Raw genomic sequence first — 72,089 nt, forward strand, 5'->3', positions numbered from 1 at the left:
CAGATTGTGGGCACTGAGTCTATACTGGCTCAGGTTCTGGCGGTCTCTGGTGTCCGAGAGTTTCTCCAGATATGGAGCCAGTCTGTATTCTCTCTGTAGGCTCTGGTACACGGTCAGTTTCTGTGAGCTGCTGATCTCGTTCGTCCACTGACGTACCTCTCCTGCCCCTCCTCTACAATCTTCCTGATTGTGGCTTTTGTCAGGTTGTTTCGGTTGAAGGTTTGGTCAAGTTGGGTGAGCTGTTCTAGGGGTCCTGGTTTGTGGGGACCACCTATATGTAGCATGGCTTTATGGTGATGGGTTGCTACTCTGTAGGCGAGCCTGGAAGGACAGCGCCCTCTTCAGGACTGCTAACTGCACTGAGAATCTGCCCATCTCAGCTCGACAGGCACTGTTGGTGGTGGTCCGATGGACCTGGAGGTGTTTATAGAAATCCAGGTGGAATATTTCTGTTGGACTGGAATCCCACGTTGACCAGTGTGGGTATGTGTGAAGACCCCAGACTTCACTGACCGTACAGGATTAGGGCGATTATGGCATCAAAAGATTTTAGCCAGACCCTCACTGGTGGCTTCAGATGGTAGCGTTTCCTTTGGATGGCATAAAAGGTTTTGCAGGCCTTGTCCTTCAGGGTCTCTATGGCTTGTTTGAAGCTCCCTGACTGGTGAATTTCCAGGCCCAGGTAGGTGTATTTGTCCATTAAAGTAAGAGCGCTGTTTTAGCACACACATATATACACACTGCTCAAAAAAATAAAGGGAACACTTAAACAGAATATAACTCACAAGTAAATCAAACATCTGTGAAATCAAATTGTCCACTTAGGAAGCAATACTGTTTGACAATCAATTTCACATGCTGTTGTGCAAATGAAAGACAACAGATGTAAAATATTGGCAATAATCAAGACACACTCAATAAAGGAGTGGTTCTGCAGGTGGGGACCACAGACCACATCTCAGTACCAATGCTTTCTGGCTTATGTTTTGGTCACTTGAATGTTGGTTGTGCTTTCACACTCATGGTAGCACGAGACGGACTCCACAACCCACACAATTGGCTCAGGTAGTGCAGCTCATCCAGGATGGCACATCAATGCAAGCAAGAAGGTTTGCTGTGTGTCAGCGTAGTGTCCAGATTCTGGAGGCACTACCAGGAGACGTGGAGGGGGCTGTTGGAGGGCAACAACCCAGCAGCGGGACCCAATCTCAGCCTTCGTGCAAGGAGGAACAGGAGAACTGCCTGAGCCCTGAAAAATGACCTCCCGCAGGCCACAAATGTGCATGTGTCTGCACAAACGGTTAGAAACCGACTCCATGAGGATGGTCCGAGTGCCCGATGTCTACAGATGGGGGTTGTGCTCACAGCCCAACACCGTGCAGGATGCTTGGCATTTGCCACAGAACACTAGGATTGGCAAATTCACCACTGGCACCCTGTGCTCTTCACAGATGAAAGCAGGTTGACACGGAGTATGTGAGAGTCTTGAGACACCGTGGAGAGCGATCTGCTGCCTGCAGCATCCTTCAGCATTACCGATTTGGCAGTGGGTCAGTAATGATGTGGGTGGCATTTCTTTGGAGGGCCACACAGCCCTCCATGTGCTCACCAGAGGTAGCCTGACTGCCATTGGGTACTGAGATGAGATCCTCAGACCCTTGTGAGACCACATGCTGGCGTAGTTGGCCTTGTGTTCCTCCTAATGCAGGACAATGCCAGACCTCATGTGGCTGGAGTGTGTCAGCAGTTCCTGCAAAATGAAGGCATTGAAGCTATGGACTGACCCACCCGTTCCCCAGACCTGAATCCGATTGAACACATCTGGGACATCATGTCTCGCACCATCCACCACAGACTGTCCAGGAGTTGGTGGATGCTTTAGTCCAGGTCTGGGAGGAGATCCCTCAGGCCATCCACCGCCTCATCAGGAGCCTGTAGGGAGGTCATACAGGCACGTAGAGGCCACAAACTACTGAGTATCATTTCCTTGTTTTGAGGCATTTTCACTAAAGTTGGATCAGACTGTAACTTCATTTTCCACTTTAATTTTGAGCATCATTCCAACTCCAGACCTCTGTGGGATATTAATTGCGATTTACGTTGATCAGCTGCCCCAGAATAGATGCGCCAATTCTGGCACTTAGCCTTGCTCTTCCCACTTGTCCTGTAGTGGTGATAAGTGGGGTAATATTTGTGGGGTTGATGTCACCTCACCTGTGTATTGTCCGGTGACCTCAATCCCATGGATTAGTAATGGAGAGGTGTCTATAAGACATCTCCATTACTAATCCTATAGTTATATGGTAAATACACAGCCAGAATGAAGTCCTTTAATTGAAATAATCAGACTCATTTGAATCTTAATTAAACCATACTTACTGAATCACCTAATCCCCGAATCCCTCGATCTCCTGCAACAAAAATACAATTATAAACCAACACAAATACTCCCTGTCCGACGTAGTCCATTTACCGAATCTCACAACGATCTCAAGCGTAGAACAGTCACATCGGCCTCCGGTGATACACTGAAGAGTTCACCGGCATTCGTGCTCTCACTTACGGCACTACCGCTGTGTGAGAATTTTCTCACGCAATGGTGCCGCAAGTGACAGAACTTACTCCGGTGACCTCTGATTCCCACTGAATAACATTGCCTTAACTACCCTTTGCGGATTTGGTGCAAATCCGCGCGGAAAAAAATGGAGCGGATCCGCAACGTGTGCACATAGCCTTAATCATCAGATATGTCTACAGAAAATTATTGTTTTGTTTAATTTCACATCTGCATAAATTGTAAAGAATTTTTGCTACAATTTCTATTGTAAATTCTATTTTGAGCTAATGAATATTCTAATCTCCAATTCCAGAGTGGCGCAGTGAATTTACAATCACACAAGCAGATGCCGTTACTGACTAGTTTACAAAAGGTCTGGTGGCTTTAACAAAGTCTTCATACAAAAGATGTAGCGAGTTTCAGGCCAGAGCTATATGGGGACCTTGGTCTCGCAACAAAGTATCACTTGGTGCCACTGCTACAGCACAGCACAATATAAGTGAATGGGGTTGCCCCAACAATCATGTGACAAGAAGTCCATTCGCCTCCCCTCCTCCTCGACCCCGTCCCAATCCCCCCCCCCACAAGTAGCACAAACAGCTTGCGGATCAATGGCCTCACGCACGTGTTGAAAAACAAACTCCTGCAACAAGAGGTCCTGCGAATAAAATGGCAGCGATTCATTCAAATTGTTACAAAATGCACCGACAAATGTTACTCAGCTCATCTGCACATCATTATACAAGACCTTGGGAGAGAGCCGTGATCTGGAGGAGGGTCCGGTGCTTATGGGATTTTCCAAATGAACACAATGAAGCCTCTGAATAGGGCTAGTTTTTGGAAATTCTTCCTTAATCATGACTGGCAACAATTACAGGAACATTTCTGTACTTCTATACAAGCAACTCTTTATGGGGAAAAGTATGGAAGTGCTTGCTCACATGTAAATATGTATATAGTAAAAAACAAAAAGTGATTATTGCTCAGACATGGGGGTTAAAGGTAGTTCATCCAGCACTCATACTTATTTGGGCTTTAAAACAGATTTTATTTTACATACCTGCATCAGCGATGGCTAAGTTGCCTTCACTATCATAGAAAAACTGTTGCAATCATGCGATTATTCCGGACTGAGAAGATTTGAACGTAAACAATAAGTCCAGTTTTTATCCAAAAAAAAAAAAACATTCCATCTGTTTTGTCACCCATATGGAATTCGTTTTTACACATCAGCAATTAAAAGATTTACAAAAAAAAAAATCCTATGCCAGTTTTAACAATGCATCTGTAAAAAAAATCAGCTGCTATAGGATTGATCTGTACGGGATTATTTTTATTTGCGTACCCATAGACTTGAATGGGCGCGTCTCATCCACCATACAGAAGACACAAGTACATGCTGTGGGTTTTTTAGGTTTGTTTTTTTTTTTTAACGAGGACATTCCGTACATGTAAAACATTGTCAGAGAAATAAGGGGTGCACTATTATCACAAATATATCAAGAAATGGGTGCAACACGTAGTCTGCGATAAATATTTGAGATTCTACTTCTAATTCTATCTACTTCTAGTGCATTTTTTCACTTATTTTGTGACATACCTATTCATCACATGAGCTTTACTAGGCCTCTTGTTGGGTGCTCATTTGAGAATTTAATTCAATATAACGCAATATGCAATGAAATATTTATTTACGCAATATACATGTTCTTTGGCTTTATTGGTTTTGCATAGCTACTTACCAGGGGCCATGCTAACAATATTTATTGTCCACTCCCTTTAGTGCCATTTGGGTGCCTAATGGTGCTCTTATCCCTGAATTCTTGACATGATTTTTTTGCCATGTTATTTTATGCAGGCTGTCCGGCCATTGCAGCCTTGACGCACGCGCACTTCTCTCTATACCTCCGTTGCCTTCCACCGCTGGTACCAGCGCACGCGCTCTTGCTATTTTTGCATTCCCGGCATGTCCACTCTGCGCAGGCGCCCGCATGTACCATAATAACAGTACACACTTCCGGACACGATTAGACAATCATTCGCGTCCTGATCGTCTTCACGCAGCTGGCCTCGGAACTTCTCTCCCGGCACCATGGCTTCACACCGATATGGTCTCCAGGTCTCATTAATGTACATATATAAACCAGATATGCTCACCTCATACGCTTCATTTTACAGCCGTTTGTGAGCTGGTAATGTGGCTTTACCCACCCACACCCCATAGGCTATTGTAGCCCTTTTGTTGACCTCTATTCCATCACGAGTGACCATCCATCAGGTTGTAGATTTACTTTTTCCCAGTGTTGCTACGTACTCCATTGCTTTTCCCTCTCTTTGTCTATGGTGTTTTATTTTGGGGGAATTTATCCCCCTACTACTTGGGACAACACACCAGGGACCTGGGAGCTGAGATATATTATCATATGTTTTTCCAATGACGGTAGGTTTTTTTGTGGCACACTGGTGATAGCAGCCATGCTCTTGTACACTAATTAAGGTGTAGTGTGTTCATTATACATACTCTTGTGGTCACATCATTTTTGGGATGTTTTGTGGGTCGCCATTAATATCTGCTTGTGTTGATTGTATAGATTTATTATAATGGTATAAATGGGCTACTATCGAGCTCTTCACAAGTACACTCATTGATCATTTGACCTATTTGGCCTGCTATTTGGGGGTGTTAGTTCTTTGGTCATGTTATATGTATTTTATGTGTTTTTAATTCTTGTTTTGTGGTGCAATAAAGGTTTTTTTCTTATATTTTATTATGTTGATGTGCAGACCATCATTAGTCTAGTCTTTTTCATGTAAAACATTGGTCATCTGAATTTTTGCTTTCATGGACAGCACTCAAACAGAAACAACGGTAATGTGAACGTAGCCTAAGAAGAAGTAAATCGTATGCAGAGGGACCACGGGAAAGAGCGGTGATCTGGAGGAGGACGACGCCGGGCTGATTAATTTTCCCAATCGCTGCATTATGTATACAGCATGTTCTGAGGCTCACATTTCACAATAGCTTTTGTTTTAGAAAATTGCCAAAACTACAACACCCAGCAAGTAGAGCTGTATGTTGGGAATTACTGGCCAGCAAGTATTAAATTAATACGCAGGTGCAAATGCGTCATGACTGCAATACAAACACAATCACAATGCAACAGCCCTTTGCAATTACTAAGCACATGAACTCCACTAGAGCTAAACACTAGTGATGAGCGAACGTGCTGGGATAAGATGTTATCTGAGCATGCTCAAGTCCTAACAGTGTCTTCAGCATGCTCAAAAAGTCCCTGTGGCTGTTTGACAGACAACACATGCAGGGATTGTGTGTTTGTTATGCAATCCCGAACAAACACTTTCGGCGTGCCGGAAAAGTATGTTCGAATCCACGCAGCTGCATGTCTCGCAGCTGTTCGACTGCTGGAACACATGTAGGGATTACATGTTTGTTAGCCAATCCCTGCATGCGTTGCAGCTGTCTTACAGCCGCGAGACATGCAGCCGCAAGGACTCGAACATATTTTTCGAGCACGCCGAAGTCACTCATTTAGCACATGAGCATGCTCAGATAACATCTTATCCCAGCACGTTCGCTCATCACTACTAAACACACACAGATCCATGAGGAACATTGGATGGGGTTATGCAATTTTGATCAGAACTGGAAACCACTAGTGACAAACTGGATCCTGTTCTCCAGTTTATTTGAAGTTTAGGCGCTTGGAAAGGCGAATCTAGAATCTATAGAATCGATCCCATCCGAGCTGACGTCACCGTGTTGCTAGTAGGTGGGCTTATACAGTTTTGATTAAAACTGTAAATTAGGTAATTTTCACATATGTAACTATAGTGGAGTTAGGGTACTGTCACACAGTGCCATTTTCATCGCTACGACGGTACGATTCGTGACGTTCTAGCGATATCGTTACGATATCGCAGTGTCTGACACGCAGCAGCGATCAGGGACCCTGCTGAGAATCGTACGTCGTAGCAGATCGTTTGGAACTTTCTTTCGTCTCTTGATCACCCGCTGACATCGCTGGATCTTTGTGTGTGACACCGATCCAGCGATGTGTTCGCTTGTAACCAGGGTAAACATCGGGTAACTAAGCGCAGGGCCGCGCTTAGTAACCCGATGTTTACCCTGGTTACCAGCGTAAACGTAAAAAAACCAAACAGTACATACTTACATTCCGGTGTCTGTCCTCCGGCGTCTCAGCTTCTCTGCACTGTGAGCGCCTGCCGGCCGGAAAGCGAGCACAGCGGTGACGCGGTGACGTCACCGCTGTGCTTTCCGGCTATGGTGCTTACACAGTGGAGAGAAGCAGAACGCCGGGGGACAGGCACCGGAATGTAAGTATGTACTGTTTGGTTTTTTTACGTTTACGCTGGTAACCAGGGTAAACATCGGGTTACTAAGCGCGGCCCTGCGCTTAGTAACCCGATGTTTACCCTGGTTACCCGGGGACTTCGGCATCGCTCCAGCGCCGTGATTGCAAAGTGTGACCGCAGTCTACGACGCTGGAGCGATAATCATACGACGCTGCGACGTCACGGATCGTGCCGTCGTAGCGATGAAAATGGCACTGTGTGACAGTACCCTTAGTGTTCATTAAATTGCAAAGTGCTTTTACATAGAGATAATATATATACTTTATGTACATACAGGACAGTGTATAATTGCATTCCCCATGCAGGTGAGGTTAATCTTGTTATTGATCACTGCTGCTGTTCAGTGTGGCTTTTCACACATATCTACATTGACACACGGACATAATTTGCGTGCCACACCGAAAAGCAGCGTTTATCAATAAGATTAAGCTCACCTGCGTAGGGAATGTAGTTGCACGCCTTCCTATACGACTTAAAGTAATACAGATTCACTATTTATTTTATGTTTATACTGAAAAAAGAACATTTTTCTCGTAAACTGCTAGCAGAGATGGTGAAAAGCAAAAGGAATCAAAACAGTCATTTAACAAAAACCTTCATGTACTTCTATGGGGTCATCCTGGTCATGTGATAATGCCACAGATGTACGATTCCAATAACTGACGCGCGTGTTTGCCGCATGATCTCAGGAAGCAATAAAGGTTCCTTTACACTGACTGCAAGCAGAGATCTTGAAAATATCATTTTATAATGAAATCCTATTATGGCTACTTATTCAGTAAAATATCTCAAAGCAATTTTTTTTTTTTCTTTTTTTATGGCTGGGAGGATACAGACTGACTCATACGATATAAACACTTGCAATACAACAGCAATTTTATTAAAAAACATACAGATTGTATAAAAATGTATAATATATATATATATATATATATATATATATATATATATATATTTATTTATTATATATCCCGCTACACCATACATCCATTGATCACAGGCATTAAGGTTTGTGTTAAAGCTTTGGCAATTAAATCAAATTTGTAAGACAATAACGTGAACGCATTAATACACGCAGATTACTGATCAAAAAGAGTGCAAATAAGAACAATGGAGAAGCCCAAGGAACCAATCAGATTCAAACCATTTAAAAAAAAAAGACAGTACTAAACTTAAAAGCAGGCATCTGATTGGCTGCGGTAAGTAGCAGTATTTCTGTATTAGTGTGTGCACACGTCCCCGTATCTGTGACCCAAATCCATCATCAGGCCCCTTATCTGCTATATGAAAGGGACGGAGGTCGCAATGTTCATAGGACAGACAGCCATCTGTGTCAGACACACATACTGTAAAATAAAGGGACTGGTCTGTGTGACCAGAGCTCCATTCAAACCAGGGAACAACAGCCTGGAGATTGATGAGGGTCTCTGCAGTCAGACCCCCAATGCTGGAGGTCTGTGGATAGGTGGTAAAGGACTATTTCCAGGAATGGCAAGTTACCAACCCTACACAAAAATCAGATTTATATTCACTGGGCATTTTGTAGAAATTCGGTCACCATTCCGGACTTATCCGTTTTAGCAAATGCTTGCATTCCCCATAAAATAACGATTCTGGAGCATCTTTTCTTAGGTCTGCATTGTGCTGTTCCTCCTTGAGGTGTATAAATAAACTGACAACTTTGGGGGTTACCATTTTGTGGGTCAATAAGGATCTGTTCCTAATTAGTACTGGCATTATTGGACTAACTAGACCGTATCAGAGTACCCCATGGATAAGGGGAATGGTAATGTCCAGTTGTCAATAAAAAAAAAAAAACAAACACACCAGGAGGAATAACGGAGGACACATTGTTCTTTAAAAAAGAAAAAAAAAAAAAAAAAAAGAAGATTCTCAAGAATTAGCAATTGATTGGAAATACAAATATAATATTTACCAAAATACAGAGTCCAGAATAATATAAAACCATAAACATTATAATAAGACAAAACGCAGTAAAGAAAGCCATACTGTCTGCTTACTCCCATATAAAAACAAGCGGGCTACACGACTAACCACAAAACACCAGGTCCGGTGATATAATGGTTGTGTCCCCATTAATTGAGATCTAAAAAAAAAAATCACCACCTCTTCTGTGTGACGTGTCCAGAATGTAGTTTGTATTATGTGCTCCAGTCTATCCTGATAAATATTAAGAATTTGCAAAACTTCAAAACCACAGATTAGTGATGTACTATGCACTGTATGTGAAAATACAAGGGTTATGAGGGATATTTTGTATCAGAGGCTGCACTGCGGAGCAGTCTCCTCCGAAACGCATCTATTACTCATTCTATATAAAACATGGCGTGTATCCAGAGCAGCTACAGATATAATGTCCGCCATCCTCGAGCTCTTCATTCACTTGCATTACACCTGCAAAACACGAATGGCACCAAACAGCTACAAGTAACGGCACAAGTTGTGAAAATTACTTAAAGGGGTTTTCCGGTTTCTAAACAACCCTGTCCTGCAACTGCAATAAAAAAAAAAGAAGAAAAAAAAAGAAAGAGGCTGTTCTTTACCTGCCTGGTCCAGGTATCCACTGCTGCTCCCTATGTCTGTTATTGACATCAGTACTGTAGACAACAGACAATAGGAGCAGCAGCAGAGACCTGGGGAGCGGGAGTAAAGCATGATTTGTTTTTGTTGTAAAAACTGCAGCTGGGTAACATTTTCCAAAACAGGAGAAAAAAAAAACAACCTTAAAATAGCAGCCACTTGACGTAAACTAAAATCTAAAATTTTTTATTTTTTTATTTTTTTTTTAGAAATATTGCATAAAAAACAAAAAAAAAAAAACAACATCAAAAGACATGGGGTGAATGTTGGTTATTTCTACTAATCTAGCTTTGACCTCCACATTGATATCAGTTTATTTGCTCTGAATGATCTGCCCAATTACCCCCCTTCCGAAAGGTTGTGGTTGTTTGGCAGTCCATCTGCGATTAGGGACCTTTTATCAGTCGATCCAGGCTGTTAAAAAAAAAAAAACGCCGAGAGACTATCTTCAAGCTGATCGGCGGCCATTTACTGACTCATTTACACAGGCGGACGAACATACTATGCGGCACAAAAATCATTGCACCCTACGAATGTGTATTTTGTTCATTCGTCAGGTAAAGGCCCAATAAGACTGGAATGAAAGCTGCTCACCTAAAAGAGGCCATTACTCTGATCACTGAGCTTTGGACAAGGAGGCTTGGCATGACTGAATATATACAGGTGCTTCTCACAAAATTAGAATATCAAAACGTTAATTTATTTCAGTTCTTCAATACAAAAAGAGAAACTCACATATTATATACAGACATTACAAACAGAGTGATCTATTTCACGTGTTTATTTCTGTTAATGTTGCTGATTATGGCTTACAGCCAATGAAAACCCAAAAATCATTATCTCAGTAAATTAGAATAATTAACAAAAAACACCTGCAAAGACTTCCAAATTCTCTTTCAGTAGGCTCTACAATCATGGGGAAGACTTCTGACTTGACAGATGTCCAGAAGGCAGTCATTGACACACTCCACAAGGAGGGTAAGCCACAAAAAGTCATTACTAAAGAAGCTGGCTGTTCACAGAGTTCCAAGCACATTAATGGAAAGTTGAGTGGAAGGAAAAAGTGTGGTAGAAAAAGGTGCACAAGCAACCAGGATAACCACAGCATTGAAAGGATTGTGAAGAAAAAGGCCATTCAAAAATTTGGGGGAGATTCACAAGGAGTGGACTGCTGCTGGAGTCATTGCTTGAAGAGCCACCACACAGACATATCCAGGACATGGGCTACAAGTGTCAAGCCACTCATGACCAACAGACAACGCCAGAAGCGTCTTACCTGGGCCAAGGAGAAAAAGAACTGGATTGTTGCTCAGTGGTCCAAGCTGTTGTTTTCAGATGAAAGTAAATTTTGCATTTCATTTGGAAATCAAGGTCCCAGATTCTGGAGGAAGAGTGGAGAGGCCACAATCCAAGCTGCTGAGGTCTAGTGTGAAGTTTCCACAATCAGTGATGGTTTGGGGAGCCATGTCATCTGCTGGTGTAGGTCCACTGTGTTTTATCAAGACCAAAGTCAGCACAGCCGTCTACCAGGACATTTTAGAGCACTTCATGCTTCCCTCAGCCGACAAGCTTTTTGCAGATAGAAATTTAATGCTCCAGCAGATCTTGGAACCTGTCCACACTGCCAAAAGTACCAATACCTGGTGTAAAAACAACAGTATCACTGTGCTTGATTGGCAGCAAACTCGCCTGACCTTAACTCCATAGAGAATCTATGGAGTATTGTCAAGAGGAAGATGAGAAACACCAGACCCAACAATGCAGACGAGCTGAAGGCTGCTATCAAAGCAACCTGGGCTTCCATAACCCCTCAGCAGTGCCACAGGCTGATCGCCTCCATGTCACGCCGTATTGATGCAGTAATTGATTCAAAAGGAGCCCAGACCAAGTATTGAGTGCATTTACTGAACATACATTTCAGTAGGCCAACATTTCAGATTTTAAAATCATTTTTTCAAGCTAGTGTTATAAAGTATTCTAATTTACTGAGATAATGACTTTTGGGTTTTCATTGGCTGTAAGCCATAATCATCAACATTAACAGAAATAAACACGAGAAATAGATCACTCTGTCTGTAATGACTCTATATAATATGAGTTTCACTTTTTGTATTGAAGAACTGAAATAAATTAACTTTTTGATGATATTCTAATTTACTGAAAAGCACCTATATGTTATGTAGAGACACCTGAATTGGCTGTTACTTACAGATACATGTAGAAAAACTGCAGAATAAATAGTGGAAGAGCGACAATTAAAAGATCTAAAATTACAAATCTAGTGCAGTACAAGGGAAGCGGCCGCGATGTAATGCAGGAGTGGAGAGACGGAAACTCGAGGGATTGACGATTAAAAGATGAACTTTTCCTTTTCCTGGGCGGCTCGGACGAGCTCAGCGACGCTACATGTTACCTCCCATCTCCATAATGATAGGATTACAACAGTCTGTCCTGGCAATATTGGGAAGGTCCTTCAATATAATCCTTCAGTAATTCTAGGAATCAATCCTTCCATAGGAAGAAAACACTGTAGAGAGGAAGATAATAAAAGACATATATATATCTAATATATAAAGGTGTGTGTGTGTGTGTGTGTGTGTGTGTGTGTGTGTGTGTGTGTGTGTGTGTGTGTGTGTGTGTGTGTGTGTGTGTGTGTGTGTGTGTGTGTGTGTGTGTGTCTCTCTCCGGGATTGGCATCTGCACCGTCGCAGCTACAGCCACAAAATTTTGCACAGTCACACGTCTGGACCCCGAGAGCGTCATAGGCTATGTTGTGAGGTGAAATTTTAACCCCGCGCGTTACAATTCACCAAACAATTTTGCCCCTATCTACATAATGGGGAAAAAGTGAAAGAAAAAGTGTTGGAGGCAAATTGACAGCTGCCAGATGTGAACAAGGGGGACTTAAAGAGTGAGAGCGATGGCGCCAAAGAGTATATACCGTACAGTTGCTAAGGTGGGGCCCCGACATGGGATACTCACCACACACGGGGATATGAACTCACACACAAAATGCGCCACACACTACCACGTGCTTGAACACATATCACCCTCAGCGCACATTTCACCACACATACACCAACCTCGCCACATAAAAGTCGAAACACAAAAGTCGCCGCTCAAAACTCGCCACGTGCAAAACTCGCCAAATGCAAAACTCGCCACACGTGCAAAACTCACCTCGTGGAAAAGTCGCCGCACGCAAAACTTGCACATACTCAAAACGCACCACACATAAAACTCGCCACGCGCAAAACTTGCTGCACACAACTTGCTACACTAACCTGTCACATGCAACTCGACACACAAAAAGTTGCTATACGCATGTCGCCACACAAAACTCATCTCACAAAAGTCGCTACATGCATGTAGCCACATGCAACTCAACACACACAACTTGACACATGAAACTCGCCCTAAAACACACACAAGTCTGGTATTATCCTTCAAAAATAAAAATCTGATTAATAAGCAGACAAACTACAAGAGCAACAAATGTACCATATAGGAAATACGGCAGCTGTCAGTCACATGACCTGTCTATTATGTGTATGTGTGAGCTAATATATACTGCCAGGGGGGAGGGCTTCCTGTTGGCTGGGGATTTATCAGGCTGCCAATTTAGCTTACGAATACTGAGGTAAAAATACTGACCAAATAACGTGTGAACGAGGGCTAATACAGGAGGAGATGACATACAGATATATACTATATACAGGAGGAGATGACACACAGGTATATACTATTTACAGGGGAGATGACACACAGGTATATACTATATACAGGAGGAGATGAGACAGGTATATACTATATACAGGAGGAGATGACATACAGGTATATACTATATACAAGAGGAGATGACACACAGGTATATACTATATTCAGGAGGAGATGACACACAAATATACTATATACAGGGGAGATGAGACAGGTATATACTATATACAGGAGGAGATGACATACAGGTATATACTATATGGAGATGACACACATACTATATACAGGGGAGATGACAGGTATATACTATACACAAGAGGAGATGACACACGTATATACTATATACAGGGGAGATGACACAGGTATATACTATATACAGGGGAGATGTCACAGGTATATACTATATACAGGAGGAGATGACATACAAGTACATACTATATACAGGAGGAGATGACACAGGTATATACTATATACAGGAGGAGATGACACAGGTATACACTATATACAGGGGAGATGACACATATATACTATATACAGGAGGAGATGACATACAGGTACATACTATATACAGGAGGAGATGACATACAGGTACATACTATATACAGGGGAGATGACACAGATATATACTATATAAAAGAGATGACACATAGGTATATAGAGGAGGAGATGACATACAGCAGGTATATACTATATATAGGAGATGACATACAGGTATATAGTATATACAGAAGAGATGACATACAGGTATATACTATATACAGGAGGAGATGACACAGGTATATACAATATACAGGAGGAGATGACATACAGCAGGTATATACTATTTACAAGGGAGATGCTATATACAGGAGATGACATACAGGTGTATACTATATATAAGGGAGATGACAAACATGTATATACTGAGGGGAAAATGAGGGGTGTGAGGTGAAAATGAAAAGGTGTGAGTGCAAAATGAGAGGAGTGAGGGAAAATAGTGGAGTGATCGGAAAATAAAAGATGTGAGGTCGAAATGACAAGTGTTAGGGGGGAATGAGAGGAGTGAGGGGGAAAATAAGAGATGTGAGGGGGAAAATGAGAGGCGTGATGGGAAAATAAGAGAAGTGAGGTGCTATAACTAACCACAGATATTTACTATGCCCAGGCAACGCCGGGCTCTTCAGCTTATATTTATATATATATATATATATATATATATATATATATATATATATATATATATATATATATATATATATATATATACATATACATATACATACACACACACATACACACACACACTCACCGGCCACTTTATTAGGTACACCATGCTAGTAACGGGTTGGACCCCCTTTTGCCTTCAGAACTGCCTCAATTCTTCGTGGCATAGATTCAACAAGGTGCTGGAAGCATTCCTCAGAGATTTTGGTCCATATTGACATGATGGCATCACACAGTTGCCGCAGATTTGTCGGCTGCACATCCCAAAGATGCTCCATACAAGGCAGGATGGATCCATGCTTTCATGTTGTTTACGCCAAATTCTGACCCTACCATCCGAATGTCGCAGCAGAAATCGAGACTCATCAGACCAAGCAACGTTTTTCCAATCTTCTACTGTCCAATTTCGATGAGCTTGTACAAATTGTAGCCTCAGTTTCCTGTTCTTAGCTGAAAGGAGTGGTACCCGGTGTGGTCTTCTGCTGCTGTAGCCCATCTGCCTCAAAGTTCGACGCACTGTGCGTTCAGAGATGCTCTTAGGCCTACCTTGGTTGTAACGGGTGGCGATTTGAGTCACTGTTGCCTTTCTATCAGCTCGAACCAGTCTGCCCATTCTCCTCTGACCTCTGGCATCAACAAGGCATTTCCGCCCACAGAACTGCCGCTCACTGGATTTTTTTTCTTTTTCGGACCATTCTCTGTAAACCCTAGAGATGGTTGTGCGTGAAAATCCCAGTAGATCAGCAGTTTCTGAAATACTCAGACCAGCCCTTCTGGCACCAACAACCATGCCACGTTCAAAGGCACTCAAATCACCTCTCTTCCCCATACTGATGCTCGGTTTGAACTGCAGGAGATTGTCTTGACCATGTCTACATGCCTAAATGCACGGAGTTGCCGCCATGTGATTGGCGGATTAGAAATTAAGTGTTAACAAGAAGTTGGACAGGTGTACCTAATAAAGTGGCCAGTGAGTGTGTATGTATGTATGTATGTATGTATGTATGTATGTATGTATGTATGTATGTATGTATGTATGTATGTATGTATGTATGTATGTATGTATGTATGTATGTATATATATATATATATATATATATATATATATATATATATATATATATATATACATATACACACACACACACACACACACAGTTAGGTCCATATATATTTGGACAGAGACAACATTTTCTTATTTTGGTTATAGACATTACCACAATGAATTTTAAACAAAACAATTCAGATGCAGTTGAAGTTCAGACTTTCAGCTTTCATTTGAGGGTATCTACATTAAAATTGGATGAAGGGTTTAGGAGTTTCAGCTCCTTAACATGTGCCACCCTGTTTTTAAAGGGACCAAAAGTAATTGGACAGATTCAATAATTTTAAATAAAATGTTTATTTGTAGTGCTTGGTTGAAAACCCTTTGTTGGCAATGACTGCCTGAAGTCTTGAACTCATGGACATCACCAGACGCTGTGTTTCCTCCTTTTTGATGCTCTGCCAGGCCTTCACTGCGGTGGTTTTCAGTTGCTGTTTGTTTGTGGGCCTTTCTGTCTGAAGTTTAGTCTTTAACAAGTGAAATGCATGCTCAATTGGGTTGAGATCAGGTGACTGACTTGGCCATTCAGGAATATTCCACTTCTTTGCTTTAATAAACTCCTGGGTTTCTTTGGCTTTATGTTTTGGGTCATTGTCCATCTGTAGTATGAAACGACGACCAATCAGTTTGGCTGCATTTGGCTGGATCTGAGCACACAGTATGGCTCTGAATACCTCAGAATTCATTCGGCTGCTTTTGTCCTGTGTCACATCATCAATAAACACTAGTGACCCAGTGCCACTGGCAGCCATGCATGCCCAAGCCATCACACTGCCTCCGCCGTGTTTTACAGATGATGTGCTATGCTTTGGATCATGAGCTGTACCACGCCTTTGCCATACTTTTCTCTTTCCATCATTCTGGTAGAGGTTGATCTTGGTTTCATCTGTCCAAAGAATGTTCTTCCAGAACGGTGCTGGCTTTTTTAGATGTTTTTTAGCAAAGTCCAGTCTAGCCTTTTTATTCTTGATGCTTATGAGTTGCTTGCACCGTGCAGTGAACCCTCTGTATTTACTTTCATGCAGTCTTCTCTTTATGGTAGATTTGGATATTGATATGCCGACCTCCTGGAGAGTGTTGTTCACTTGGTTGGCTGTTGTGAATGGATTTCTCCTCACCATGGAGATTATTCTGCGATCATCCACCACTGTTGTCTTCCGTGGACGCCCAGGTCTTTTTGCATTGATGAGTTCACCAGTGCTTTCTTTCTTTCTCAGGATGTACCAAACTGTAGATTTTGCCACTCATAATATTGTAGCAATTTCTCGGATGGGTTTTTTCTGTTTTCGCAGCTTAAGGATGGCTTGTTTCACCTGCATGGAGAGCTCCTTTGACCGCATGTTTACTTCACAGCAAAACCTTCCAAATGCAAGCACCACACCTCAAATCAACTCCAGGCCTTTTATCTGCTTAATTGAGAATGACATAACAAAGGGATTACCCACACCTGTCCATGAAATAGCCTTGGAGTCAATTGTCCAATTACTTTTGGTCCCTTTAAAAAACAGGGTGGCACATGTTAAGGAGCTGAAACTCCTAAACCCTTCATCCAATTTTAATGTGGATACCCTCAAATGAAAGCTGAAAGTCTGAACTTCAACTGCATCTGAATTGTTTTGTTTAAAATTCATTGTGGTAATGTCTATAACCAAAATAAGAAAAATGTTGTCTCTGTCCAAATATATATGGACCTAACTGTGTGTGTATATATATATATATATATATATATATATATATATATATATATACACATACATACACACACACACACACACACACACACAGGACTGTTCCACACGGTTTGCATAATTTTTATTTTTTTTTACCATTTTCCATACTCTAAAAAGAACCGCTTTCAGGGTCACAGTCCTGCCCAACACCTAGAACACTGCACGTTACTTACTTCTCTCTCTGAGTCCTTGGCCGAAACTCTGATACACTCGGTACAGAGACCAAAACAGCACGGACTTAATAACCACCGAGATGACGGAGCCCAGCACAGCCGCAGCTTCCAGCGTGTAGGAGTTGTCGATGCCCCATTCCATCGCCACCTGATAGCAAAGCACAAGTGATGTGAACAGCCTGTACTCTGACATGACGGACACGGACAGGTACAGCTCCTAGCTCTAATAAACACTTCCATGCTGGAATTCATGGAAGACAAAACAAGAGATAACAAGTTCACTTATTAAAAGGGCCAGTGCTGCCGGTACAATACCGTTCTGCCATTTCTTGTTAACACTATAAAGGACCTGAAAGGAAGGTCCACCTTTGAGCAACAGTTTTCTTTTTTTAAATAATCTAAATACATTAATATTTTGTACATATTAATTTACAAACAAGCTTTTTTTCTGATAAGGCGTTCCATACTCCTCAGCCACCCCTAGAGGGAGCCTAAGAGCTAAACTCAACAGTATGCAGTTAGCTCCCTCTAGTGGTAGCTGCAGGTGCACAGGATTTTATCCTTAGACACGATTATACAAAGAATTTGGAGCTCTGCCAGGGAAAAACAAAGCACTGACTACTATAAAGACATACGGTAAGTGGAGATAACCAGCAAAAAAAAAAAAAAATCAGGGAGATTTGAAATTATATAAAAAAAATATAGTGCTCAAAACGCATTGGAGAAACTTAGTACCGGTTTAACAGCAAAACAATATTTTCTGAGGGTCTATATATTTCTTATCATAGGATTTTTTTTTACTTTTTATTTTTTAAAATATGGCTTTAATTTTGCCCCCAAAAAAGTGTCAGTCCCATTCTTGATCCTTTATGTGACTATCCCACCTATAAAAATAAAGTAACCTTGCCAATACGTCCACATTTGCACAAATCCCAAAATGTCTTTCCTAACGTGCAGCACTTTTATTTTTTTTCGGGGTGGGTGTGGGGCTGGAGTTGGGGACTGGCACGACATAACATATGCATTTCTCCGCAAGGATAACATCATGCCAGGCCGGCCAAACCAAACAACAGCCACGGATGCCATTAGGTAGGAGGCGGTCATCAGGGCTCCCGTCCAGAGGCCACAAATTACTGACATGGGGGACAGACCGGGTCCCGTGAATCGATACGCTCCAACTCTAACGGCAACCAACAAAACAGCACCAACACATGAAGGTACCTTGTATAGAAGATACACCAAATACGCCACCTCTGGAAGGTTCTGTAGCACAAATATCCACACGAGAGGCTTTAATTCCTTTAAAATCTGTATTGAAATAAATTTGGATGCATTTATTGGGGAGTCACAGCTTTATCAGACTTCTCATTGGTAAATCTACCTATTCTGCTAGTAATACATAACCCTTTCGACATGTCAGAAATGCCAGTCTTGTGCTCGTTTCCTTTCTATTTATTGGGATTGACTTCTTAGGCTATGTGCACACGTAAGAAAAGGTGTGCAGAATTTTCTGCACAAAATCTGCATCTCCTGGCAGAATCCACAGCTGCGTTTTTTATGCGTTTTTAGTGCAGATTTTATTTCTATAATGGAGGGGTGCAGAAACGCTGCAGAACTGCACAAAAGTAGTGACATGCACTTCTTTGAAATCTGCAGCGTTTCTGCGCAGATTTTTCTGCACCATGTGCACAGCTTTTTTTTTTTCCGCATTGATTTACATTGTACTATAAATCACAGTGCAGATCTGCAGCGTTTCTGCTGCAGATCTGCACCAATTCTGCACTAAATCTGCTGCAGATCTGCACCAATTCTGCACTAAATCTGCATCGTGTGCACATACCCTTATTATTCAGAAAAAATACAAATGTTGTGTAATTTTTTTGTACTGACCATACCGGATGGCTCTGTACATACACTGCTGGTGGTAATAGGAATACTCACGGCCAGGATACCAATAGTGACTTTAAGAAAGGCCCAGACCAGACCAATAACCAGTATGATGGTGTGCAGGGTGGAGATTGCATACAGGCCCGAAAACAACACCAGGACGGTAAGACAAAGCTGCAAAGAGAAAAAAAAACAATACAAGAAAGCAGAAATGTAACAAAGGCCGGCTACAGATAAGCGACATTTGCGCTCAGAGTATGAAACGTGACATGTAGAGCCCACGCATAGGCCATATTACGAGGCACCTGGCTTGTGTCAGGAGACCTGGTGGGTGAGCAGAGCCTGAAACCGGCCATATAAGCCCATCGCATATAATAATAAAACAAGAGGGGCTCCAACATCAGGGATGGTTTTCATCAGCGCAGCATCCAAGCTGCTGTTCCCCAATGTTCATACGCTCATTAAGCTGCAGTGATTGGGGGTCCATATCGCTCCTAGAGGACACGGTGACATGATTTATTCCTGCCGTAAGGTCAGCACATAGGGCTGACACAGTCATCAAGTGACCTGGGATTTCCTGAGACTCCTGCGCCAGAATTCGTCAGAGATTGGGCACTTCAGGGTGGGTCACGCAACCCCCCCCCCCCCAGGAGGTGTGGGGAACAGAACTAAAGCATCCCAGGAAATCATGGCAACAGTGGGCAGATTGGTCTTTAAAAAAAAAAAAAAAAAAATCTAAGAAAACCACAACACCAAAAGCTTATTTGTTGCCCAATCGCAGATTTTATTTTTAAAGCATAGAATACAAAATTAAAGCACCAATTGGTTGCTATGGGCGACAAAGACTGTTTTTCTGTTTAGAATTTTCAGAAATTCTTATCGTTTAGGGCAGATTTAAAAACAAAACTTTTTTTTGTTGCCCATAGCAACCAATCACAGCTCAGTTTTCTTTATTCAAGAGCAGAAATGACATGAAGCTAAAACACAGTTTTAGTTTCTTAAAGTTTTCATACATCTTCCCAAATGTTTTATAAGGGCGACTCCCAGGACACGACCATTTTCTGGACTGACCCCACGTTGGGTTTTGATACTGGGGGAAAAAGTTGAACGGAAACCATGCAAAAATAAATGTTTGCCCTTGCAACTTTAAAGTGGATCTGTCACAATACAAGCCGCAAACGTAATGAAATAGATCTCAGAGACCGGATGAGACTGGTATGCTTACTTTGAAAATGCATGTTAGGGCCTCCTTCTCACTTGCGAGAAATACGTCGAGTCTCGCAGGTTAAAACCCTGCTCTGGCGCCAGCACTCCAGAGCGGAGCGTGCAGCAGCACAGCAATACATGGAGCTGCACGCTCCGCTCTGGAGTGCCGCCACCAGAGCAGGGTTTTAACCTGCGAAACTCGCGACGTATTTCTCGCAAGTGAGAAGGAGCCCTTAGAATGGCTGTATGACCCCGACATTAAAATGAGGTACAGCTCAAGTGGGCTCATGAGTCCAAGGGTATTTAGTCTCTGCTCAGCCACTGACTGGGGGCTGCAGCATGTACTGAGCAGCGTGAAATCTCAGCAGCAGCAGGGAGGAGGGACACTGAGGATCTGTATATCAAGCTAGGTGGGTGGAGACCGAGTTAAACCTAAGAATTATATTAGTCATCCTGACAGAGCTCTTGGACCTGTTGAAGCTGGTGTACTATTTTACAAAGTATGCTGTTTGTAATGTGAAATCCGGTTGCAGATCTGCTCTAAGATGACCACAAGCCAATGATAACCAAGTTTTGCTCAAGAAAAAGGTCTGTCTCCAAAACGTCTTCTGTTATAGCTCTGAAAAGACAGCTGACCTCACTACAATACAATATTATTCAATTACGACTTCTAAAAATACATCTAAAAATCACAACTAAAATAAATCGGTGTCATTTAAGGCACATGTACAAATTAACGGGACGGAGAGTTAAGGTACCGTCATACTAAGCGACGCTGCAGCGATACAGACAACGATGCCGATCGCTGCAGCGTCGCTGCTTGGTCGCTGGAGAGCTGTCACACAGACCGCTCTCCAGCGACCAACGATGCCGAGGTCCCTGGGTAACCAGGGTAAACATCGGGTTGCTAAGCGCAGGGCCGCGCTTAGTAACCCGATGTTTACCCTGGTTACCAGTGTAAAATGTAAAAAAACAAACAGCACATACTCACCTTCGCGTCCCCCAGCGTCCGCTTCCCTGCACTGACTGCCGGCCCTAACAGCAGAGCGGTGACGTCACCGCTGTGCTGTGCTTTCACTTTACGGCCGGCGCTCAGTCAGTGCAGGAAGCGGACGGCGGGGGACGCAAAGGTGAGTATGTACTGTTTGTTTTTTTACATTTTACACTGGTAACCAGGGTAAACATCGGGTTACTAAGCACGGCCCTGCGCTTAGTAACCCGATATTTACCCTGGTTACCATTGTAAAACATCGCTGGTATCGTTGCTTTTACTGTCAAACACAACGATACACGGCGATCTGACGACCAAATAAAGTTCTGAACTTTAATCAACGACCAGCGATATCACAGCAGGATCCTGATCGCTGCTGCGTGTCAAACACAACGATATCGCTATCCAGGATGCTGCAACGTCACGGATCGCTAGCGATATCGTTTAGTGTGACGGTACCTTTACAGAAAAAAAAGCTGCAATGCAAACAATGGGACATACTGACGTATCAGATTCACAATATTTACTGGAAGGTGTGAAAAGCAGCAGAAATGCAGTTCGCCGAGGCCGCAGCAAAACATCACAACGAAGGATGAATAATTGATAAGATAGCAAAGCACGTTGTCCCAGGAAGCATTGCAGGAAGCACTGGTCCATTTTCAGCTATTTTTTTCCATTTTAGCTGAACTGACCTGACTACTGCACAGAGCTGAAGCTCCGTAATTGTATTAGCCCAACTTCCTTGGCCTTAAATGTAAGGACCTCCGCCATTTTATGGTACCCCAGAGGTCCCAAAATCAACATCCTCGGCCATAAATTCCAGCGCACTTCTGAAGTTCGATGGAGGTCGGTAAAACGTTGAGTTTCCTTATTGGTAAGGTAATATAATGGATCATCAACAATGGCTATGTGGAAACTGATAATGTAACCACACAAAGCAGAAAATGGTTCAATTACCAAGAAAGAATGGAAATAGTGACTACATTTATAGGAGTGACAAACAAACAAACACAAGAAAAACATTTTCTTTTGTCCACCTTTAGGGTCAATTTTATTTACTTTTTCTTAAATGAATGAATTTTGGGCTAAAAATTATTTTTGCAGTAGGGTTTCATTAAAAATGTTTGCACAATTTGCTTTATCTAGCCTCTGTGTTTCACTGGCTGCAGAATGGGTTAATTAATAGTCCATCAATGAGCTGATGGAAATTATTTTTAACCCGAAATACACATTTAAGATTAACAAAAAAAAAAAAAAATCCCTTAAGCTCCCGAAGACAGATTCACACGCCTGACATGCACGGTCCAAGTACGGACTGCCGATACATCCTATTGCCCAAGGTGGTGGTTCCATCCTACCAACTGTGTCCATAGGAGGTGAACCAGAGACCACCTTCACTTGCTTGATACATAAATCAAGCTTCAAAAGAAATACAAGTGTCCATTTTTGTAATCCACAAGATTTAATTGTTCCTCCTGCTCAACTAATTGCTCTATTATATCATATTACTGGTTCTGTGCTTCATTGGCAAATGCAAATTAAAGGGAAATATGGTTAATTCTTAGAAAATGTGAAACTACGCTGCCCTGTGGTAATCCAGCACATTTTGTAACACCTTTTAGGTGCTTGCTGACACATTGTGGCTTGGGGAATGTGCACAAACACATAACACACCCAAGAATTGTCTGGAGCGCACAGATATTATTATTCATATAAATGCAGAAAAAGCTGAACTTTTAGCCGGGAGCCACGATCACCTGTCAAGCTGCTACAGGAGGTGAGGGAGTGAATCTGTGTTGTGTGGGCTCTGTACTCATTTTGTTTTGTAGCTTTACTCGCCCTTCTCGGTTCTTCATTACTCGCCCTTGAAATTAATAACTTGGGGTTTTTAAGAAAGTGGTGCAAAGATATAAAAGCAATGAATAATCCTAGAGATACAGCTGGAAGAAAAGTTCACAAGCTCAAGGTTAAAAGTTAAACCATCCAGTTTGATTGCAGCTGTCGCAGAGGCTTCAGATTGCACAGTAAACAGGATAATACACTCTGAAGGTCTCCATGCCTGAACACCAAGACGTCCCCTCTACTAACCCAAAAGCACAAGCAAAGTAGACTCTAATATACTGAAAACTATAGAAATAGCCCACAGGTGTTTGGGGATTTTACTCTGAAGTGATAAAACAAAACTGGAACTTGCCTAAAATGCAGCATGCTGGAGGCTCAGTTTCGCCTACAGTGAAGCATGGTGGTGACTCGGTGATGCCTACAGTGAAAAATGGTGGTGGCTTGGTGATACCTACAGTGAAAAATGGCGGTGGTTGAACGATACCTAAAGTAAAACATAGCTGTGGCTCAGTGATGCCTACAGTGACACATGTTGGTGACTCAGTAATGCATGACAGTGGTTTGGTGATGCCCACAGTGAAGAATGGTGATAGTGCAGCAATGATCTGGGGCTACTTTGCTTCCTCTAGCTCTGGAAACCTTCAGACTATGGAGAGCAAGATAGATTCAATCAGGTATTAAGAAATCCTAGGAGAAAAGAACATGACTTCTGTGAGGAGGCTGAAGCTTGGGCATCTTTGGATCTTCCACCAGGACAATGAGCCCAAGCATATCTCACATTGCGCCAAGCCTTAGCTTCAGAAGAAGTCCTGGAAGATTGTGGAGTGTATGTCACATTTGCCATTGCCTATGCTGAATGAGCCAAGATTCCTCAGGAAAGTCGTCAAAAGCTGGCATCTGGCTAGGGTTGGGGACCGGGTAATACCACTCACAGATATGACATGTCTGCAGATTTATGGCAGCTTACAGGTGAATGTGATAATTTTTGGCAGTGTATAGGTGTATATGGGTCCTGACTCTGCTCAACCAGCAACTTTTCAACATGTCTAATTTTTTTTTTAAAGCACAAAAGTATATTTTTGTTAAAAAGTGTAAGCGTTTTTACACTTTTTGTTAGTCAACCTAGAAACTTAGGTATAATGCACTGTAATACTTCAATATTGCAGTGTATTCTACATTTAGCTCTGCTTCAAAAGAATAAAAAGATTGCAAATACAGATGCCTTCATGAGACCCTGGAACCTACTCTCTGTTTAACCACTTAGATGCTGCAGTTCTTGAAAGCGGTATCTAAGGGGGTTAGGCAGCAGAACCCTGTGCGGTAGTCAGTGGGTAATGGCTGTATAACACAGCTGGCCTCTGCCATGCATGGAAAGGGCATAGTTCCTGGGTGCTTTCCAAACACTGTAAATGCAAGTCTCATGTTGGAAAGGGGTTAAATATACAATGAGACAGTGAATTACCAAAGACCTATTGTCACACTCCACTTGAACAGACTAAACCGCCATTATGTGTGTGACAGAGAGCTCAGCATTGTTCGTAAGTAGTGTTGAGCATTCAGATACTGCAAATATCGGGTATCGGCCGATATTCGCTGTATCGGAATTCCGATACCGAGTTCCGATATTTTTGTGATATCGGAAATCGGAATCGGAAGTTCCTATAAGTTCCCAGGCGTGTGCGGTGCGTATGGTTCCCAGGGTCTGGAGGAGACTCTCCTTCAGGCGCTGGGATCCATATTCATGTAAAAAATAAAGAATAAAAAATATGGATATACTCACCCCTCCGACAGACCCTGGACCTCAGCGGTGCAACCGGCAGCCTCCGTTCCTAAGAATGCAGTGAGTGTAGGACCTGCTATGACGTCGCGGCTTGTGATTGGTCGCATGAGCGGTCACGCGACCAATCACAAGCCGCGACGTCATCGAAGGTCCTTCACTCTGCATTCTTAGGAATGGAGGCAGACGCTTGCAGCGGTGACAGCCAGGGCTCGTCCGAGGGTGAGTATATCCATATTTTTTATTTTTATTCTTTATTTTTCACATGAATATGGATCCCAGGGCCTGAAGGAGAGTTTCCTCTCCTTCAGACCCTGGGAACCATCCAGGATCACTTCCAATATTTGTGTCCCATTGACTTGTATTGGTATCGGCGATATCCGATATTTTTTGGATATCGGCCGATCCAATCCGATACCGATACTTTCAAATATCGGAAGGTATCGCTCAACACTATTCGTAAGATAATAAGAATCAGGGTAATCGCTGCACGATAAGTACAGTACAGACCAAAAGTTTGGACACACCTTCTCATTTAAAGATTTTTCTGTATTTTCATGACTATGAAAATTGTACATTCACACTGAAGGCATCAAAACTATGAATTAACACATGTAGAATTATATACTTAACAAAAAAGTGTGAAACAACTGAAATTATGTCTTATATTCTAGGTTCTTTAAAGTAGCCACCTTTTGCTTTGATGACTGCTTTGCACACTCTTGGCATTCTCTCGATGAGCTTCAAGAGGTAGTAACCGGGAATGGTCTTCCAACAATCTTGAAAAAGTTCCCAAAGATGCTTAGCACTTGTTGGCCCTTTTGCCTTCACTCTGCGGTCCAGCTCACCCAAAACCATCTCGATTGGGTTCAGGTCTGGTGACTGTGGAGGCCAAGTCATCTGGCGTAGCACCCCATCACTCTCCTTCTTGGTCAAATAGCCCTTGCACAGCCTGGAGGTGTGTTTGGGGTCATTGTCCTGTTCAGAAAAATAAATGATGATCCAACTAAACGCAAACCGGATGGAATAGCATGTCGCTGCAAGATGCTGTGGTAGCCATGCTGGTTCAGTATGCCTTTAATTTTGAATAAATCCCCAATAGTGTCACCAGCAAAGAACCCCCACACAATCACACCTCCTCCATGCTTCACGGTGGGAACCAGGCATGTAGAGTCCATCCGTTCACCTTTTCTGCGTCGCACAAAGACACGGTGGTTGGAACCAAAGATCTAAAATTTGGACTCATCAGACCAAAGCACAGATTTCCAATGGTCTAATGTTCATTCCTTGTGTTCTTTAGCCCAAACAAGTCTCTTCTGCTTGTTGCCTGTCATTAGCAGTGGTTTCCTAGCAGCTATTTTACCATGAAGGCCTGCTGCACAAAGTCTCCAACAGTTGTAGAGATGTGTCTGCTGCTAGAACTCTGTGTGGCATTGACCTGGTCTCTAATCTGAGTTGCTGTTAACCTGCGATTTCTGAGGCTGGTGACTCGGATAAACTTATCCTCAGAAGCAGAGGTGACTCTTGGTCTTCCTTACCTGGGGCGGTCTTCATGTGAGCCAGTTTCTTTGTAGCCCTTGATGGTTTTTGCCACTGCACTTGGGGACACTTTCAAAGTTTGCCCAATTTTTCGGACTGACTGACCTTCATTTCTTAAAGTAATGATGGCCACTCGTTTTTCTTTACTTAGAATTTGTATTATGGCAAGAAAAAAGCAGCTAACAGTCTACTCAGTAGGACTATCAGCTGTGTATCCACCAGACTTCTGCACAACACAACTGATGGTCCCAACCCCATTTATAAGGCAAGAAATCCCACTTATTAAACCTGACAGGGCACACCTGTGAAATGAAAACCATTCCTGGTGACTACCTCTTGAAGCTCATCAAGAGAATGCCAAGAGTGTGCAAAGCAGTCATCAAAGCAAAAGGTGGCTTCTTTGAAGAACCTAGAATATAAGACATAATTTCAGTTGTTTCACACTTTTTTGTTAAGTATATAATTCCACATGTGTTAATTCATAATTTGATGCCTTCAGTGTGAATGTACAATTTTCATAGTCATGAAAATGCAGAAAAATCTTTAAATGAGAAGGTGTCCAAACTTTTGGTCTGTACTTTACATTATGTGAAAGTTCATCTGTTACTAAAATCTGGTTTGGAAAGTGTCTGTGTTAGCAAGACATAAATCCTCAAACGATCTCCCCTGAGCACAAAACGTCATTGTCAGCGCATGTATGAGGAGTCTTATATCTTTCTAAACTCAAGACAAGAGCAGCGCGAATGAGGTTAAAGGGAACCTGTCACCCCCAAAATCGATGGTGAGGTAAGCTCACCGTCATCAGGGGCTTATCTACAGCATTCTGTAATGCTGTAGATAAGCCCCCGATGTTACCTGAAAGAGGAGAAAAAGAGGTTATAATATACTCACCTGGGCGGTCCCCGCTGTGGTCCGTGGTCAAATGGGCGTCTCAGGTCTGCTCCGGTGCCTCCCATCTTCATTCCATGACGTCCTCTTCTGGTCTCCGTGCCACGGCTTCGGCACAGGCGTACTTTGTCTGCCCTGGTGAGGGCAGAGCAAAGTACTGAAGTGCACAGGCGCCGGGCCTCTCTGACCTTACTGGCGCCTGCACACTGCAGTACTTTGCTCTGCCCTCAACAGGGCAGACAAAGTACGCCTGCGCCGAAGCAGCGGCGCGGAGACCAGAAGAGGACGTCATGGAATGAAGATGGGAGGCACCGGAGCAGACCTGAGACACCCATCGGAGCGGGACCGCCCCTGGGTGAGTATAATCTAACCTCTTTTTCTCCTCTTTCAGGTAACATCGGCGGCTTATCTACAGCATTACAGAATGCTGTAGATAAGCCCCTGATGCCGGTGAGCTTACCTCACCATCGATTTTGGGGGGTGACAGGTTCGCTTTAAAAATAGGGATTTTTGTGTGTACTCACCGTAAAATCCTTTTCTCCGAGCCACTCATTGGGGGACACAGGACCATGGGTTATGCTGCTGTCACTAGGAGGCTGACACTAAGCTGAGACAAAAAAAGGTTAGCTCCTCCCCTGCAGTATACACCCTCGTACTGGCTTCCAGACACCCAGTTCAGTGCAAAAGCAGTAGGATAGAAACAATATAACCAGTAACATTAGAATATAACATGTCAAACAAACAGTCAAGAACAAAAAACAAGATCACGAGCCGAAAAAGGCTACCAGGGTGGGTGCTGTGTCCCCCAATGAGTGGCTCGGAGAAAAGGATTTTACGGTGAGTACACACAAAAATCCCTATTTCTCCTTCGCCTCATTGGGGGACACAGGACCATGGGACGTCCCAAAGCAGTCCCTGGGAGGGAAACAATACAACCAAAAACCTCCATGTACCAACTGACTACAGGTGTGCAACGGCCGCCTGCAGGATACGCCTGCCAAGGGCCGCGTCCGCAGAGGAGTGGATGTGGACATTGTAATGCTTTGTGAAGGTATGCAGGCTAGACCACGTTGCGGCCTTGCAAACCTGCTCCGCTGTTGCCTGGTGCCGGATGGCCCAGGAAGCACCCATCGACCGAGTGGAATGAGCTCTAATCCCCGCCGGGATAGGACTGCCTCTGACTCGATAGGATTCCTGGATAGCAGATCGAATCCATCTGGCTATCGTGGATTTAGACGCAGCCAAACCCCTTCTGTGACCCTCCGGGAGCTCGAAAAGGGCGTCCGATTTTCTGAAGTGAGCCGTTCTGGAGATGTACCTCCTGAGGGCCCTAACCACGTCCAGAGTATGGAGAGCCTTCTCGACTCTATGTTTGGGCTGTGGGCAAAAGGAGGGAAGAATGATGTCCTCATTGAGGTGGAAAGAAGAGACCACCTTTGGAAGAAACGCCGGAGAAGGACGAAGGACTACCTTGTCCTGATGAAAGGCAAGGAAAGGAGCCCGGCAGGATAAAGCGGCGAGCTCTGAAACCCTTCTGATGGACGTCACCGCAACCAGGAAGGCAACCTTCCAGGAGAGGACCGAGAGCGGAACGTCTTGCAGGGGTTCGAACGGAGGTTCCTGAAGGACCCCTAGGACCAAGTTGAGATCCCAGGTCTCCAGCGGCATCCTGTAGGGAGGAACCACATGGGAGACTCCCTGGATGAAAGTCTTGACCTGAAGGTTGGTGGCGATCCTACGCTGGAAAAGCACGGATAACGCTGAGATCTGACCCTTGAGGGAACTCAGGGCCAAACCGGAGTCCAGACCAGCCTGAAGGAAATTCAAGATGCAAGGGATGGAGAAAACGAGAGAAGGGAGACCCCGGAGCCTGCACCATGAGAAGAAGGATTTCCAGACGCGGTGGTAGATGGAGGCGGAAGACGCCTTGCGAGCACTTAACATGGTGGGGATGACCTGCTGAGAGAAACCGGCATGAGTTAGAACCCAGGTTTCAACAGCCACGCCGTTAAACGTAGGGCCCCTGAGCTCTGATGGTAAATCGGTCCTTGGCGAAGCAGGTCTGGGCGGTCTGGCAACCGCAAGGGAACGTCGGCTACGAGCTGAACGAGCTCCGCGTACCAAGCGCGACGAGGCCAGTCTGGGGCGACCAGAATGACTGGAACTCCCTCCAACTTGATCTTTCGGATCACCTTCGGCAGTAAGGGAAGGGGAGGGAACACGTATGGGAGCTGAAAATGATGCCACGGAGAAATCAGCGCGTCCACTCCTATGGCCTGGGGATCCCGAGATCGAGCAATGAAGTTGTGGACCTTGGCGTTCAATCTGGACGCCATCAGATCCACGTCCGGGGTCCCCCAGCGAAGACAGATCTGGTGAAAAACCTCTGGGTGGAGTTCCCACTCCCCCGAGGCAAGGCCCTGGCGGCTCAGGAAGTCCGCCGCCCAATTCTCGACTCCCGGAATGTACACCGCGGAGATGATGGAATGGTTGGTTTCGGCCCAACGAAGGATGAGGGAGACTTCCTGCATCGCGGCCCTGCTGCGGGTACCCCCCTGGTGGTTGATGTAAGCCACCGCCGTGACGTTGTCGGATTGGACTCGTACAGGGTGACCCGCGAGCAGGGGGTGAAAGCGACTCAGAGCAAGTCTGATAGCACGAATCTCCAGGATGTTGATGGGAAGTTTGGATTCCCGAACTGTCCAGAGGCCCTGGGCAGAGTGGTGGAGGAACACCGCCCCCCAGCCAAGAAGACTGGCGTCGGTAGTCACCACTAACCAGCGGATCGGGAGGAAGGACTTCCCCCGGAGGAGAGATGGGCCCAGGGTCCACCATACGAGAGATTGTCTGACCCGCGGGGACAGGGGACAAGGGCGGTCGAGAGAAGAGATGCTCCTGTCCCAGTTGTCTAGCAAAGCCTGTTGCAAGGGACGGAGATGGAGTTGAGCAAAAGGAACTGCATCGATTGCTGCAACCATCTTTCCCAGGATCCTCATGGCGAACCGAATGGTTCGCGGGCGAGGATGACAGAGCGTTTGGGCCCCTTGCTGAAGTGCTTGGGCCTTGGACCGAGGAAGCAAGACCAGCCCCCTCGAAGTGTCCAGGATCATTCCCAGAAAGGAGATCCGACGGGCAGGAACGGGAGAGGACTTGTCCCAGTTGATCAACCAACCTAGGCGCGAAAGAGAATCCAGGGTAATGTGGACGCTTGACTCGCAGGCCTGAAAAGACGGGCCCTTTATGAGGAGATCGTCTAAGTAAGGTAACACGACGACTCCTCGAGAATGAAGGATGGCCATGACAGCCGCCATGACCTTGGTAAATACCCTGGGCGCCGTGGCGAGACCGAAGGGTAAGGCCGTGAACTGGAAGTGATCCTCCAGAATGGCAAAGCGGAGGAACCTCTGATGAGACGGGAAAATCGGGATGTGAAGATAGGCATCCTTGATGTCTATCGAGGCCAGAAATTCCCCTCTTTCCATCGAAGAGATGACCGATCTGAGCGATTCCATCCTGAAGTGCCGGACTCTTACGCACTTGTTCAGGAGCTTCAGATCCAGAATGGGCCGCACTTTTCCGTCTTTCTTTGGCACGACGAAGAGGTTTGAGTAGAAACCTTTGAACCTCTCGTGTTCCGGGACCGGGACAATGACCCCGCTCTGGCGGAGGATGTGAATGGCGCAAAGAAGGGCGCGAGTCTGAGTTGCCGAACTGGGAAGACGAGAGGGGAAAAACCGAGTTGGAGGAGGAGAGGAGAACGCTATCTTGTAGCCGGACGATACCAGATCCCTGACCCATTCGTCGTGCACGACGGAGAGCCAGGCTTGCTGAAAAAAGAGAAGGCGTCCGCCTATTCTGATGGTATCGACTGGCACCGTTCCCGAGTCATTGAGACGGGAATCTGGGAGGTCTGGAACCTCGGGTTCTGGGCTGCCTTGGTTTCCCGCGCCAGGAAGGATTCGGCCTGAAGGAGGGACGAGAGTCTCTGTCATTGCGAGAGGAACGGTCTGATCTGGAAAGCCCGGAGGGATTGGACCAGGCTGGGCTGGTACGAAAAGGCCGAAAACGAAAGAAAGGCTGGCGCTGGAAAGCCGCCTTGGGCCTCTGTTGGGGAAGGAACTTGCTCTTTCCCCCTGTGGCGTCGGAAATAAGCTGGTCAAGCTTTTCGCCGAAAAGACGCCCGCTTTGAAAAGGGAGGGAGATGAGAGATTTCTTAGAGGAGGAGTCTGCGCGCCACTCCCTGAGCCAAAGAGCCCTTCTGATAGCAATGGCGTTGGAAGCCGCCGATGCTGCGCAATTCGCCGCGTCGAGGGAAGCGAACATCACGTAATCGCTAGCCATGGCTAACTGCTTGGCTAGGTCTGCCATCTCAGACGGGAGGTCCTGTTCATTAATGGATTTCGCTAGAGCATCCGCCCAGGAAACCATAGCCTTGGTCACCCAAGCCGCGGCGAAGGAGGGGGCCAGGGAACAGCCAGAGGCTTCATACACTGAACGAGCTAGAGAGTCTAGCTGGCGTTCAGTGGGACTCTTAATTGAAGCGCCCTCCGGAACTGAGAGAAGCGTTTTAGAAGCTAGGCGTGAGACCGGCGGATCTACTAAAGGGGGATCCGTCCAGTCCTTCACGAGATCCGCTGAAAAGGGATACTTGGATGCCAGGTCCTTCTTACCCGTGAAACGCTTATCTGGATGCTCCCTGTGACGCCTGACTATATCCAGAAAAGCTGGATGAGAGGCAAAAGATTTGTGGGAACGTTTGGATCTGGTAAAAGAGACCGCGTGTTCCGGAGCGGAATTAGCGTCATCATCCACCTTAAGAGTGTGATTGACAGCTACAATGAGGGAGTCAACCGTAGCTCTGAACTCCGGAGCCTCCGGGTCCAATGATACCTCGGACTCATGTTCAGAGTCGTGAACGCTGTGAGCCCCCAAAGAGGGTGAGCGAGAGGTGGAGCTGGCAGAGTCTGAGCGGCGAGGAGAGCGCTCAGGAGAGGTAGTGCGGATCCGTTTTCTGGATGACCGAGTCTCTCTAAGTGGAGAGCGGCCCCTGCTGGCCGACGATTCCCCTGCTATGAAGGGATCTCTTAACGCCTGAAGCGGATTACCCTGAACCCCGGGAGGATTTTGAATGGATTTGATGGCGTTGGCTAAAAAATCCACGGACTGTGAGAGTGAAGCGACCCACGGGGGGGGACTAGGTACGCCAGAGTCGGTGGCGGTGGAGGGCTCCTGGGCACCTGGGGCATCGCAGGCAGAGCAGAGGGGAGAACTTTGAGGCTTAGGAAGTGGGGCCTGGCAGGTGGTACATGCAGAAAAAAAGGTTGTATGTACTTTAGGTAGTTTTTTAGACCTTGACTGCGACATGATTCTAATGCAGAAAGAGGCCACAGGGACTATAAACTGGACTGGGAAGCAGAGGGAGACGCTGCAGGGGAGAAGCTGACGATGTCTCCTTACCCCGGTCCTGTGTCCCGCTGTCCTGGGAAGCTGAGAAGCCTGAGAGGAGACTGGCTGCACGTGGGCGCAGTGACACTGAGGTGCTTCCGAGCAGGAGCTGCGGCATGTGGAGTGAAGATGGCCGCCGAGATCAGGAAGGAGATCTCGACGGCTGTGAGAAGCGCCAGGAACCAGGGGCGGCGCCGCCGATGACGCGCAGGAGTGGGCGGAGCCTATCGGCAGCGACCAGCGGCTAGGCCGAAGCCGGGGGCTAAATTTGCGGCCTGGGCCCGGCGCGCGGCCGCAAAGTGCCGACGTTACAGCGCTACAGCCCCTAATGTGCCCTGCTTAAGAAGGAGCCCTCCGGACCGCCGGCGACCCCCCCCCATCCCCCACGAGACACTTACCCGAGGAGGTGAGAGGAGCCTAAGGATGGCTGGGACGGTGCAGGGGATGGGAAGCCTCCATCCACCAGCCCCAGAGGGGAGTGGAGAGGAACCGTCCACCACCTGAGTCACACAGAGCATTGGTGATGCAGTGTGGTCTGCACGGACGCCACGGGAATAGGGGGCCACTGTACAGCCGAGGGTAAAACCTGGTGGACAGGGCAAATGTCCGGCAATAAAAAGGCCTGGCTGCAGAGGAGGATACTGGAGGTAAAACACCAGTGCTCCTCTGTACAACATGGGGAGATCGGCGTCCCTTTTAGGGAAAAAACCGTCGCCCAAAAATGGTCAGCTCAGGCAGTGGCTCCCACGTCGCAGGAGAGGATACGGAGAGGTGAAACTCCCGTGCTCGCCTGTTGTTGGTTCGGGGGAGATCGGACCACTAAAGAATCCGTCGCCCCCTTCGTCCGGAATGGATTAAAAAGAAAAAATCCGTGAAAATAAAAATCAGTGTGCCTCCTACGGACACTAAGCTTGAACTGGGTGTCTGGAAGCCAGTACGAGGGTGTATACTGCAGGGGAGGAGCTAACCTTTTTTTGTCTCAGCTTAGTGTCAGCCTCCTAGTGACAGCAGCATAACCCATGGTCCTGTGTCCCCCAATGAGGCGAAGGAGAAATGAAGTTTTTGCTTGTATTTTCTACCCATTGCTCCTCAGTATTCAGAGGTTTTTTTTTCTCAAATCCATAATACAAAACCAGAGATATGAGCCTTTTTATTTAGGGGTACGTTTTCTGGTCTTTAACCAGGAGGAGTGGCTTACAGGTTCTTTGGGGGCGTGTATTTAGGTTGCTCTGCATAATTACCTGATGAGCCACGCCCTTTTGTAAAGACCATAAAAATTAGCATGAGATAAAAAACACATATCACTAATTTTAAAAGGCCTATGTCTAAACGGAAACACCATTATACCTGCCAATGGAATAAAAGTAATTATTACAATGATGATAAGTTTAGTACCTGTGTCTGCAGATCAAAGGTAAGCAATGAAAAGCAAAGGCTCAACATGTTATACTGCAACTGGAGACTCTCTAGAGCGCCTCCCACCCGGAACGCCATCATATTCTGCCCCAGCACGAGACTCAGAGCACAGACCACATGGAAGAGACCCACAAGCAGGATTACTATGAATCGAGGCTGTGGACAAAAAAAAAAAAATAAATATATAAAATACATGATCTATAACCGAGGTAAACAGAGAATGGAAATTAAAAAAAATACAAAACAGGTTTTGCATATCATATAAGTTTTACGCCATAATAATCGGAAATCAAGCACATTTACTGTATATTAACAATAAAAATCTTTTATTGGGGTACACAACTATACAATAAAAATTAAAATCAAGAAGCAATGAAAGCAAGGGGAGGCCAATGAGAGACACAAAATAATGAAGATAAGAAGACAAGGGGTAGCCACTGAATATCAAAATACTACCAATGACAGGAATGTATATGCGCATATGTATATCCACAAAGTTGATTATAATGTAATTCTGAAAGATAGAACTATAGAAATGTCGTGCAACGTAATACACAAAATTAAAATCAATAGTAAAGAGATAAATATGCATTATAGTCAGATGTACCCAAGAATAAAAAAATTAAATAAAAATACGTCACCACATCGGCCTCCACCGCACACCCAGGTGCTCGTTTCAAACCTATTACAGCTTAGGTTTCGCGTATTTGTTGTCCGACCACCAATATGTAGCATAAAGGGTCAGTCCTGTATACACTCATCTAACGAAATAATGGACTGGGGACATGTTTAATGAGTTTTCTGATCAGAAAAAAAAAAAATGTGCGACTGGTTTACAACCTATTGTAAGATGTAGATGTTAATAATTTAGTATCAGTAGCTGAAATGCTCTAGGCAGTCTCATATTCTGTCACATGTAAATGCAACAGCTGTTCATCTCTGGCTTGTGCATCTCCCCTTTAGTAGTAAGACATCACATGCCTCTTATTTATTATCTTAGCTGCATTTTGGCTTCCTCCCCCCATTTGTCAGGAGGTACTATTGTGTTTCTCATGCTAAGCAGCAGTTTGTACAAACTTCCAAAAGGTGGACACAAGTTTTATTTTGTACACAAAGTTGATAAAAAAAAATGTCTGATAACTTAAGACCAAATGCTTAGATGATTTAGGGATTAAACACAGGACATGATAAGATCAGAACATTCTCTTCTGGGTGGGGCTGTTCTTATAAAGCAGCATTTTATGGCCAATGAACTGCACACAACTGTTGGGAGTAGAGGAGAAAAGACTCACCTGTATGTCAGGTTTTGTATCTTTAGAGACAACACTGAAGTTGACAATTGAGCGAATCATTTCCAGTAAAATGGAGACGACGAAGGCGATGAGTTCTTGACGGTTCTCCTGCAGGATGCCCCGAGTCACGTAATAGATGCAGAACGCTGATGCAAAGATTAAGAATTGTAAATGACCGATCTCCGTAGAATTGTACCAATAGTAATACCTGCACATGATGCCAAATGTAAGGACATTGAAGGCGTTGTCTCACGTTCAGACTTTCAGAAGCTTTACTGAAGATTGACATTGGGCCAAATGCATGGCTGAGATGCTGCCCCCGAGTCCGCACGCCCTCCCATGCTACCTCCCGACCTGCGCGCCCTCCCATGCTACCCTGATCTGCGCGCCCTCCCATGCTACCCTGATCTGCGCGCCCTCCCATGCTACCCTGATCTGCGCGCCCTCCCATGCTACCCTGATCTGCGCGCCCTCCCATGCTACCCTGATCTGCGCGCCCTCCCATGCTACCCTGATCTGCGCGCCCTCCCATGCTACCCTGATCTGCGCGCCCTCCCATGCTGCCCTGATCTGCGCGCCCTCCCATGCTGCCCTGATCTGCGCGCCCTCCCATGCTACCCTGATCTGCACGCCCTCCCATGCTACCCTGATCTGCGCGCCCTCCCATGCTACCCTGATCTGCACACCCTCCCATGCTACCCTGATCTGCGCGCCCTCCCATGCTGCCCTGATCTGCGCGCCCTCCCATGCTGCCCTGATCTGCGCGCCCTCCCATGCTACCCTGATCTGCACGCCCTCCCATGCTACCCTGATCTGCACGCCCTCCCATGCTGCCCCCTACCTACATGCTCTCCCATGCTGCAAGCAAGGCTGCCTTTCCTGTGCAACAACAGAGGCACTGAAGCTGGCTAGTTCCAATTTGCACTAGCCCACTCCTTGGCTAGACACCTGGCCACCTCTGTCTGATGTGGCTGTTAACGTTGACATCGAGTGGTACACTATACAATTAAATCTCCTTCCATTAGTAATTGAGGATTTGTAGCAAGAGGTAAATTGGCAAAGTTGCTTCTTTGTACAAACACTTTGTAAATTTTACCCATTAGAGGAGACAACCCGTTTAAGCAACACATAACGGGGACATATCTCTGCTAATAACAGGCGACTGACAGCATTACATCTAAGAATGATCATGCGCAGCTTCTAGGGCAATATTTGAATGGAGTCTATGTGTTTTCCCAATAATTGGTGGATTTTCTCCAGAGTTTCACACTCCATACACAAACAGATTGGTTTCCTATAATATTGATGTAGGGAAATTAGGTTGTGAGGCCCAATGGAAAATTGTGTCAAATAGTGGAAATATCTGTAAAGCAACGCAGGACATGTTGGTGCTATAGTAGCTAGTCTTCCTAAGGGTACTGTCACACAGTGGCACTTTGATCGCTACGACGGTACGATCCGTGACGTTCCAGCGATATCCATACGATATCGCTGTGTCTGACACGCAGCAGCGATCAGGGACCCTGCTGAGAATCGTACGTCGTAGCAGATCGTTTGGAACTTTCTTTCGTCGCTGGATCTCCCGCTGTCATCGCTGGATCGTTGTGACAGCGATCCAGCGATGCGTTCGCTTGTAACCAGGGTAAACATCGGGTTACTAAGCGCAGGGCCGCGCTTAGTAACCCGATGTTTACCGTGGTTACCAGCGTAAAAGTAAAAAAAACAAACAGTACATACTCACATTCCGGTGTCTGTCCCCCGGCGTTCTGCTTCTCTGCACTGTGAGCGCCGGCCGGCCGGCCGGAAAGCGAGCACAGCGGTGACGTCACCGCTGTGCTTTCCGGCTGGCACAGACACAGTGGAGAGAAGCAGAACGCCGGGGGACAGACACCGGAATGTGAGTATGTACTGTTTGTTTTTTTTTACTTTTACGCTGGTAACCACGGTAAACATCGGGTTACTAAGCGCGGCCCTGCGCTTAGTAACCCGATGTTTACCCTGGTTACCCGGGGACTTCGGCATTGTTGGTCGCTGGAGAGCTGACTGTGTGACATCTCCCCAGCGACCACACAATCACTTACCAACGATCACGGCCAGGTCGTATCGCTGGTCGTGATCGTTGGTAAATCGTTTTGTGTGACAGTACCCTTACACAGTGGCGTGTCCAATCTGATTGACGCTTGCTGCAGCCCCGTCCGAATGGAGAGCAGGTTGAGCAGGTACACCTCCACTCCATTCATTCTCTACAGGACTGCGCGAGATAGCCAAAAGCAGCACCTTTTGCAGCTGTTCTCTGGACTGATCAAAGCAATCAGAAAATTCCAAACTTCCAAATGTAATGGGTTATTTGCAACTTGGCAATGTACAAACAAAACAAAAAAAACAGCAACCCTGTCATATGCCAGCAGAAAGGAGGCCAAAGTGGTCTCCACTGGATGAATGGGGTCTATGGATCCATTCCCGATGCATATGGTAAAATGTTCACTTCTGATATTTGTAACCCAAGACTGCTGGATCTCTGCACTACACATTACGCTCCAAGACACGCATTGCAAAATATAGATGTTCGTCCAAACAAGAAAAAAAAAAAAGATAAAGTGTTTTTTTTCTTGCTGACTGCTGGGATCCCCTGAGATCTCGAGATTGGGGATCTGCAGTGTTGTGCTGCATGGAACATAACTTGTTTTTTGGGGAGTAACCCTCTAAACAAAATACAAGATGCCTTACACCACTTTTTTTGTTGGGGTGGGGTGGGGGGTCCAGTTGCAGCCAAAAGCACAATGGGGCACACATCATACATCCCGCTGGACATTCTCAATTTCCCCACAGTTCCTTGGTGTGAATTATCCTCTACGCCCTACATTGTACATTTGGATTATCTACGGTTTCTTACACATGATATGATCAGTTTTGATAAATAACACAAAACTAATGAACCTCTCGCTCTCTCATTCATTATTTAGGCCGCGTGACTGCACCAGAGGCTTGCAAAAAAAAAAAAAAATACACGCAAACCCGTCTGACTCGTTGTGGGACGCCAGGTTTTAAGAGTCGCGATTCTCAATATTTGTTTGCCCCTGGACTTTATTACAACATCAAAACAAAAACAGTGAGGCAACATATCGAAATTAATTGGGGTAAGAGGTATCATTATTCATTGGCAATAAAACACTTTTAGAAGATTGAGTCCGGCCTGTTTGTTGGAATGCCAAGATTCCGCTAATCAATGAGGAAACGTCCTGTCAGCAGCCGGCGGGGCCTTTACAGCAGCTCCGAATTACTCGCTCAGTTTTGTTTAGGAAGTTATTTTTGTAAATTCACCTCCTTGTGGGATCATGCTTTTTTGCAGCAGCATTTTTTTTTTATATATAGTTCAATGCGCTTTCCTACAGTTACATAAGTACTATACACACAGCTAAGCTTTCCTCGCACGATACGCTGGACTATGTGCACATCTGTGCCCGGAGCTGCCATTGTTTACTACAGGACAATCAATAGGAAAGAGAGAATCTCGACAGACCCAGTTAATGAGCCGCTGCTCGTCATGATAATGGATCCAGCACTGGGTCACTGCAGACTTTAGGGCCAGGCAGGCCTGACTTTAGTATCAATGCAATAAATAATAATAATAATAATAATACATAGGGACCCGAGTATATAACTACCATTACTTTCACTATTTTTTTTTTTTTTCAATTCCAACGGTGTCAACACTTTCATTCCTAGGGCTCATGTCACATTGTGTCACGTGAGCCCCGTGCTCAAACACCGCTGGCGTCACTGTCCCCTCCTTTGGACAAATCGCACATCAAGAGGAAGTCAGACAACAGCTGCAGCCCTGATTTCCTGTTGATGTTTGATCCGTCTGAGGGTGGGGCCAGTGACACCAGTGCCGATTGGGTGCAGGGTTTGTGTGACGCACTAACCTCCCGTGAGCGCCGGGAATGCTGAAACGGTGCTAGAGTCTAGTACAATTGCTTTTATTTTAAAGGGGGTTGGAGGGGGAAATATTAGGACTGAGATGTTGTCCTAGTAATGGACAGCCCATTTAAGTCTCCTTTAAGACAAATTTCTGAATTCCTGTTTCACCACTTAAAAAAAATATAACAACCACAACTCTTCAAGTTTGGGATCGCCATAATTGTGCTGACCATGAAAATCCTGTTGTCAGTTTAATTTTTCTGTACAATGAAAAAAAAAAAAAAAAAAATTATTGCACAGCAGCTGGAACTTTTTTCTCTTTTTTCCAGTACAAATTGTTATGCAAAACAAGTCCTCATATGGCTAAGGCTACTTTCACACTAGCGTCGTAGAAGCGCCGCACAACGGGGGCAGCGGATGCTGTTTTTCAACGCATCCGCTGCCCCATTGTGATGTGTGGGGAGGCGGGGGCGGAGTTCCGGCCGCGCATGCGCGGTCGGAAAAGACGGGAACGACGCACCAAAAAACGTTACAAGCAACGCTTTTTGGTGACGACGGTCCGAAGCAACACGATGCAACCATCGCACTACGGTTGCGACGTGTGGCAATGCGTCGTTAAGTCTATGGAGAAAAAACGCATCCTGCAAGCACTTTTGCAGGATGCGTTTTTTCTCCAAAACGACGCATAGCGACGTGCAGTGCACGATGCTAGTGTGAAAGTAGCCTAAGTTGACAGTAAATTAAGTATAAAAAAAAGGAGTTATGGTAGAAATAAAAAACAAACAAAAAAAAGCGCAGAAACAAAAATATTCGAAGGCTGGTAGGGGGTTAAGGGTATTACTCTCCAAAAATTAATATGTGCAGTATAACGCCGGTACATTTATAACTATACGCTCCTCAGCTCTGAGCACTTACAGACTCCTATCAGCTGTATCAGAGACACGGTGGAGTCCTCGTTGCTCTGCTGCACCAGGGTGTAGATGGTCAGGCCAAGGACACACAGGAGAGAGATGACAGCCAGGCAGAAGTAGGTCTTTATCGGCCATGGAAGCTCTGCCCAGGGCTTGATCTATGAAAACACAATGCAAAAAAAAAACAAAAACAACAAATGTATATTGGACGGAACGCAGTCATTTATACTGGCCGGCACGCAGTCATTTATACTGGCCGGCACACACTCATTTATACTGGGACGAAAAGCACTCAGTCTTACACATTCCCTCCATATCTCTGGATCCGCATGATGGATTTAAAAGAAAAAAAACAACAACAAAAAAAAAAAGCAAAATACCCAGGAAAGGGAGCAGCAAAAAGAAAATGAGGAAAACAGAATAAAATCAATACTTTTATGTAGTCCAATAGGGGACTTTGCCTCTTTAAAATGGATACCTTTAATTTGTACAGATAAACATTTATTGCATATGAAAATAAGCGTTCTGTGCACGGATCTCTTTAAATTTATACTACAGGTATACGTTTTCTAGTGCTACTGGACTGTATATATTGGTTAAGATGAGCCCTGAAGTATTTTAACATTTCTTACATCTTATGTCAGTGTTCGAAAGAAAGCTGAAAACACAATTTCAGAGACTTTTGTGCATTAATCTGATCTGCCACATGGTTAAGATCATTGCAAGTAAATGTTGCATTTCTGTGGACGGTATTAAAAGTTGCCCACCCAAAAAAATAACTTTTAAAGGATGTGATAAAAGTCTCGTCTGCGTTTGTCTGGCTGCTGAGACCTGTACAGATCATAAGATTTGGTGATGGAGACAATCATCAGTGAGGACGGAGTGAGTGTCCTCACATACGTGGTTATTCCCTGTAAAAGAATAAATCCTTCTGAGACCACATCCCATCTAGAAACTTCTAAAACTGGAAGGTTCTTTTCTGGCCATTCTCTACTTTGTTTGTTTTACAAAGTTTGTGAGTAAATGGAGCCCTCTAGTGGAAGAAGGTTATAATTGCATGTCATGCAAAAATGTCTTATTGTTTAACCCCTTCATGACCCAGCCTATTTTGGCCTTAATGACCTTGCCGTTTTTTGCAATTCTGACCAGTGTCCCTTTATGAGGTAATAACTCGGGAACGCTTCAACGGATCCTAGCGATTCTGAGATTGTTTTTTCGTGACATATTGGGCTTCATGTTGGTGGTAAATTTAGGTCGATAATTTCTGCGTTTATTTGTGAAAAAAATGGAAATTTGGCAAAAATTTTGAAAATTTTGCAATTTTCACATTTTGAATTTTTATTCTGTTAAACCAGAGAGTTATGTGACACAAAATAGTTAATAAATAACATTTCCCACATGTCTACTTTACATCAGCACAATTTTGGAAACATTTTTTTTTGCTAGGAAGTTATAAGGGTTAAAATTTGACCAGTGATTTCTCATTTTTACAACAAAATTTACAAAACCATTTTTTTTTAGGGACCACCTCACATTTGAAGTCAATTTGAGGGTTCTATATGGCTGAAAATACCCAAAAGTGACACCATTCTAAAAACTGCACCCCTCAAGGTGCTCAAAACCACATTCAAGAAGTTTATTAACCCTTCAGGTGTTTCACAGCAGCAGAAGCAACATGGAAGGAAAAAATGAACATTTAACTTTTTAGTCACAAAAATGATCTTTTAGCAACAATTTTTTTATTTTCCCAAGGGTAAAAGGAGAAACTGGACCACGAAAGTTGTTGTCCAATTTGTTCTGAGTACGCTGATACCTCATATGTGGGGGTAAACCACTGTTTGGGCGCACGGCAGAACTCGGAAGGGAAGGAGCGCCATTTGACTTTTTGAATGAAAAATTGGCTCCAATCTTTAGCGGACACCATGTCGCGTTTGGAGAGCCCCCGTGTGCCTAAACATTGGAGCTCCCCCACAAGTGACCCCATTTTGGAAACTAGGCGCCCCAAGGAACTTATCTACATGCATAGTGAGCACTTTAAACCCCCAGGTGCTTCACAAATTGATCCGTAAAAATGAAAAAGTACTTTTTTTTCAAAAAAAAAAATTATTTTAGCCTCAATTTTTAAATTTTCACATGGGCGACAGGATAAAATGGATCCTAAAATTTGTTGGGCAATTTCTCCTGAGTACGCTGATACCTCATATGTGAGGGTAAACACTGTTTGGGCGCATGGCAAGGCTCGGAAGGGAAGGCGCGCCATTTGACTTTTTGAATGGAAAATTAGCTCCAATCGTTAGCGGACACCATGTCGCGTTTGGAGAGCCCCTGTGTGCCTAAACATTGGAGCTCCCCCACAAGTGACCCCATTTTGGAAACTAGACCCCCCAAGGAACTTATCTAGATGCATAGTGAGCACTTTAAACCAACAAGTGCTTCACAGAAGTTTATAACGCAGAGCCGTGAAAATAAAAAAGAATTTTTCTTTCCTCAAAAATGATTTTTAGCCCATAATTTTTTATTTTCCCAAGGGTAACAGGAGAAATTGGACCCCAAATGTTGTTGTCCAGTTTGTCCTGAGTATGATGATACCCCATATGTGGGGGTAAACCACTGTTTGGGTGCACGGCAGGGCTTGGAAGGGAAGGCTCGCCATTTGGCTTTTTGAATGGAAAATTAGCTCCAATCATTAGCGGACACCATGTCGCCTTTGGAGAGCCCCTGTGTGCCTAAACATTGGAGCTTCCCCATAAGTGACCCCATTTTGGAAACTAGACCTCCCAAGGAACTAATCTAGATGTGTGGTGAGCACTTTGAACCCCTAAGTGCTTCACAGAAGTTTATAACGCAGAGCCGTGAAAATAATAAATACGTTTTCTTTCCTCAAAAAAATTTTTTTAGCCCTGATTTTATTATTTTCCCAAGGGTAACAGGAGAAATTTGACCCCAAGAGTTGATGTCCAGTTTCTCCTGAGTACGCTGATACCCCATATGTGGGGGTAAACCACTGTTTGAGCACATGCCGGGGCTTGGAAGTGAAGTAGTGATGTTTTGAAATGCAGACTTTGATGGAATGCTCTGCGGGCGTCACGTTGCGTTTGCAGAGCCCCTGATGTGCCTAAACAGTAGAAACCCCCCACAAGTGACCACATTTTGGAAACTAAACCCCCAAGGGAACTTATCTAGATGTGTGGTGAGCACTTTGAACCCCCAAGTGCTTCACAGAAGTTTATAACGCAGAGCCGTGAAAATAAAAAATCATTTTTCTTTCCTCAAAAATAATTTTTTAGCCTGCAATTTTTTATTTTCCCAAGGGTTACAGGAGAAATTGGACCCCAAAAGTTGTTGATCAGTTTCTCCTGAGTACGCTGGTACCCCATATGTGGGGGTAAACCACTGTTTGGGCACACGTCGAGGCTCGGAAGGGAGAGAGCACCATTTTACTTTTTCAACGCAAGATTGGCTGGAATCAATGGTGGCGCCGTGTCGCGTTTGGAGACCCCCTGATGTGCCTAAAAAGTGGAAACCCCTCAATTCTAACTCCAACACTAACCCCAACACACCCATAACTCTAATCCCAACCCTAACCACAACCCTAACCCCAACACACCCCTAACCCTAGTCTTACCCCTAATTCCAACCCTAACCCTAAGGCTATGTGCTCACGTTGCGGATTTGTGTGGATTTTTCCACAGTTTTTGAAAAATCTGCAGGTAAAACGCACTGCGCTTTACCTGCGGATTTACCGCGGATTTCCAGTGTTTTTTGTGTGGATTTCACTTGCGGATTCCTATTATGGAGCAGGTGTAAAACGCTGCGGAATTGCACAAAGAATTGACATGCTGCGGAAAATACAACGCAGCGTTTCCGCGCTGTATTTTCCGCACCATGGGCACAGCGGATTTGGTTTTCCATAGGTTTACGTGGTACTGTAAACGTGATGGAAAGAATCCGCAGCGACCAATCCGCTGCGGATCCGCAGCCAAATCCGCACCGTGTGCACATAGCCTAATTCTAACCCTAATTCCAACCCTAGCCCTAATTCCAACCCTAGCCCTAAGTGCAACCCTAGCCCTAAGTGCAACCCTAGCCCTAAGTGCAACCCTAGCCCTAAGTGCAACCCTAGCCCTAAGTGCAACCCTAGCCCTAAGTGCAACCCTAGCCCTAAGTGCAACCCTAGCCCTAAGTGCAACCCTAAGTGCAACCCTAGCTCTAAGTGCAACCCTAGCTCTAAGTGCAACCCTAGCCCTAAGTGCAACCCTAGCCCTAAGTGCAACCCTAGCCCTAAGTGCAACCCTAACCCTAAGTGCAACCCTAAGTGCAACCCTAAGTGCAACCCTAGCCCTAAGTGCAACCCTAAGTGCAACCCTAAGTGCAACCCTAAGTGCAACCCTAAGTGCAACCCTAAGTGCAACCCTAAGTGCAACCCTACCCCTAACCCTACCCCTAACCCTACCCCTAACCCTAATGGAAAAACAAAAATAATTATATTTTCTGTATTTTATTATTGTCCCTACCTATGGGGGTGATAAAGGGGGGATTTATTTACTATTTTTTTTTTATTTTGATCGCTGTGATAGAACTTATCACAGCGACCAAAATATGCAGGAACGAATCTGCCGGCTGGCAGATTCGGCGGGCGCACTGCGCATTCGCCAGCCATTTACCAAGATGGCGGCGCCCATGAAGAAGACGGCCGGACACCGGGAGGGACATCGGAGCTAGGTAAGTATGGGGGGGTGGGACCGGAACACGGGGGGGGGATCGGAGGACCTGGGGAGCGGACAGGAGGACCAAGGGAGCCGACAGGAGGGAGGAGGGGAGCGGAACGGAGATCGGGGCAAAAAGGACGACTGGGGAGGCGATCGGTGGGGTGGGGTGGGGGCAGATCGGGGTCTCCAGCCATGGCAGATGCTATTGCAGCATCGGCCATGGCTGGATTGTAATATTTCACCATTTTCATAGGTGAAATATTACAAATCGCTCTGATTGGCAGTTTCACTTTCAACAGCCAATCAGAGCGATCATAGCCACGGGGGGGGGGGTGAAGCCACCCCCCCTGGGCTGAAGTACCACTCCCCCGTCTCTGCAGATCGGGTAAAATGGGAGTTAACCCTTTCACCCGATCTGCAGGGACGCGAGCATTCTGTGACTTTCATGACGCATACGCTGTGTCACAGGTCGGGAAGGGGTTAAACTAAATTTTTATACTAAAATATTTTTATAAAATTTAGCTTTTTTTCCATAATTATCCAAATCACTATTTTAACCCTTTAAGGACAGCGCGGTTTTATGCTTTTCCTCCTTCATATTTTCCTCCCTTTCTTCCAAAAGCCATAAGTTTATTTTCCAATTTTTTTACAACGTAAACTGTGCAGTAAAAATTACCCGGTAATATGAATATCCAGGTTAGTCTGATTACAGTGATACCAAACATATTTTCGAGATTAAAAAATCAGAAATAAAATTTTCTGAGATCCATAACTTTTATATTTTTTCAGTCAATGTAGCTGAGTGAGGACTTTTTTTTTTTTTTGGTATATCAAGCTGACTTCCAACATTTTCCTTGCTTTGTCTTGCATTTTATAAGCAATTGTGGCAAATAAAAATTCCTACTTTATTTGTTGTCCCTCCCTAATACAGCATTTACTGTATGGAATTAATTTTTCGTATATATTACTTTATGGAATTGGCACAGTTCACCTCCTCCTCCCTGCACAGGTCACAGAACATTCCCCAACAAAAGTTAATGTGCTTCTAATTTAAAAAATAAATAAATAAAAAAACACTTATAAAAGGAGCAATTTAGTATTATGCTGGAATTTTTGGGATCAGGACATGCGCCAAAGTTTCCCCAGCCTATATGCTGTTCAGAGAGTCTCAGACAAGATGGCACCACCACGATCAACAATCAATATATAAAAACGGATTAAGGGGGAAGGAAAATAAAATCACTTTTAAACAACAACAACAACAAAAAAAACGCTATATGGATGATATGTTCCCTTTTAGGCTCTGTTCATATTTACACTACTTATGTCTTTTAGTTTTGTTGCTATTTGCCAGAACTATGAACCAGCATCGCAGAGTTTTGGCCACAGCAATCTTTCGCCTTAAAGGACAGATGGTGCATTCTAGAGAATAGGATTTAAAAGAAAAAGAAAAAAAAAAAAAAAAAGTATTTTACATCAGTATTTGGAAGCCAAAACCAAGAGTGTAAAAAAATAAATAAAAAAAAAATCAGAGGAAAAGTATACGTGATTGAAACAAGTCACCATTTCTGCATTCATCACCCACTCCTGGTTCGGGCTTACAAATACTGATGGAGAAAACTGACCAAATACTGAATGTGTGAATTCAGTGCGTCCACTGCACATTGTCAAGACCACCCAATCTTGGCAGCAATACTGACCCAGTGCCAAACCGGTCATGCTGGAGGATGTTGCTGGCAGCAGAACGTTCTCCACGGTGTCTCCAGACTCTGTCACATGTGCTCAGTGTGAACCAGCTCTCATCCGTGAAGAGCACAAGGCGCCAATGTCGAATCTGCCAATCTTGGTGTTCTCTGGAAAATGCCAATCACTCTGTACGGTGTTGGGCTGTAAGCATAACACCCAATTGTGGACGTCGGGCCCCCATAGAGTCTGTTTCTGACAGTTTGAGCAGACACATGGATGTTAGTGGCCTGCTGGAGGTCATTTTGCAGGGCCCTGGCACTGCTCCTCCTTGCACAAAGGAGGAGGTAGCGGTCCTGCTGCTGGGTTGTTGTCCTCCTACAGCCCCCTCCACGTCTCCTGGTATCTGTGCCATGCTCTGGACACTGTGCTGACAGACACAGCTAGTAGAGATGGGTGAACCCAAACAGTAAAGTTCGGGGTCCGTACCGAACACCTACTGTTCAGGCATGGACCCTGAACACAGACTTCAGCAGGAAGTCCATGTTAAGGCGCATTCCCATTTGCGATGAAATCAGATGAATGCAATCTAATTAAAAATGTTACTCTATCATTGCTTGTTCATCTGTGATTTTTTTTTCCAGCTAGGATTGCAATCGGACTGGAAAAAAAATTACAGCAGGCTGCGATTGTGATCGGAAATTGAATTGCATTCAGCAATAGAAGTCAATGGGTGCAAAAGGAAAAATAAAAAAATTGCACAACACTTGGACCATGCGAGTGCTGACCTATCTTTACACACCAATGTCCTTTGAAAAGCCTTTAATTAATTTGCCGCGTACAGTAAAAATCAGTGTGACCCAACAATAGAATAGAATACATATACACACAGATGCAAAGATGTCAGTCACATATATAATTACTACATTGCTTGTGTAGCTTACTGTACATGTATTTTATTACTAAAATTATTTTCTGGAAAAAAATGGTGTGCGCTCCCTCAAAATTTTATTAAAAAGCAGAGGGAAAGCCGACTGCTAGGTGCTGATGTTTATAGCCTGGGAAGTTGGTAATACCCATGGGGCTTCCCAGGCAATTAATATCAGCCTGCAGCTGTATTCTTAGCCTTACCTGGTTATTAAAAGGAGGGACCCCCCAAAAAAAATTAAGTAGTGTCTGCCGATAATTAATAACCAGCAAAGACTAGACAGGCAGCTGCGGGCTAATATTAACCCCTTACTGACATCGGACGGTATAGTACGTCCGATGTCAGCTCCCCTGCTTTGATGCAGGGCTCCGCGGTGAGCCCGCATCAAAGCCGGGACATGTCAGCTGTTTTGAACAGCTGACATGTGCCCGCAATAGCGGCGGGTGAAATCGCGATTCACCCGCCGCTATTAACTAGTTAAATGCCGCTGTCAAACGCAGACAGCGGCATTTAACTACCGCATCCGGCCGGAAATGACGTCATCGCCGACCCCCGTCACATGATCAGGGGTCGGCGATGTGTCAGGACAGTAACCATAGAGGTCCTTGAGACCTCTATGGTTACTGATCGCCGGTAGCTGTGAGCGCCACCCTGTGTTCGGCGCTCACAGCACACCTGCAATTCTACTACATAGCAGCGAACAGCAGATCGCTGCTATGTAGCAGAGCCGATCGTGCTGTGCCTGCTTCTAGCCTCCCATGGAAGCTATTGAAGCATGGCAAAAGTTAAAAAAAAAAGTTACAAAAAAATGTGAAAAAAAAAAAATATATATATATAAAAGTTTAAATCACCCCCCTTTCGCCCCAATCAAAATAAATTTTAAAAAAATCAAATCTACACATATTTGGTATCGCCACGTTCAGAATCGCCCGATCTATCAATAAAAAAAAGCATTAACCTGATCGCTAAACGGCGTAACGAGAAAAAAAATCGAAACGCCAGAATTACGTTTTTTTGGTCGCCGCGACATTGCATTAAAATGCAATAACGGGCGATCAAAAGAACGTATCTGCACCGAATTGGAATCATTAAAAACGCCAGCTCAGCACGCAAAAAATAAACCCTCAACCGACCCCAGATCATGAAAAATGGAGACGCTACGAGTATCGGAAAATGGCGCAATTTTTTTTTTTTTTAGCAAAGTTTGGAATTTTTTTTCACCACTTAGGTAAAAAATAACCTAGTCATGTTAGGTGTCTATGAACTCGTAATGACCTGGAGAATCATAATGGCAGGTCAGTTTTAGCATTTAGTGAACCTAGCAAAAAAGCCAAGCAAAAAACAAGTGTGGGATTGCACTTTTTTTGCAATTTCACCGCACTTGGAATTTTTTTCCCGTTTTCTAGTACACGACATGGTAAAACCAATTATGTCGTTCAAAAGTACAACTTGTCCCGCAAAAAATAAGCCCTCACATGGCCAAATTGACGGAAAAATAAAAAAGTTATGGCTCTGGGAAGGAGGGGAGTGAAAAACAAACAAGGAAAAACGAAAAATCCCACGGTCATGAAGGGGTTAATAGCATAGGAAGGGGCCATGGATATTGCTCCCCCCCCCCAGACTTTCAGCAGCCACAGTAAAGGAGCATCTAAAGACTTTTTTTTTTTTTTTTCTTTTTTAAGGGGAGGTGCAATCCATGCTTTTTTTCCCCCTCATAATGCATGTTCTCTCCCCTTTCTTGGACCAGCACTCCTCCAATTTGGCACGGGTGATTTTAAATTAGCAGGAAACTGCAAAAGAGGACCAGCCTATTTTTGCTTTCACCTGAAAGCATGAGGAAGGTAAGTTTTAATTTTCCTTTCTTTTGGTGTTGTTGCTGTATGGCGGCCATTGTTGCGGTGGTTTTGTGTTAGTGGGGCGATGCGGTCTGGAGCCAAAGGGACTCAATCTTGCAGCATGGGTACTGTGAGGCACCAGGCCACCTGCCCTGCTGGTGCATTGTCGCTGTGGCGGTGGTTTGCCCACTACACTGCTCCTTTGAGGCGATAGGGACTCACAGAGGTTCGCCGAAACATGGCAGTGGGTTTCATACTGTCTGATTAGAATGTTAAACTAAGTACCTCATGTTCAGTAATATATAGTTTTTCCTAGCAGCATTAGATCAACGTATGTTTTTTTTTTTGGAGGAGGTGCGATCCATTTTCTTTTGTGGCGTATTGCATTTATAGGATGCGCCAGTTCTGGCACTTAGCCTCGCTCTTCCCACTTGCCCTGGTGCTGTGGCAAATGGGGTGATAGTTGAGGCGAGTTGATGTCACGTTCGTATTGTCAGGTGACATCAAGCCCGGAGGTGAGTAACGGAGAGGCATCTTTAAAGAGCCACTGTCACCCCCTCCAGCCGTTCTAAACTAAAAGAGCCACCTTGTGCAGCAGTAATGCTGCAGTCTAACAAGGTGGCTCTTTTAGTTTTTGATTCAGTTATTACCTCAATAAAGCGTTTTAAAAATTGACCACAAATACCAGATTTTGTACCTGGAGGCGGTCCGAAGCGTCCTGTATGAAGCTCCCAACTGCCGTCACTCTTCTCTTCAGGGGCGATGGTCGCCGCCCCCTGAGCGCTGTTTCTTCTTAAATCCGGCGCCTGCGCTGTGCGTGCCTGCCTGGGGCCTGCGCAGTGTTCATTGTCAGTCACAGCTCAGATGCCTGACTGCGCCTGTGCGGGCAGTGCGGCCACCCTGTTGCTGAATCCCCGCCCCGCACTGTGTTATTCATTATGCACAGTGCGGGGCTGGGGTTCCTGGGAAGGCGGGGGAGCTGGGGGAACGTCTGAGCTGGGGGAGCGTCTAAATAGCGCACTGCGCATGCCCAGGAACCCCAGCCCCGCACTGTGCATAATGAATAACACAGTGCGCGGCGGGGATTCAGCAACAGGGTGGCCGCACTGCCCGCACAGGCGCAGTCAGGCACCCTGCATCTGAGCTGTGACTGACAATGAAGACTGCGCAGGCCCCAGGCAGGCACGCACAGCGCAGGCGCCGGATTTAAGAAGAAACAGCGCTCAGGGGGCGGCAACCAGCACCGCAGAAGAGAAGAGTGACGGCCGTTGGGAGATTCATAGAGGACGATTCGGACCGCCTCCAGGTACAAAATCTGGTATTTGTGGCCAATTTTTAAAACGCTTTATTGAGGTAATAACTGAATCAAAAACTAAAAGAGCCACCTTGTTAGACTGCAGCATTACTGCTGCACAAGGTGGCTCTTTTAGTTTAGAACGGCTGGAGGGGGTGACAGTGGCCCTTAAGACACCTATCCATTAGTAACCGCATAGAAATATTGTATAAAATCACACACACAGAAACAAAGTCCTTTAAACAAAGTCCTTTAATTGAAATAAAAACATAGACTCCTTTAATCAATCTTAATTAAACCAAACTCACCTCACCACCCAGTCCACTGAAGCCATGGTCTCATGTAACAGAATAAAAATAAGCCACAATATTCCTCACCTGTCCGCCGAGAAGACAATCTATATGTCCCACGACAGGTCTAGCTCTACTACATCTAGATGGCAGGCTGCATTGAAGAATGATGCGACTATACAGCCTGCCATCCAGCAGAGACACTGAGCAGCATGTGCTACCACTGCTCAGCGTCTCTCGGTTAACTTGTATGACCTGACGGACGTCACCACGAGCGTGAGAAAGTTCACATTCTCACGGTGCCGTCAGAAAGGTCCTGGGAGTTCACAGCCAATGAACTCACTTAACCTATCTGATATCAGAACAGGCGCCATGGGAAAAGTTATAACGCAATGACGTTAGATCTTGGCACCATCCAGGTAAAAAACTATTTCTCAGACATGGATTATGGCGTGGGACAGAACGACTCATAGGTGAGTGTTATGGTTGTTTGTTTTTTTTACTGGAGACAATGACTTCAATGGAATGGGAGTATAACTTATCTTTAAATAAAATAAAAATTTGATTTTTATTTGGAATTAAGGACTTTATTCTGGCTGTGTGATTATTTAAAATATAGCTATAGGATTAGTAATGGATCGGCATCTTATAGACGCCTCTTCATTACCAAGCCGTGGGCTTGATGTCACCAGACAATATAAAGGTGACATTAACCCCACAAATATGAACCCCACTGCCACAGGGCAAGTGGGAAGAGGCGGGCAAAATGCCACCAGAATTCTGGGGCAGCTGTGGGGGGTGGAATATCCACGGCACCTTATCAGCCTGAGAATACCAGCCAACAACTGACTGCTATAGCTTGGCTGGTTGTCAAAAATAATGGGGGGGAACCTGACGCCTTTATTTTGTTTTATTTGTTTAAATAATTTTTAAAAAATGGCTTTGGGACCCCTCTATTCTTGATAGCCAGCCACGATAAGACGAAAAGCTGAGGGTTGCAGCCTGCAGTTTTGCTTGGCTGGTTATCAAAAATACAGGTAAACCCATGCTGTTTCTCTTTATTTAGTTATAGTGCAGGCGCCGGGTGAGGAATACTTCCATCAGCCACCGCCTACTCTCGCTGCTATTAGCGGCAGCAGGTGTAGTATGATAGGAGTAGTAGTTCCATCAGCCGATGCCTGTGATCGGAGGTAAACTTTTTAATATAGACATTCAGATCCTCCCCAAAACATGGACCAGAGGTGAAAACGAAGCCGTGGTGCCCATTGGATATAGGGGAATAGTCGTCCCTGCCCTGAAAAATAAAAACAGCAAAACAGGGTCGCTGCTCAGGAGTAATATTGATATTGGTCTGGTATGAAGATGAGCTCTTGAAGTACAGCCCACCAGAAATTCAAGCTGCAATGGCTAAACTGTTTAATATTGTGCTGAATGCTGCTTCTTTCCTCATACCTGACTGAGGCCTCATCACACCCATCCACAACAATGAGGACAGGTATAATCCTGCCAACTACAGAGGCATATGTATCAGCAGCAACCTGGGAAAACTGTTCCAACAGCATCCTGAAGAAGAGGATCCTCAGTTTCCTAACCGAGCACAACATTCTCAACAAAAGCCAAGCTGGGTTCATGTCAAACCACCGCACTACTGACCACAGCTACACCCTGCACAGCCTCATTCAGAGCCACGTCCGCAGTACAAAGCATGGGAAGAGATATGCCTGGTTTGCGGACTTTAAGGCTATGTGCGCACGTTGAGTATTTGCTTGCAGAAATTTCAGCAAGGTTTCTGCATCGCTTGGCAGCAAACACACTGTGGAAAAATCCGCTGCTTTTTTGCATGCACTTTTTTTCTGTGCATTCAATCCTCCTCAGCACGAGGTCTCACCCTCCATGACGCCCAGTTGATATTATGGCTGTATGCACATGAGCTACTGCTGCTGTCACCAACCAAGTAAGGCCTCCAAGACAACCTGAAAATCTTGAAAAAAAATTCAGCTCCACATGGGCATTACTGCATTTCTACAGGAACGGACAATTACACCTACCTTGGCCTGGAAAGTCACCAGTCAGGGAGCTTCAAACAAGCCATAAAGATCCTGAAAAGACAAGGCCTGCAAAACCTTCTATGCCATCCGAAGGAAACTCTACCATCTGAAGCCGCCAGTGAGGGTCTGGCTAAAAATATTCGATACCATCATTGCCCGAATTTTTGTGTACGGCAGGGAAGTCTGGGGTCCTCACACATACCCAGACTGGTCAAGGTGGGATTCCAGCCCAACAGAAATATTCCACCTGTTATTCTGTAATCACCTTCTCCAGGTCCATTGGTGCACCTCCAACAGTGCCAGTCAGGCTGAGTTGGGTATATTTCCACTGCACCTAGCAGTCCTGAAGAGGGCGCTGTCATTCCAGGCTCACCTACATAGTTGCAGTCTGAGCTCCCATCACCATAAAGCCCTACTACATATATGGGGGTCAAACGAACCAGGACCGCCGAACAGTTCACCCAAACCCAACCGGACCAAAACACCAATCACAGCAGCCTGTACAAAGCCAGAATCAGGAAGATGGTAGACAACGGCCAGGAGAGGTATGTCAGTGTCTGGAGGAACAATATCGTCACCTCACAGAAACTGACCATGTTCCGGAGTCTACAGAGAGACTATAGAACGGCTCCATATCTGGACCCCAGAGACTGCCAGATCCTGAGTCTGTACAGACTCAGTGCCCACAATCTGGTCATCGAGTCTGGCTGGCACAGACAGAGCTTGAAGCCCAGGGAGGACAGACTGTGCATACACTGTGACCTGGAGGATGAGATCCAGCTCCTGCTACACTGCACCAAATACTCAGCAGTGAGGGACACTCACTTCAGGAGACTCAGCGATCCCCTCCCGGACTTCAGCTCCATGAAGGAGGAAGAGAAAACATATATCCTGCTGAGGGAAGAAGAGAGCGTGGAGCAGATAGCAGCGCAGTATGTGAGCGCGTACCATAGGCTGCGAGAAAAGAGAAGCATGATATGCCATGGACTTTCATAACTCCCACCCTGGATGTGCCACCATTCATTATGCCAAAGCAAGTGTACAGTAGAGAATAGGGAATGGGACTGTGGGCATGACTAATGAAGCTATTTATTGTCAAACTACTGCGTTTTCTCTTTTTACATTATAGTGACAAAAAAAAATTAGGCAGAACTGCCTCGTCAGGATCCTAGATGACAAATAACAGCAAGCAGTAAATCAACCTCTCCCACTCGGAAAAAGCTGCTGCCATAATGACAGGATCTGTCTTTGGTTTTCAGTTGATCCTGAAAAGGGATTGGAATAAATGAAGGGTTACGGCCCATTGAGAAGAGCAAATAATTCATAGGAAAGCTCATTCCCGACTCTTAAGGTACCGTCACACTAAACGATATCGCTAGCGATCCGTGACGTTGCAGCGTCCTGGCTAGCGATATCGTTTAGTTTGACACGCAGCAGCGATCAGGATCCTGCTGTGATATCGCTGGTCGTTGAACAAAGTTCAGAACTTTATTTGGTCATCAGACCGGCGTGTATCGTCGTGTTTGACACCAAAAGCAACGATACCAGCGATGTTTTACACTGGTAACCAGGGTAAACATCGGGTTACTAAGCGCAGGGCCGCGCTTAGTAACCCGATGTTTACCCTGGTTACCAGTGTAAAATGTAAAAAAAACAAACTACATACTCACCTTCGCGTCCCCCGGCGTCCGCTTCCCACACTGACTGAGCGCCGTAAAGTGAAAGTGAAAGTACAGCACAGCGGTGACGTCACCGCTCTGCTGTTAGGGCCGGCGCTCAGTCAGTGCAGGAAGCGGACGCCGGGGGACGCGAATGTAAGTATGTACTGTTTGGTTTTTTTACATTTTACGCTGGTAACCAGGGTAAACATCGGGTTACTAAGCGCGGCCCTGCGCTTAGTAACCCGATGTTTACCCTTTTTACCCGGGGACCTCGGCATAGTTGGTCGCTGGAGAGCTGTCTGTGTGACAGCTCTCCAGCGACCAAACAGCGACGCTGCAGCGATCAGCATCGTTGTCTGTATCGCTGCAGCGTCGCTTAGTGTGACGGTACCTTTAGGCTATGTTACCAAGATGAGTTTTTGGTGACATTTTTTAACGCTGCATATTTTTGAAAAAAATACAAGTGACGTTTTTATTTAATGGGTGCAGAAAATCTGCAACATCCAAAAACTCACTAAAAGCTCATCGTGGGAACATAGCCTTAGCAGACAAACGCTAAACAAGTCCTAAAAGTTATCGACAACAATTGTTTCCTAAATGCAAGTCTATTTGGCTAAAAAAAAATAAAATAATGCACAGTGTAAAATGTCAACAGAAAGAAGGGGACAGGCAAAATGGAAATAACAGATGAGATTCTGTTGCTGGGCAAAAATTAGGGGCGCAGCATCCTCCGACATAGTAGAAATGGGGCAGACAGCAGGGAGTGCCTGTGTTAGCCGGATGGGCACGTGACCATCGCTTAACCCAATCACTAGCCGCAGCGGTGACCAACACGACAGGCTGCAGCCAGTCACTTGTAAGTGCTATTACCGTGCGGTGCAGTGATTTGTACTCACTGTGGTGGACAAGTGTTGATGGGGCGAAGGCGTTTATTAAGCTGTTGGCTTATTTCCAGTAAAGGGTGATGATGTACAGACACATTACACAACTTTGTGGTCAGGGTATGTGGAAAGTGCTTTCCTGTACCAGCACCACATGACGTGACAAGTTTGGAGTGGATTATAATGCAGCCGAAACATTAAAATTTTCACTTCAGGGGTCACAGAACAAAAAATAACCAGGTGATGGCACATCCCAACAGCTCAAAAGCTGCTATTTGTTGAGGGAGGGGGGAATCTCAGAAGTCGGACCCCTTCCTGACACTATGCTGATGGAATAAGTAAACTTCTGCCGCATGCACATTATGTTGCAGAAGTTTAGCAGATTTTCAACATGAAATATGCTGTAAAATCCGCTTTGGAAAATATTCTCCAAAAGTGTATAAAGCAATTTTAAAGTGTCTAAACTTTTTACTTACGGGGCCAAATGGTGTAGGAATGAGCTCCTGGTGCCGAGGCTGCAGGTTGGGCATGGGCAGGTTACTGGCATCGCTGTTTTGTGGGATGATGGGCCTGTGGAAATGGAAGAAAAGTAACACTGCATCATTTCTGCGTTACATTCTAGTGTATCTACTTACCAATAATGCCATTTCCCCCATGTAAATGACCTCGTGTACATCCAGAGGCAGACGCACAAAGCATGTGGACTGTTCAGGCACGGCAGTAGTTACACAAGGTCACATAATATTAGGCTATAAAGTACCATAATTAAAAAAATAAATGAAAAACACAACCAAGTCCTAGCCAAACCCTTTAAATGTAAATACAGGGGTTCATAAAACAATACCTTTAACACAATATTTGTACTCGCAGCAACTCTCTGTATACAACCCTGTGCTAATAGCACCCTCCTGATTAATTATCTGTAGACAAAGGATTGCTGGGAGGATAAAGATCTTGCTCCTCAAGCTTTGTTCTGTCCTTGGGGATTAAACTTATAAAAAAAAGTTAAATAAACCAGTCCAAAATGAATGCAGTATGTATTTAAAAATAAACAAAAAACCCTAATATTTAAAAATATATTATTATTATTAAATAATACACAACCCACCAGTACCATTTTTAGTATCTGCTACAATATGGATAAACATTACATGGGTGTATACGTTTTGGAAAAAAAAAAAAGCTAAATAATTTAATCGTATGAATAACAGTGGTTTTTTTGTGTGTTTTTTTTGCAGGTGAGCAAAATTAATAATAATAATAAATAAAAAAAGAACCTCAACATGAATGCAGCCGTAGACTGTGTTTAGATGGCCATATTGCAGAGTGTGTAGACGTATCACAACTAATAGCAAAAATGCAGCGATGTTTACCTGCCCAGGCCTCCAAACAAATGCATTATCAGGATGCAGTGGACCCATAAAGTTAAGATGGTGGCAAAAATACCGATGAGACAAATCACTCACAGCCTCTTTTTGTGCCATGTTGTTTAGTGTTAGGACTCGTAAGTGTGGGGACCCTTGACACGGGTGGCGAGTTCACGTATTTTGGTCAAAATATTAACTAATGCCATATTTTTGTGTGTTTTTTCACTTTATTTGTCGGGGTGCAGCAGGGCCCATTCGGTCTTGTAAACTGTGGCCTCTGTTCACATTGGATGCATCTGGATAGCGCTGGCAGCCCGCCTGACCTAATAGTAGGGGCGTCACTGCTGTTAGCATGGATGCTGTGCGACACCATTGTGTGAACAGCGCCGCATACAAGTCTTCAATAACATGCCAAGCAACCACCCAAAATTAAGGCGCAGCTTCCCCCGTCAAGGCTCATTCCGCACATAGTGACCTGTATACACAATGTGAAACCCGTAGTGGGCAAGGAATTATATATATATATATATATATATATATATATATATATATATATATATATATATATATATATATATATATATATATATATTTTTTACAATGTTGCTATTTTTCACCTAGGCCACACTACATATATAATACGATACTGGACTTGGTAGACCAGCAAAGGAACAAGAAAAAAGTTGACCTAAAGTATAACATGAGAAATAAAAAAACTAACTACATCATATATAGAATTTTTACATTTTTTTTGTATTACACTTTAGTACGTCTGAATATGTAATAACGATATAATGCAGATATGTAATATACAATCTAACCCTAGACAGTAATAATCATACGAATCCTATGGCTCACACATGGGTGCTATGGCCAGCTCTGGTGGGGCACAATTATTAGCCCCCTTTGTCCTTTATAGGGTCTGCAGCACTAGTTGTGCAAGGAATCAGTGCATGCATGCTGGGACTTGTAGTCCGTGCAGTGCGCTGTCCTGGAGGCAGCGTTCCTCCCTGACCTGTACAGACATGGCGTTTATCCACAGGACCACTACATAACGGGCTGGTCCTACCTGTGGTCTTCCATCCTGGAGGAGGTGACGAGACCGGACGTGTCTCCGGGAGATGCGGCTCCTCCGTCCCTGGCGCAGACAGACACCACCGAGGCCGCCGGCTACACCCGACCCGACACCTGCGCCCTGACTGGAGCAGTGTGAGAGCTCCGCGCACGGGGCGGCCTAGGGCAGGCTGCACGGCGGGGCTGCTGCCTCCTGGTGCATCATGGGACATGTAGTTTGTGCAGCCTTCACTGCAGGCGACGGTTCCATGGCGGGTGTTCACACGCACCAGCAGCAGGGACTTGTGGAAATCAACTACAAGAAGCCTGAGTGACGGCAGCACGACAGGAAACCTCGTGTCCACTATCGGGATATCGATGAACCATCGATATCAGATCAATTGAATAGGAGCTGAGCTGCAGTACCAGGGAGCGGCCACTAAACAGTGTATGGCGCTGTGGTACTTTGTTTAACCCATTAATGACCCGGGCATTTTTCGTTTTGTGTTTTTTTTTTGCTTTTCTCACCTCTCCCTCTCTACTTTTCTTAACTTTTTTTTTTGTTTACCTCCCCCATGTGAGGATTTGTGTGGGTTTCTTGTACTATGGAAAAGCACCACACATTTTACCATATAATACTGGGGAAAAAATGCAAAAAAAAAAAAATTGTGCCATTATTATTATTATTATTTTTTTATTTTCACAAAATTCATTGTAAACATAAGCTGGTGGCACGATTCTCCAAGTCAGTACAATTACGGTGATAAAAACCTGTTTTGTTTTGTTTTTTTGTGAAAAAAAATCTGATTTATTTATTTATTTTTTTAAAAAGGAAAAAAAATTGTCTTCATTTTCAGAGACCCCTAACTTTTTTAACTTACAGGTTAAATAATTTTATACGTTGATAGATTTGACTTTTTTTGGGGGGACACGACAAAACCAAATGTGTTTTATTTTTTACAGGATTTTATTTTGATTATTCTTTATCTTTGGAGGTAGAAAAGTGTGTGATTACTGTGGTATTGCAGTATATGGCATAAGCGATTGAAGGACTGCAAGTTCATGTCCTCTAAAAAAAAAAACTTAAAAGGCAAAAACGTTTAAAAAAAGCCTTTTAAAATAAAATAATAAATATTAAAAATATGAAAAAAAAAAATATATATATATAATATATATCTGAGGCATTTTTAACCTTGCTGGTCCCACGCTCCTCTTTCTGGACACTTCTGAATCGACGTTAGTTGGCTATAGCGTACGGTTAATGGCGGCAGGTCACGCAGCTGCTATGGGGCTCAGGGGACAAGGGGGACTCGGTGCCCGCGGTGACACCGGGCCCCCCCTTCCGCCATCGCACGTTCAACTGTATCGGCGCGCTGGATGCCAATGAAGCTGAAAGTAATACTGAAAGTGCGAGTGTCAGCTGATCCACTTCTCCCATCATTCTTCCTCTGATGTCTCGGAGCAGCAGGCGCGATGACGTCACTACATGGCACCCACTGTGCTGAGATATGCGCGCGCTTCAGAACGCTCGCTGCAGAGACCTAAGCAGTGGGGGAATGAGGAGGAGAGGTGAGTATTGTTTTTTTTTTTTTTTTTTTAAATCAATGAGTACATTGTGATGGCCATAATACTGTATAGAGGACTATGGGGGTGAATTATACTGTATGGAATAAAAGGAGAACATGGGGCTTCTCAAGGAGGAGAATTACTTTGTAAAGGTTGAAAAGTTGTGAGATATAGTCTTCTGTGATCCCACCGAATATATTTTTTTTTGTTAGGGGGAGGGGGCGCAAATAGAACTTCTGCAATGGGGCCCTATGATTTCTATGTATGCCCCTGTTAGATGGTATGGATGATGTTGCTCGTAACTGCCTTTCCACGTTTTCAACATTCTGGAGCACAGGTGTACCATTTGCAAAGTTTTGTAAAGAACTTGAAGTAGTAAGTCCTGAACACAGATGTATATTATACTACAGGTCTCCTTACGGGGGAAATCCATCACTGCACGTGTTACTTTAATAGAAATCATGCAGTGGGAGATCTGCATTATATAAATCACATAGGAGACACTGAGACTGCTGTGTACACATCACATAGGAGACACTGAGACTGCTGTTAGACATCACATAGGAGACACTGAGACTGCTGTATACACATCACATAGGAGACACAGAGACTTCTGTTTATACAGTTGTGTGAAAAAGTGTTTGCCCCGTCTTGATTTCCTATTCTTTTGCATGTTTGTCACACTTAAATATTTTAGATCACCAAACAAATTGAAATATTAGACAAATAACACAAGTAATCATAAAATGCAGTGTTTAAATGAAGGTCTTTTTATTAAGGGAAAAAGAAATCCAAACCTTCAGGACCCTTTGTCAAAAAGTGATTGCCCCCTAAACCTAATAACTGGTTGGGCCAACCTTAGCAGCAACAACTGCAATCAAGCGTTTGCGATAACTAGTAATGAGACTTTTACAACGCTCTAGAGGAATTTTGGCAACTTATCTTTGCAAAATTGTTGTACTTCAGCCACATTGGAGGGTTTCCGAGCATAAACCACCTTTTTAAGGTCATGCCACACCATCTCAATCAGATTAAAGTCAGGACTTTGACTAGGCCACTCCAGTGTCTTTTGCTTTTCCTAAACCATTAAGAGGTGGACTTGCTGGTGTGTTTGGCATCATTGTCCTGCTGCATAACCCAGGTGCGCTTCAGCTTGAGGTCACGAACAGACGGCCGGACATTCTCCTTCAGGATGTTTTGATAGCAGAATTCATGGTTCCATTTAGCACAGCAAGTCTTCCAGATCCTGAAGCAGCAAAACAGCCCCAGATCATCACACTACCACCACCATATTTTACTGTTGGTATGATGTTCCTTTTCTGAACTGCTTTGTTACTTCTACACTACAGTATATCTAATGGGACTTACACCTTCCAAAAAGTTCTACTTTTGTCTGGTCAGTCTACAAAATATCCTACCAAAAGTGGGGATTAACAATATGTTTTCTGTCAAAACTGAGATGAGCCATTATGTTCTTATTGCTTAGCAGTGGTTTTCGACTTGGAACTCAGCCATGTAGGCCATTTTTGACCGGTCTCTGTCATGATCTCCATGGCCAGAGAACTAGCATAAGCCTCTATAGGAACAAGCTCTTGGAAGATGTAACTGTACTGACCATGAACTAAACCTACCGCATCATCTAGAAGTAGCCAGGTAGCATGTCCTACTTTTTATCCCTATATGCCCAGCGCCGGCCGGAGAACTAAATAATGCTAGCAGAGGGAAATATAAGACCTGACTCACCTCTAGAGAAATGCCCAAAAGGAGACAGAAGCCCCCCACATATATTGGCGGTGATATGAGATGAAACAACAAACGCAGCAGGAAAATAGTTTTAGCAAATTTGAGGTCCGCTTTCTAGATAGCAGAAGACAGAAAGCATACTTTCATGGTCAGTAGAAAACCCTAACAAAACACATCCAGAAATTGCTTTAGGACTCTGGCATTAACTCATAATACCAGAGTGGCAATTCCTGATCAACAAGAGCTTTCCAGACACAGTAACGAAACTGCAGCTGTGAACTGGAACCAAAATACAAAAACAAAACATGGACGAATGTCCAACTTATCTAGTAGATGTCTGGGAGCAGGAACAAGCACAGAGAGGCTTCTGATAACATTGTTGACCGGCAAGCATCTAACAGAGAAGCCAGGTTATATAGCGACACCCAGATCTAATCAGAACAGGTGAACAGGGAAGATGATGTCACAAGTTCAATTCCACCAGTAGCCACCGGGGGAGCCCAGAATCCAAATTCACAACAGTACCCCCCCCTCAAGGAGGGGGCACCGAACCCTCACCAGAACCACCAGGGCGATCAGGATGGGCCCTATGAAAGGCACGAACCAGATCAGAGGCATGAACATCAGATGCAGTGACCCAAGAATTATCCTCCTGGCCGTATCCCTTCCACTTGACCAGATACTGGAGTCTCCGTCTGGAAACACGGGAGTCTAGGATTTTTTCCACAACGTACTCCAACTCACCCTCAACCAACACCGGAGCAGGAGGCTCAACGGAAGGCACAACCGGTGCCTCATACCTGCGCAATAACGACCGATGAAAAACGTTATGAATAGAAAAGGATGCAGGGAGGTCCAAACGGAAGGAAACAGGGTTAAGAATCTCCAATATTTTATACGGACCGATGAACCGAGGCTTAAACTTAGGAGATGAGACCCTCATAGGGACAAAACGAGAAGACAACCACACCAAATCTCCAACACAAAGCCGAGGACCAACACGACGGTGACGGTTGGCAAAAAGCTGAGTCTTCTCCTGGGACAACTTTAAATTGTCCATCACCTGCCCCCAGATATGATGCAATCTCTCCACCACCGCATCCACTCCAGGACAATCCGAGGACTCCATCTGACCGGAGGAAAATCGAGGATGGAACCCCGAATTACAGAAAAACGGGGAAACCAAGGTGGCAGAGCTGGCCCGATTATTGAGGGCGAACTCCGCCAATGGCAAAAAAGCAACCCAATCATCCTGGTCAGCAGACACAAAACACCTCAGATATGTCTCCAGGGTCTGATTAGTCCGCTCGGTCTGGCCATTAGTCTGAGGGTGAAAAGCAGACGAAAAAGACAAATCTATGCCCATCCTAGCACAAAATGCCCGCCAAAATCTAGACACAAATTGGGTTCCTCTGTCAGAAACGATATTCTCAGGAATACCATGCAAACGAACAACATTTTGAAAAAACAGGGGCACCAACTCGGAAGAAGAAGGCAATTTGGGCAGGGGAACCAAATGAACCATCTTAGAAAAACGGTCACACACCACCCAGATGACAGACATCTTCTGAGAAACAGGCAGATCTGAAATAAAATCCATCGAGATGTGTGTCCAAGGCCTCTTAGGAATAGGCAAGGGCAACAATAATCCACTAGCCCGAGAACAACAAGGCTTGGCCCGAGCACAAACGTCACAAGACTGCACAAAGCCTCGCACATCTCGTGACAGGGAAGGCCACCAGAAGGATCTTGCCACCAAATCCCTGGTACCAAAAATTCCAGGATGACCTGCCAACGCAGAAGAATGCACCTCAGAGATGACTTTACTGGTCCAATCATCAGGAACAAACAGCCTATCAGGCGGACAACGATCCGGTCTATCCGCCTGAAACTCCTGCAAGGCCCGCCACAGGTCTGGAGAAACAGCTGACAAGATAACTCCCTCCTTAAGAATACCTGTGGGGTCAGAGTTGCCAGGTGAATCAGGCTCAAAACTCCTAGAAAGGGCATCCGCCTTAACATTCTTAGAACCTGGTAGGTACGATACCACAAAATTAAACCGAGAAAAAAATAATGACCAGCGTGCCTGTCTAGGATTCAGGCGCCTGGCGGTCTCAAGATAAATCAAATTTTTGTGGTCAGTCAATACCACCACCTGATGTCTGGCCCCCTCAAGCCAATGGCGCCACTCCTCAAACGCCCACTTCATGGCCAAAAGCTCCCGATTCCCAACATCATAATTCCGCTCAGCGGGCGAAAATTTACGGGAAAAGAAGGCACAAGGCCTCATCACGGCGCAGTCAGAACTTTTCTGCGACAACACTGCCCCAGCTCCGATCTCAGAAGCGTCGACCTCAACCTGAAAAGGAAGAGTCACATCAGGCTGACGCAACACAGGGGCAGAAGAAAAAAAAGCCGGATTACTCACCGGTAATGCTCTTTTAATGAGTCCACGACAGCACCCCACTGGAGAGAGAGGGATCCGCCCCGCAGGAACAGGAAACCTATTGAGAAATAAAAGAGGGCGGTCCGCCTTTCCTCCTCAGTTTTGATTTCAGAGTACCCGGAGGACCGCCAGTATTAGGCAAATATCATTTATTTCATTCTTTAAACTTATTTGCTTATGATTAAAAGGAATTTACTCAATCAGTATTATATTGATCTAGGGCGGGATGTAAGAGGGTGCTGTCGTGGACTCATTAAAAGAGCATTACCGGTGAGTAATCCGGCTTTTTACTCTTCGCCACGACAGCACCCCACTGGAGATCTTTCAGAGACCATCACCTAGGGAGGGGACCACCGTGCTGAGGACAGTCCTGCCAAAGTCTAGGTCAGAAGTTGACGATAGGTCTAGCCTATAGTGGTTATAGAATGTAGAAGGATTTGACCACGTTGCCGCCTTACATATAGTTTCAATCGGGACGTCTCCCCTCTCTGCCCAGGAGGATGCCATCGCTCTGGTGGAGTGTGCCGTTATGCCTTCCGGAGGGATTTCTTTCCTCGCGGAGTAAGCCAGTCTGATAGATTCTCTGATCCACCGGGATAAGGTGCTTTTTGTTACTCCATGACCCTTCTTGACACCCTGGAAGGAAATAAACAGAGCCCTACTCTGTCGCCAGCTGCTGGTCTTTTCAATGTATTTTAACACTACTCTTTTAACGTCTAGAGTGTGATATTTTTGTTCTTCAGGAGTGGATGGATTACTGAAGAAAGTGGGCAAGATTATTTCTTGTGACCTGTGGAATTTTTTCGCTACTTTGGGTAGATAGGAAGGGTCTGGTTTAAGAATTAGTTTATCCTGAAAGGTTAACAAAAAAGGTGGATCTATGGAGAGTGCTTGGATGTCACTGATTCTCCTAGCTGAAGTCAGTGCTACCAAGAGGGCCGTTTTTAGTGATAGACATTTAATTGATATTGAGTCTATTGGCTCGAATGGAGAGTCTGTTAGGGCTTGTAAGACTAAATTTAAATCCCATGGTGGAATCCTAGGTATGTTAACTGGATTCATTCTTTCGCAGGCCGTAATAAATCTGGATACCCATCTATCCCCCGCGATGTTATGGCCATAGAGGGCTCCTAGTGCTGAAACATGAACCTTTAAGGTGTTTACAGTTAGACCCAGTTCTCTCCCTTTTTGAAGAAATTCCAAGATAGAGTATATAGGAATTTCTGATGTATTGGTAGATGTATGGAATTGCAGGAATTTTTTCCATACTCTCGTATAGATTTTTGTGGTGGAGGGTTTCCTACTATGGAGAAGTGTATCAACCAAACCCCCCGAGAACCCTCTTGACCTTAGCATCTGCCTCTCAAGTTCCAGGCCGTCAGGTGAAGATTGTCCACCTGAGGGTGGAAAAACGGACCTTGGAAGAGAAGATTGGGCGTTGAGGGGAGGACCCAAGGATCTGAGATCGACATAGTCTGTAGCCACGAGAACCATGGTCTCTTGGGCCAGAATGGAGCTATCAGTACAACTCTCGCCCCTTCCTCCCTGATTTTGCGTATGACTTGAGGTAGCAATATGATTGGAGGAAACGCGTACGCCAGACTGAACTGCCAAGGGGCTTGGAGAGCGTCCAGAATGTCCGGATGATCCGCTGGTGATAGGGAGGCGAATCTCTGAACTTTTCTGTTTCTTCTTGTGGCGAAGAGATCTATCTGAGGACGGCCCCAAAGAGATACTATGTCCAGGAAAATTTGTTGGTTTAGACACCACTCCCCTTGTTTTAGGGTGTGTCGGCTTAGAAAGTCCGCCTGCTGATTGCTTGCTCCTCTTATGTGCAACGCAGTAAGGGATGCTAGATGATTTTCTGCTAGATTTAAAATTTCCGTAGCAGAAGACATCAGAGTCTCTGATCGCGTACCTCCTTGACGGTTTAGATACGCCACGGTGGTGGTGTTGTCGGACAGGACTCTGACGTTTTTCCCCCGAAGCTGTGGGAGGAAATGGTATAAGGCGTACTTTACAGCATTTAGTTCTTTGAAGTTAGAGGAGCTGCAGCTTTCCTCTATGCTCCATGATCCCTGGCAATAATCATTCCCCATATGAGCGCCCCATCCATGAGGACTGGCGTCAGTGGTTATGGTATGAGATGGCGTTATTACCCATGGAACCCCACTCATCAAATGGTCTGAGTCTAGCCACCACTCTAAGGAAGTTAAAACCTCCTGAGATAAGGTTATTTTTGCATTTAGATGACCCAATAACCGTTTATCCTCTTGTAAAACTTGATGTTGCAGTGTTCTAGTGTGGTGTTGAGCCCATCTTACTGCAGGTATACAAGAGATTAGAGACCCTAATAATGACATAGCCTGTCTTAGGGATATACGTGGATTGTTTATTGCGGCTAGGACTTTGTGTCTGATCAGTGAAATTTTTACCTGTGGCAGAAGACACTTTTGAGATATAGAGTCTAAATGGAACCCCAAGAACGCTTGACGGGAAAGTGGAGTGAGTCTGGATTTGTCGGTATTGATTATCCAGCCCAGGCCCTGTAGAGAGGAAATTGTGTGAGCTAAACGGTCAGTACATTGAGTAGCTGAATTTCCTATTACCAGAAAATCATCCAGATAGGGCACAATCAAGGTTTCCTTCTGGCGAAGGTAGGCCATCACCTCTAGCATTATCTTGGTGAAGATCCTCGGTGCTGTTGAGAGGCCGAAGGGCAGGGCCACATATTGAAAATGATGAACCTCGTTGTTGATTTTTACCGCCACCCTGAGGAATTTCTGGTATCTGTTATGAATAGGGAGATGATAATATGCATCTTTTAGATCAATGCCCCCCATCATACAATTTGGGAAGAGGAGCTTTATGGTGGATCTAATGGACTCCATTTTAAAGGTATAATTTTCGATAAATAAGTTGAGTTTTTTAAGGTTAATGATTGTCCTGAAAGAACCGTCGGGTTTAGAGATTAGGAATAGGGGAGAGTAGAACCCCCTACCCTCCTGTCCCACCGGAACTTGGACTAGGACCCGTTTTGATAATAGGGTTTGAATTTCAAGCTCTAACGCCTGTTGCTGTATAGGCGAGCTGAAAGATGTTATAATATAAGACTCGTGGGGGACACGAGAGAATTTTAATTTAATTCCATCTCGGATGATATTTAAAACCCACGAGCTAGATGTTATCTTTTCCCATTGAGTGGCGAAAAACTTCAATCTACCCCCAACTGGTATATCCTCAGTATTTGTTATCTTTTGAGGGGTTGGGTCTTCTGAACATGGTACCTCTCTGCTTTTCATCTTTAGTGGTCCATGTTGTAGACCTATCCGTTTGCTTTCTTTTGCCAAACGGTCTCTTTTTGAAGGCTCTCCTATAAAAAGGAATGGAAGAGTCAGGAAAAGCTTTTTTCCTGTCTTTCGCCTTCTTTAGTATGTCATCTAGAGTTTTGCCAAAGAGGAACTCACCCTCACATGGGATGGCGCATATTTTAGATTTTGACTGCGCATCGCCCTTCCAGCTTTTCATCCATAGTGCACGCCTTGCGTTGTTTACCAGACCTGCAGACCTTGCCGCTAACCGAAGGGAGTCCGCGGATGCGTCCGCCATGAAGGCTGCTGCACCCCGTATTAAGGGGATGGCTGCCCGTAATTTCTCTCTTGGGGTTTTATTCTCAATTTGTTGGTCCAATTGATCTATCCATATGAGCATTGATCTGGCTGTGCAAGTGCTTGCTACTGCTGGCTTAAATATTCCCGTAGTTGCCTCCCAGGATCTTTTTAGGGAGGACTCGGCTTTGCGATCTAGAGGATCCGAGAGCAGTCCCGCATCCTCTACAGGCAGAGTTGACTGCTTCGAGGTAGAGGCTACAGCAGCATCAACTTTAGGGACTTTTGTCCATGTGAGAAGCTCGTCGTCACTAAACGGGTATTTTCGTTTTGACGATGAGGGTAAAAAGCTTCTCTGATCTTGCTTTTCCCACTCCCTTTTTATTAACGCTTTCACTGCCGGTATGACCGGAAAGCATCTCCTTTTTCTCTCTGCCAAACCTGCAAACATTATATCTTGCGTGGTTTGTGCTCCTTTTGTCTCTTCACACCCCATAGTGTCTCGTATTGATTTCACTAAATTGTCCACACTTTCCACCGGGAAGCAAGGACGTCCCTCAATTTCAGACGATGAAGATGATGATGATGATGATGACAGGGAGGCGTCTGAACACACAACCTGGTCACTGTCTGAATTTGACGAGGGTGTCGGTATTTTGGGTTTGGCTTTATGCGGTTTATCTTGGGATATGGCTCTTAATTCTTCCCTGATAATGGTACGCAAGTCCGTAATGGACATTGCCGCTCCTTGTGTGGTCTCAGATATACAGCCTTGACAAAGTTTTTTGGGGTATGAGTCGGGTAGGGGCTGGCTACATAGAGCACATTCTTTATGTTTTGTTTTTTCACGTTTTTTACCCTGACCCGTGCGCTGATGAGAGAAGGAGGAGGGAGAGAGAGAGAGAGAGGGGAAATAGCATTAGCTTAATAGGTAGAGTCACTCACACTCACCCAGTGAAGCTGATAATACCGGATCAGAAGCCCGAGATCCTGTCCTGGATCTGATCACCGAACCGCTCTTATGACCGGTGTCTGAAGATCCTTTGCTGGGACGATCTTTGGCAGGGGGTACTTGGTCTCCTGTTTCAGGGTCCATGGCACCTGGGGATGACATCTTACATCGCCGGATAGTAGCGCTCATTTGATTTAAATATGGCGCCTAAGCGTCCTCCTTCTTGCGCATGCGCAAGGACCGCACCTTTCCCCCCGCCGCCGGCCGCAGCTTGGATACTCCGGAAGTTCAAGCTATACTTCCGGGTAATCCTTGGTGGTGGTCGGCGCGTGCGCAGTCCGAGCCCCGGACTCACTTCCGGAACGCTGTCCTCACCTGCTCAGCGAGGATTCCGGCGCCTGCTATTGCCACCTGCTTCGGAAACGATGCCCGGCGGCCTTACCCGGACCAGGTCATCGTCCGGGCTTCTGTCAGGCGAGGAGGGAGCCGTCAAACGGATCTCCCCCGACGCTGCCTCTGGACTGCAGCCCCTGCCGTTCTTAAAAGACACCGCACAGGCGGCGTGCATGCCCAGGTATATTTTCTTTATAGAAATCCTGTCGTTCCTGCAGGAACAGGAAACCTAAACTGAGGAGGAAAGGCGGACCGCCCTCTTTTATTTCTCAATAGGTTTCCTGTTCCTGCGGGGCGGATCCCTCTCTCTCCAGTGGGGTGCTGTCGTGGCGAAGAGTAAAACGGCGCTTAAGCTCCTGAAAGGCCTCCACAGCATCAGGGGACCAATTAGCAACATCAGCACCCTGTCTAGTCAAATCGGTCAATGGCTTAACGACATCCGAAAAACCAGAAATAAATCGACGATAAAAGTTGGCAAAGCCCAAAAATTTCTGAAGACTTTTAAGAGAAGAGGGCTGCGTCCAATCACAAATAGCTTGAACCTTGACAGGATCCATCTCAATGGAAGAGGGAGAAAAAATATATCCCAAAAAGGAAATTCTCTGAACCCCAAAAACGCACTTAGAACCCTTGACACACAGAGAATTAGACCGCAAAACCTGAAAAACCCTCTTAACTTGCCGGACATGAGAGTCCCAGTCATCCGAAAAAATCAGAATATCATCCAGATACACTATCATAAATTTATCCAAAAAATCGCGGAAAATATCATGCATAAAGGACTGGAAGACTGAAGGGGCATTAGAAAGACCAAAAGGCATCACCAAATACTCAAAGTGGCCCTCGGGCGTATTAAATGCGGTTTTCCACTCATCCCCCTGCCTGATCCGCACCAAATTATACGCCCCACGGAGATCAATCTTAGAGAACCACTTGGCCCCCTTTATGCGAGCAAACAAATCAGTCAGCAACGGCAATGGGTATTGATATTTAACCGTGATTTTATTCAAAAGCCGATAATCAATACATGGTCTCAAAGAGCCGTCTTTTTTTGACACAAAGAAAAAACCGGCTCCTAAGGGAGATGACGATGGACGAATATGTCCCTTTTCCAAGGACTCCTTTATATATTCTCGCATAGCAGTATGTTCAGGCACAGACAGATTAAATAAACGACCCTTTGGGTATTTACTACCCGGAATTAAATCTATAGCACAATCGCACTCACGGTGCGGAGGTAGTGAACCCAGCTTGGGTTCTTCAAAGACGTCACGATAATCAGACAGGAACTCAGGGATTTCAGAGGGAATAGATGATGAAATGGACACCAAAGGTACGTCCCCATGAGTCCCCTTACATCCCCAGCTCAACACAGACATAGCTCTCCAGTCAAGGACTGGGTTGTGAGACTGCAGCCATGGCAATCCCAGCACCAAATCCTCATGTAGATTATACAGCACTAGAAAACGAATAGTCTCCTGGTGATCCGGATTAATACACATAGTCACTTGTGTCCAGTATTGTGGTTTATTATTAGCCAATGGGGTGGAGTCAATCCCCTTCAGAGGAATAAGAGTTTCCAAAGGCTCTAAATCATACCCACAACGATTGGCAAAGGACCAATCCATAAGACTCAAAGCGGCGCCAGAGTCGATATAGGCGTCAGTAGTAATAGATGACAAAGAGCAAATCAGGGTCACAGACAAAATAAATTTAGACTGTAAAGTGCCAATGGAAACGGATTTATCAAGCTTTTTAGTACGCTTAGAGCACGCTGATATAACATGAGTAGAATCCCCACAATAGAAACACAACCCATTTTTCCGTCTAAAATTCTGCCGCTCGCTTCTGGACAGAATTCTATCACACTGCATGCTTTCTGGCGTCTTCTCAGTGGACACCGCCAGATGGTGCACAGGTTTGCGCTCCCGCAGACGCCTATCGATCTGAATGGCCATTGTCATGGACTCATTCAGACCCGCAGGCACAGGGAACCCCACCATAACATCCTTAATGGCATCAGAGAGACCCTCTCTGAAAGTAGCCGCCAAGGCACACTCATTCCACTGAGTAAGCACAGACCATTTACGGAATCTTTGGCAGTAAATTTCAGCTTCATCTTGCCCCTGCGATAGGGACATCAAAGTTTTTTCTGCCTGAAGTTCCAAATGAGGTTCCTCATACAGCAAGCCCAAGGCCAAAAAAAACGCATCCACATTGCGCAACGCAGGATCCCCTGGTGCCAATGCAAAAGCCCAGTCTTGAGGGTCGCCGCGGAGCAAGGAAATCACAATCCCAACCTGCTGTGCAGAGTCTCCAGCAGAACGAGATTTCAGGGACAAAAATAGCTTACAATTATTTCTAAAATTCTGAAAGCTAGATCTATTCCCTGAGAAGAATTCCGGCAAAGGAATTCTCGGCTCAGATACCGGAGCATGAATAATAAAATCTTGCAAATTTTGTACTTTCGTGGTGAGATTATTCAAACCTGCAGTTACACTCTGAAGATCCATTATTAACAGGTGAACACAAAGCCATTCAAAGATTATAAGGAGAGAGAAAAAAAAGAAAGACTGCAGCATAGACAGACTGGCAAGTGATCCAATTAAGAGCACAGAGGAAAAAAAAAAAAAAAAAAAACTCTCAGCAGACTTCTTATTTCTCTCCTTTCTCAGCCAAGGATTTTAACCCTTTAGTGGGCCGGTCAAACTGTCATGATCTCCATGGCCAGAGAACTAGCATAAGCCTCTATAGGAACAAGCTCTTGGAAGATGTAACTGTACTGACCATGAACTAAACCTACCGCATCATCTAGAAGTAGCCAGGTAGCATGTCCTACTTTTTATCCCTATATGCCCAGCGCCGGCCGGAGAACTAAATAATGCTAGCAGAGGGAAATATAAGACCTGACTCACCTCTAGAGAAATGCCCAAAAGGAGACAGAAGCCCCCCACATATATTGGCGGTGATATGAGATGAAACAACAAACGCAGCAGGAAAATAGTTTTAGCAAATTTGAGGTCCGCTTTCTAGATA

General features: G+C 44.9%; 1 protein-coding gene across 1 annotated transcript; it reads right to left on the minus strand.

Annotated features, from left to right (window-relative positions):
• Window positions 1–9,723: 9,723 nt before the first annotated feature.
• Window positions 9,724–58,551, minus strand: LOC143764495 (uncharacterized). The gene is made up of 9 exons (XM_077250106.1): window positions 58,362–58,551; window positions 56,402–56,495; window positions 40,601–40,754; window positions 35,765–35,910; window positions 34,452–34,628; window positions 19,423–19,542; window positions 18,703–18,789; window positions 17,482–17,629; window positions 9,724–12,080 (listed from the first exon to the last, which is right to left on the minus strand). The coding sequence occupies exons 1-9, from the start codon at window positions 58,373–58,375 to the stop codon at window positions 12,049–12,051; spliced, it is 972 nt and encodes a 323-aa protein (XP_077106221.1). The 5' UTR covers window positions 58,376–58,551; the 3' UTR covers window positions 9,724–12,048.
• Window positions 58,552–72,089: the final 13,538 nt, after the last annotated feature.

The sequence above is a fragment of the Ranitomeya variabilis genome, chromosome 4 (assembly GCF_051348905.1).
Source record: "Ranitomeya variabilis isolate aRanVar5 chromosome 4, aRanVar5.hap1, whole genome shotgun sequence".
NCBI classification, from domain to species: Eukaryota; Metazoa; Chordata; class Amphibia; order Anura; family Dendrobatidae; genus Ranitomeya; species Ranitomeya variabilis.

What these genes read in the sequence shown, in the direction of transcription:
- LOC143764495 (XM_077250106.1), bottom strand. An exon ending in GATACAGCTGATAGGAGTCT is followed by an intron (nt 35,911 to 40,600) that starts GTAAGTGCTCAG and finishes TCTTTGCATCAG; the next exon opens with CGTTCTGCATCTATTACGTG. An exon ending in TCACTATTGGTATCCTGGCC is followed by an intron (nt 18,790 to 19,422) that starts GTGAGTATTCCT and finishes ATTTCAATACAG; the next exon opens with ATTTTAAAGGAATTAAAGCC.